Genomic DNA, 52,063 nt, shown 5'->3' with positions numbered 1-52,063 from the left:
TCCAATCCCTGTTTGAATCCCTGTACCGTACTCTGCCTGATCACTTCCTCCGGTAGCGCATTCCAAGTGTCCATGACCCTTTGGGTGAAAAAAACTTCCTTACATTTGTTTTGAACCTATCTCCCTTCAGTTTCTCCGAATGCCCCCTCGTACCTGTTGTACCCTTCAGTCTGAAGAATCTGTCCCTATCCACCCTCTCTATGCCCCTCATGATCTTGAAGGTCTCTATCATATCTCCCCTGAGCCTCTTTTTTTCCAGAGAGAAGAGCCCCAGCCTATCCAACCTCTCGGCGTATGGGCAGTGTTCCAGCCCTCTTACCATTAAAGTTGATGAGAACTGACAGCAGACTTTTAGTATGAACCAAAGAGTATGAGCAGATAAAAATACCAGTTAAGTCAGATTATAAAAATATCCCAATGTTTTTCTCAATAATAAGAAATACTCAGCACCTCAGTACAAGAGGTAGTGAACAATTAAGATTCAATGGAGCCATAAGGTAAATTTAGGCAGGAAAATTTTCAGATAAAGAACTTTAATGATGATAAAGAACAGTAATTTGTAAAAGGTAAGGGAGGTTAAGGGAATCAGAATCTATTTTGAAAGAGGTATAAGATTAAGGAATGACTAGTTTCATCTGGGACTGTTGCTACTAGAAGTGCCGATTTCCATCTGGCACTCATGAACACAACAGGTGACATCTTTGAAGACCTAGGGTTTTGCTTGGAAAAGCCACCACTGCAGCAGCACATGACTATAGAGGTGAAGGAAGCGATCAAAGACAAGAAAACTTAATTTATGGAATAGAAAAGGTAAAAAAAGGACAAAAACTGGAACAAACACAAACAATACCAACGTAGGTGCCATAAGGCAGTAAAAGGGGCAAAAGAGACTACGAAGAAAAAATAGCCAAGGAGGCAAAGAACTTCAAGCCATTCTTTTGATATATTAAGGGGAAACGACCCGCGAAGGAAGTGGTGGGACCGTTGGATGACCAAGGAATAAAGGGAGCGCTGAAGGAGGACAAAGCAATCACCGACAAACTGAACACATTTTTATGCATTTGTATTTACTGAAGAAGATTTACACAGCATACCGGAACCGAAGACAGAAAGCTGACAGGATTGACGGTAAGTCTAGAGTAGGTGTGTAGGCAGATTGATGGACTTAAGAGTGATAAATCTCTGGGACCAGATGGCATCGATCCGAGGGGCATCAAGGAACTGAAAGGGACCATAGCTGAACTGCTTCAACTAATAGCCAATTTGTCAATCAAATCGGGAATCATTCCGGAAGACTGGAAGGTGGCGAATGTTACGCCGATCTTTACGAATGGTTCGAGGGGAGATCTGGGAAACTACAGACCGGTGAGTCTGACCTCGGTACCAGGAAAGATGGTAGAGTCGCTGATAAAGGACTGCATCATTGATCACCTTGATGGACATGGGCTGATGAGGACCAGTCAGCATGGTTTTAGCAAAGGCAGATCGTGTTTGATGAACTTTCTGCAGTTCTTTGAGGGAGTAAACAGACCGATAGACAAGGGTGACCCAGTCGACATTGTATATCTGGACTTTCAGAAAGCGTTTGACAAGGTTCCGCATGAACGACTACTTCGGAATATTGCGAGCCATGGGATCGAGGGTGAAATACTCACGTGGGTTAAAAACTGGCTGGAGCATAGGAGACAGAGAGTAGGGGGTAAATGGACAATACTCGGACTGGAAGAGCATCACCAGTGGGGTGCTGCAGGGCTCAGTGCTTGGACCCGTGCTCTTCAACATCTTTATAAATGATCTGGACATTGGTACAACAAGGGAGGTGATTAAATTTGCGGACGATACAAAGTTATTCAGAGTAGTTAAGACACAGGGGGATTATGAAGATCTGCAATGTGACATAATCATGCTCGAGGAATGGGCATCAACATGGTAGATGAGGTTCAACGTGGAAAGAGACTTGGGAGTTATGATCGACAAGTCGATGAAGCCGTCCATGCAATGTGCGGTGGCAGCGAAAAGGGCGAACAGAATGCTAGGAATGATAAAGAAGGGGATCACGAACAGATCGGAGAAGGTTATCATGCCACTGTACCGGGCCATAGTGCGCCCCTCACCTGGAGTACTGCGTCCAGCACTGGTCGCCGTACATGAAGAAGGACAGGGTACTACTCGAAAGGGTCCAGAGAAGAGCAACTAAGATGGTTAAGGGACTAGAGGAGTTGCCGTACAATGAAAGATTAGAGAAACTGGGCCTTTTCTCCCTCAAACAGAGGAGATTGAGAGGGGACATGATCGAAACATTCAAGGTACTGAGGGGAATAGACTTAGTAGATAAGGACAGGTTGTTCACCCTCTCTTCAAGGTAGGGAGAACGAGAGGGCACTCTCTAAAATTGAAAGGGGATAGATTCCATACAAACGTAAGGAAGTTCTTCTTTCCCCAGAGAGTGGTAGAAAACTGGAACGCTCTTCCAGAGTCTGTCATAGTGGAAAACACCCTTCAGGGATTCAAGACAAAGTTAGACAAGTTCCTGTTGAACCAGAATGCACTCAGGTAGAGCTAGTCTCAGTTATGGCGCTGGTCTTTGACCAGAGGGCTGCCGCATGAGCGGACTGTTAGGCACGATGGACCACTGGTCTGACCCAGCAGCGGCAATTCTTATGTTCTTATGACACCCAGGATGGTATGAATAACATGAAGAAAGACCTGGTGAAGCTTCAAGAATGGTCTGAAATTTGGCAGCTAAAATTTAATGCTAAGATATGGAAGATCATGCATTTGGGTTGCAAAAACCCGAAGGAATGGTACAATTTAGGGGGTGAAGAACTTAAGTGCATGACAGAAGAGTGGGACTTTGTGTGATTGTATGTGATGATCTGACGGTGGCCAAAGAGGCTGAAAAAGTGACGGAGAAAACTAGAAGGATGCTAGGGTGCATAGGAAGAGGTAAGGCCAGTAGGAAAAAGGAAATATTGATACTCCTGTATAAGACTCTGGTGAGACCTCTTTTAGAACATTGTGTACGATGGGGGTGACGGGGACGGGAGTGGAAATAGGCTGCACTCACTTTATTCAGTTGTACACTACATTGCCTTGTTGTGTTATGCTTGAAAATTTAATAAAATATATATAATAATAAAAAAAGAATATTGTGTACAATTATGGAGGCCGCACCTTCAGAAAGATATAAAAAGGATGGAGTCAGTCCAGAGGAAGGCAACTAAAATGGTGGGTGGTCTTCGTCATAAGACTTAAAGATCTCAATCTGTATACCTTAGAGGAAAAGCAGGAGAGGGGAGATATCATAGAGACTTTTAAATACCTATGTGATTTAAATGCACATGACTCGAGTCTCTTTCATTTGAAAGGAAGCTCTGGAATGAGAGGGCATAGGATGAAGTTAAGAAGTGTTAGGCTCAAGAGTAATCTAAGGAAATACTTTTTTATAGAAAGGGTGGTAGATGCGTGGAACAGTCTCCCAGTAGAGGTGGTGAAGACAGAGACTGTGTCTGATTTCAAGAAAGCCTGGGATAGTCACGTGGGATTTCTTAAAGAGGAAGCGATAATGGTTACTGCTGATGGGCAGACTGGATGTTATTGAAGGGTTCTGATATAAGAACATAAGAACATAAGCAGTGCCTCTGCCGGGTCAGACCACAGGTCCATCCCACCCAGCAGTCCGCCCCTGCGGCGGCCCAACAGGTCATGACCTGCCTTAATCACCAGAAGGGGCCCCCTTGCCCCCTAAGTTTCTCATCGAAGTCCTATCTTCCCATCAAAGTCCTAACCCTCTGGCCTTGCACCTGCACGACCTGGTGAGCTGTCTATACTTATGCAACACCCCAGCACCTCCCTCAGTACCCCACGATCCCCTTTTCCCTCAGGAATCCGTCCAATCCCTGTTTGAATCCCTGTACTGTACTCTGCCGGATCACTTCCTCCGGGAGCGCATTCCATGTGTCCACGACCCTTTGGGTGAAGAAAAACTTCCTTGCATTTGATTTGAACCTATCCCCCTTCAGTTTCTCTGAGTGCCCCCTCGTACCTGTCGTCCCTTTTAGTCTGAAGAACCTGTCCCTGTCCACCCTCTCTATGCCCCTAAGTATTTTGAAGGTCTCTATCATATCCCCCCTGAGCCTCCTCTTTTCCAGAGAGAAGAGCCCCAGTTTATCCAGCCTCTCGGCATATGGGCAGTTTTCCATCCCTCTTACCAGTTTCGTTGCTCTCCTTTGGACTCTCTCAAGAACTGCCATGTCCTTCTTGAGGTGCGGCGACCAAAATTGAACGCAGTATTCCAGATGTGGGCGCACCATCGCTCGATACAGCGGCATGATGACTTCCCGCGTCCTGGTTGTTATGCCCTTCTTGATGATGCCCAGCATCCTGTTGGCTTTCTTCGAGGCTGCTGCACACTGGTGCGGATGGTTTCATGGATGGATCCACTAGCACACCCAAGTCTCTCTCAAGTCCGGTGTCTCCCAGCAATTCCCCCCCCCCCCATTTTATACTCGAACAATGGGTTCTTTTTCCCTATGTGCATGACCTTGCATTTATCTACGTTAAAGCGCATTTGCCATTTGTTTGCCCAGTCCTCCAGCTTATCGAGATCCCTTTGCAGTTCCTCACACTCCTCCCTGGTCCTAACTCTGGCGCAGAGTTTGGTATCGTCTGCAAATTTTATAACCTCACACTTTGCCTCCGTTTCCAGGTCATTGATAAATATGTTGAAGAGTAGCGGCCCCAGCACCGATCCCTGCAGCACACCACTCGTGACTCCCCACCAGTCAGAATATTGGCCCTTTACTCCGACCCTCTGTAGTCTACCTGACAACCAGTGCTTGATCCATCTGTGTACATCCCCGCCCACCCCGTGATTCCACAGCTTCCTAAGCAGCCTTTCATGTGGCACCTTGTCAAAGGCCTTTTGAAAATCGAGGTAAATGATGTCTATGGGTTCCCCTTTGTCTACCTGACTGCTTATTCCCTCAAAGAAGTACAGAAGGTTTGTCAGGCACGACCTTCCCTTACAGAATCCGTGCTGGCTTGTCCGCAGTAGGCCATTTTTCTCGATGTGCTCGCAAATGCTGTCCTTGATCTTTGCTTCCACCATCTTCCCTATAACTGAAGTCAGGCTCACCAGCCTGTAGTTCCCGGGGTCACCTCTCGATCCCTTCTTAAAGATAGGTGTGACATTCGCCAGTTTCCAGTCCTCTGGTACCTCTCCAGTTATCAAGGATAGGTTGCAAACATGCTGGATTGTGCTCGCTATTTCCTGTCTTAGTTCCTTTAGAACCCTTGGGTGGATCCCGTCTGGTCCCGGTGATTTGCCGCTTTTCAACCTGTCAATCTGTTTGAGGACATCCTCCCGACTTACCTCTATATGCCCCAATTTTTCGGCCTGCTCCCCATTCATGAGTTCCTCGCTCGTGAAGACCGATGAGAAGAACGTGTTCAACCTCTCAGCTACCTCTTTATCCTCCTTAATCACTCCCTTCCTGTCCCCATCGTCCAATGGCACCACCTCCTCTCTCACTGGTTGCTTCCCCTTTACGTAACTGAAGAATGCCTTGAAGTTTTTCGCCTCCCTGGCCAGCCCCTCCTCGTATTTCCCTTTTGCTTTTCTAACCTCTCGGAGGCATTCCTTTTGGCATTTCCTGTGCTCCTGGTGATTTTCATCCGTTGGATCCCTCTTCCATTTCCGGAAGGACACTTTCTTGTCACCGATTGCCCTCTTTACTTCAGGTGTCATCCAAACCGGGTCTTTTGACCGCTTGTTCTTGCGGCCTTTCATGAAACTGGGGATGTACAGTTTTTGCGCTTCCTGCAGGGTGTCCCGGAGAAGGGTCCAGGCGCTCCCTACAGTCTCCATCCTAAAGCCGTTCCTGTGCTTCCTCCCCACCATTTTCCTCATAGCAACATAGTTCCCTTTCCTGAAGTTGAGCGCAGTTGATGCGGTCCTCCCCACTATGGGTGACCCCCTTTCTAATGTGAATCTGATCACGTTGTGATCACTGTTGCCTAGTGTTCCTCCCACTTCTACCCCTCTTGCAGGCCCCCCTAATCCGTTAAGGATGAGGTCAAGAGTAGCACCTCCTCGCATCGGTTCCTTGACTAGTTGCTCCATAAAGCAGTCCCTCACAGCTTCTACGAATCCTGCTTCCCTCGTGGAGTTGGAGTGACCCGTACTCCAGTCTGTCCCCGGGTAGTTGAAGTCCCCCATCACTGTTACACTTCCAGTCCTGTATTCCTGTCTCAGTTCTGCTTCCAAGTCGTGTCCTATTGTTTCTGACGCACCAGGTGGGCGATAATACAGCCCCAGCTTTATGTCTGCACTCTTCTTTCCCGGCAATTTGACCCATATCGATTCCAGCTCCTCTGCCTTTGTTGCCGTATCAATCCCAATCGAGTAGATATAGTCCTTTATATACAGCACTATGCCTCCCCCCTTCTTGTGGGTCCTGTTCCTCCTGTAGAGCTTGTACCCTGGCAGCGCCACATCCCATTGATTTTCCTCTGTCCACCAGGTTTCTGTAATTCTTATTATATCCAGGTCCTCCCCTTTGGCCATGACTTCCAGTTCACCCATCTTAGCCATGAGGCTTCTTGCATTTGCGTATAAGCACTGTAGAAACATAGAAAGATGACGGCAGAAAAGGGCTATAGCCCATCAAGTCTGCCCACTCTACTGACCCACCCCAATAAGTCTGAATGCTAATGACCCAGTTCCTTAACTCGACTTCGTAGGGATCCCACGTAGATGTCCCATTTATTCTTGAAGTCAAGCACGCTGGTGGCCTCGACCACCTGCACCGGAAGCTTGTTCCAGTGATCCACCACTCTTTCCGTGAAGAAATACTTCCTGGTGTCACTACTAAATTTCCCCCCTCTAAGTTTAAGCGGATGCCCTCTTGTGGCCGAGGGTCCTTTGAGAAAAAGGATGTCATCTTCCACCTCGACACGTCCTGTGATGTATTTAAATGTCTCAATCATGTCCCCCCTCTCCCTGCATTCCTCTAGAGAGTAGAGCTGCAATCTGTTCAGTCTCTCTTCGTACGAGAGACCCTTGAGCCCCGAGATCATCCTAGGTCATCCTGTAGGTTCCGGTGTTTGTCCTCCACCTCTGCCTTTACCTGGGCCACCTTCCCTTGAGTCTCGGGCCGTTTTCCCGCTCTTGGTGCCACCACCTCTGCCTTTACCTGGGCCGCCTTCCCTTGGGTCTCGGGCCATTTTCCCTCTCCCAGCAGTTCCATCTCACTACTGTCCAATCGCTAATATCCCCTTATTAACTAAGATGATTGAGGTTATTATTTCTGTACAACTTTCCAGTTATTTGGATAAATTCTCTATTTTTCTCCCATTCCAACATGATTTTCGAACTAATTTCAGCACAAAAATGTTATTATTGGCACTAATCTCTAAGATTAGTGGAGGGGCATAATAAAAAAAAACCATCTAAGTGCGTTTTTGGCCTAAGGCCCTAGGTGCCCAAAGTAGGCAGCAGTAAAATGTCCATTCTCGAAAAAAACATTCAAAATGTGGTTTTTTTTCAAGAGTGGCCTACCTGTAAGTTCAGGCGTTTAATCGCCTAGACCGCCACTACGTCTATTTTTAAGTCCTATTCCCCAAAAAACCTTTGCCCAAGTCCCAAATGCCCAAAACAAGACTTTTTAGGCGTGGGATTAACCAGTCGTTAGCCTAAAACCACGATTCTCTAACCGGTGGCTTCATAAGCTCCGGTTAGAGAATCATGGAACTGTCTTCCCCCCCCCCCGTAATGATCATGGCATGAGGGATGCCCAATCACTCCTGCCCGAACCTGCCACGATCCCCAACAACATTCTCTGGCAGGAGGGATGCCCAATCCCTCCTGCCTGAAACTGCCGCGATCCCCCGCAAGCATCACCGGCAGGAGAGATGCCTAGTCCCTCCTGCTGGACCACCCTGAACCCTCCTGCAAACATCGCTGGCAGGAGGGATGCCCAGTCCCTGGGGGGAGGGCCTAAGGGATCTGGCCAATCGGAATCTTAGGCCACCAACAGCACATCCAAGAATACACTGGGAGTCAGGCCTAAGATTCCGGATGGCCCAGGCGCCTCCCCGATGCATCCCACAATGCACTGGGAAGGGGAAGGTCTGCCATTTTGGTTAAGGTGGGCTCACCAGCCAGATGCTGAAAAGGTCACTCTGGCCGGCCAACTACAAAAGTCTGGCTGGGCTGGGGGGGGGTCAGGCAGCCTACTTTGGTTTCTTATCCAAGGGAGAGTGAAATGCACAGATAGCACTGAGATGTATTTGAACCGAGTTGGTTTTTAGATTAGTCAGAGAGATTGAGAAAGTAGTCCAGGATGGAAGGAAATGGACATGGGACAGGAGAAGAGTCTGGAGGAACAGGTGGTCTGTGTCTTCTTGTACAATGTTATCGCGGTGGTGTATATCAGTTGCCAGGGAGGCACCGAGAGTATGCAGCTAAGTCTAGAGGCCCGCTTACTATTCAGGTGGGCGGAGTCTCATCTTCAGGTTTTTTCAGCGGTGTATGTAGCAGGAGTGGACCATGTCTAAGCCAATTTCCTCAGCAGGCAGACTCTAGATCTGGGAGAATGGACACTGTCTACAGCAAGCATGTCAAACTCAAAGGCTAACATGGGCCAAATAAACAAGGTTTAAGTTTTTGTGGGCCACAAAAAAGCAAAAATATAATTTTTCATAGGTTTATTTTGAAAAGTACAGTATAAAAAAAATAAGAGCAACGATAAAATTAATGTTTTCTTCCTCACTCTTGGCATCTCTTCTCTGCTACTAATTTTCCTATTTCAGGGAAAATCTTGTCTGCAGTGATTACTTTTAAAACTGGCCCAAGGTGAATGTCGTTAATTCTGGTTCTGATTGGAGACTTATTTCCTTTCATAGGTGTAAATAACTGCTCGCACCGATAAGTACCTCCAAACATGGAAATAATTTCATATGCGAATTTTGAGTATTTTCAAACCTGGCTGGCAAATATTTGTAAAATTCAAGCAAGCCAACTTCACTGTATTTTGTCTTCAAATCTGAATCACACTGGAGATCTCGGAACTAGTAAAGCAGAAGAAAAGAGCATTTGTATCCTACAAACAATCACAACAACTGGAAGCTAAAGAAGCCTATCTGGAGAAATCTAGAACTGTTAAAACAGCAGTCAGGAATGCCAAACACCAGATGAAAGAAAATTTAGCTAGGCATGTAAACAAAGGGGATAAATCCTTCTTCAGGTATTTCTTCAGACAGAAAAAAGAACACAGACGGGATTGTGCGCCTAAGAAAATCTGACGGTAACTATGTAAACTCAGACAAAGCCGAACTACTCAATGGGTACTTCTGCTCGGTCTTTACCTGTGAGGCGCCGGGATCCAGACCACAGCTGCAAACAAGGGAGTGCTCGGAGGACCCATTCCGGGATTTTGAATTTACCGCGAGCAATGTATACCATGAGCTATCGAGGCTAAAGGTGAACAAAGCCATGGGACCGGATAATCTACACTCCAGAGTACTTTGGGAACTGAGAGATGTCCTGGCAGAGCCGTTAACTGCGCTTTTCAATCTTTCCCTAAACAAAGGAAAGATCCCCTTGGACTGGAAAACTGCTAACGTCATTCCGCTCCACAAAAAGGGATGCAGGTCAGAGGCTGAAAATTACAGACCGGTGAGTCTCACATCAATAGTGTGTAAACTTATGGAAACATTGATTAAAAACAGATTGGATCCGATTCTAGATGACGAGAGGCTGAGGGTTCCCCACCATCATGGATTCACGAAGGGAAGGTCTTGTCAATCCAATCTGATAAGCTTCTTTGACTGGGTAACGAAACAACTGGACAGGGGAGAATCCCTGGATATCGTGTATTTGGACTTCAGTAAGGCTTTTGATAGTGTTCCACACTGTAGGTTATTAAACAAGATGAGAATGATGGGACTAGGAGAAACATTGACTGCATGGGTTAAAGACTGGCTCAGAGGTAGACTTCAGAGGGTGGTGGTAAATGGTACCCCCTCAGAAACGTCGGAAGTGATCAGTGGAGTGCCGCAGGGCTCTGTCTTGGGTCCGATACTGTTTAATATCTTTGTACGAGACCCGCCTCAGGGACTTCGAAGTAAAATTACACTATTCGCCAATGACGCTAAGCTATGCAACATGGTTGACAGCGCAACTGTGCCCGACACTATGAGACACTACTTTTACTGGAACAATGGTCTAATACTTGGCAACTGAGTTTTAACGCCAAAAATTGTAAGGTTATGCACCTTGGTAGCGGTAACCCTAGCAGAACATACACCCTGAATGGTGAAACCTTAACAAGAACTGTCACAGAACGAGACCTGGGTGTTATCATTAGCGAAGATAACCTCGGCCAAGGCTAGACAAATGCTGGGTTGCGTCCGAAGAAGTTTTGTCAGCCGTAAGCCTGAAGTCATAATGCAATTGTACAGTACCACGGTGAGTCCTCATCTGGAGTACTGTGTTTAGTTTTGGAGGCTGCATTATCAAAAGGATGTGAAGAGAATGGAATCGGTTCAGCGAATGGCCACTAAGATAGTCTCAGGACTCAAGGATCTCCCATATAAAGAATGTCTAAGCAGGCTACAGTTATATTCTTTCGAAGAACGCAGAGAGAGGGGAGACATGATAGAGATGTTCAAATATCTTACAGGCCATACCGAGGTGGAGGAAGATATCCTTTTTCTTACGGGTCCCAAGGCAACAAGAGGGCATCCGTTCAAACTCAAGGGTGGGAGATTTCATGGTGACATCAGGAAATACTTCTTCACTGAAAGGATGGTTGATTGTTGGAATGGCCTTCCACGTCAAGTAGTTGAAGCCAGCAACGTACTCGACTTAAAGAAACGATGGGATAAACATGTGGGTTCACTTTCGGGAATTGCTTAGGGGGAGTGTTCTTTTAAGGGGAGGGTTCTTTTGAGTGGGCAGACGTGTTGGGCCGACGGCCCTTTTCTGCCGTCATACTCAATGTTTCTATGGATCTCAATTACTTCCATTTGCATATGATTAGGTACTGGTTCTATATTTATTGAGAAAATCGAAGAAAACTTGTCTTCCAAAGATTGAAAATCTACAAATCTTGTTTCAAACTTGGTTCTAAGGTTTAAAATGTTTTCTGGGTACTTTTGATACGATGCAATTTCACCTAAGCGTGATTTATGTTGCATGTAAGAAAGTGCGTTAAATCTTCATTTTTTAACTGCTTTTCCCAAAGAACAAGCTTACATTGGAATGCTTTAACTTGATCACACATGCTTGTAATGATCTGATCTTTTCCTTGCAGTTTTAAATTTATGTGTAATAATTTTTATTAAACAGCACAGCAAGACAAGTGCATAAACAAAAATGTCAAGTTATATGATGAGCAAACGACAGTTTTAAATTTAAATCATTTAAGGGCTCCTTTTACAAAGGCGCGCTAGGGCCTTAACACGCGGAATAGCGTGTGCTAAATTGCCTCACGTGCTAGCCGCTACTACCGCCTTTTGAGCAGGCGGTAAGTTTTCGTCTAGCGCACACTAACCTGGAGTGTGCATTAAAAACGCTAGCACACCTTTGTAAAAGGAGCCCTAAGGGGTCCTTTTATCAAGCTGCGCTAGCGGGGTTAGCGCATCGGACATTTCATCACGCGCTAACCTCTGCAGCCGGCTATAAAACTAACGCCTGCTCAATGCAGGCGTTAGTGGCTAGCGCGGCAGGCAGTTTAACGTGCGGTATTACACGCATTAAACCCCTACCGCAGCTTGATAAAAGGACCCCTAAGTGTTTTGTTATATCAACAACCATGAAGGATAAATCTTATAACCGTACTGGATCAGAAAACAACTTTGTGTCTTGATTTTTAGTTATTAAACATTGACTTATTTCTTCTTTCGAGTCCCAGAATGTTTAAGGACCTTGGAGCAGGATAGCCAATGTACCTTAGTAAAGCAGGACAAACCAGAATATTTGCTTTCTTATTCACTTATTACTTACTACCCTTATCACATTCAGGTCTTAAGACAAACTCTGTACGCCTTCACCTTTCAGCTATATTGGCCTACCATCATTTTTTGGGATGGAAAACCACTTTCACAAAATCCTCTGGTTTCTCGATTTTTGGCGAGGTCTTAACAATCTCCGACCTCCACTTTGTATTCCACCTTCAGCCTGGGATCTCAACATTGTCTTGGTCCAGTTGATGAAGGATCCCTTTGAACCCTTGGGATCTGCTCCACTACAGTTCTTAACATGGAAAACAGCTTTTTTAGTGGCCCTTACTTTGGCCAGAAGAGTTAGTGAATTGCAAGCACTGGTCATCTATGACCCATATTTTCACTTTTTTTCGCGATAAAGTACTTCTTTGTACTCATCCAAAATTTCTTCCAAAAGTAGTTACGGACTTTCACATCAATGTCTATTTCTTTGCCTTCATTCTTCCTCTTCCACATGGTTCTTCAACGGAGCAAACTCTTCACACATTGCATGGCAAAACAGCGGTACTTTACTACCTAGACAGGACTGCTTCTATCCGTGCCACCAATCAACTATTTGTTTCCTTCAATACAGCTACTCAAGGACATGCAATTTCTAGACGAACTATATCTTCCTGGATTGCTAATTGCATCTCTTTGTCTTATAAGAAAGCTTCCATGTCTCCTCCGGGTCACATTGGAGCACATCAACTATGAGCGACAGCTTTATCAATTGCAAATTTGAGGGCAGCTCCCATACAAGATATCTGCAGAGCAGCAACTTGGTCTTCAGTCCATACGTTTACTAACCAACCAATTGTTTAGACCAGAGTTCAGCACAATTTGGAGAATCTGTTCTTTGCAATTTGTTTCCACTTAAAAAAAAAAGAATTGATTTGCCTCCTCCCACTTCTTATTCAAGATAATGACTCACCATCATGTGGAGCTGCATTACCCTGCTTGTCTTCGAGGAAAACAAAGTTGCTTACCTGTGTACTTATCTGTAACAGGTGTTCTCCATAGACAGCAGGGGAATGCAGCCACACTTGCCTGCCCTCCATCTCTCTAATCAGCTTACTTAATGAGCTAGAAGTATACTGATGGGCTATGGGGGTGGAGCTCCAGAGGCAAGGTGGCTGCACATGCCCAGTAGGACCCTCCCCCCCCAAAAAAAAAAAAAAAAAAAAACTACTGTAGCTAGGGGAAAGTTCAGCCAGGCAGGCTAAGCCCAGCAGGGGTGGGCAATGAGGGCTGCAATCCAGTCAGGTTTTCCCCAATGAATATGCATGAGATCTATTTGTATACAATGGAGGCAGAGCATGCAAATAGATTTCATGCATATTCATTGAGAAAATCTTGAAAACCCAACTGGATTGCGGCCCTCGTTGCCCACCCCTGGTCCAGGGGGACTTCATCAACAATTGTGGCTGCATTCCCCTGCTGTCTATGCAGAACATCTGTTACAGGTAAGCAATTTTGCTCTCTCCCCCCCTCTGCAGGAAGGGAACTGGGTCTCCCAGGGATTTCTAGTTTCAGGACACAGAATGTTTCTGCTTCTCTTCTGAATCTTGAGACAGCACAGTAGATTCCACACAAGAATGATCTGCCCTGTATCTGCTATTTCTACAGCTCCACCTTAAGGAGGTGGGATTTCAAGGATGACCTCACTGAAGGGATGGGGTGTAGAGCTCTGCACAGGCTCAGTTGTTTTCTCTACTTCCAGAGCTGCAAAGAACAGACAAGATTCAGAAGAGAAGCAGAAACTTTCTCTGTCCTGCAACTGCAAATCCCTGGGAGAACCAGTTTCCTTCCTGCATAGGGGTGAGGAGGGATTATATCTAAGACTCAGGGATCAGCCCAATCTGCTCATCTTTCCAGGAAGAGGAAAATCTCCAGCCTGAATCCCTCCCAGCAGCTGCAGAATTCAGAGGGAAACAGGAGGGAAATGTCTGCCCTGGGTTGTGACCAGGTAATTCAAAGAAAGTATTTAGTCTAATAAAAAAGCATTTTCTTATTTTCTTTTCTATGTTTATTGTCTTGTGTCAAGTAAGAAATTCTTCTTTACTCTTGTAATAGGAAAACTTTTCCCTGTGCATCTCTTCCAGCCTTCCCTTCTCTTTTCTTGTTCATCTGTTTTGGAGGGAAGACTAACCTGTTGAAGGTAGATTGCAGTAGTCTGTATAATGGGGTTTATGAGATCAGAAGAGGGAAGGAGAGCTGCATGGTCCCGTTAATAGATGGTAGGCTCAGGATGGGGTCTACTAGAGTGCATTTATGCAGCTGAGGATGTGGGATATCCCTGCTGTATTACTTCTTGTAAAGATCTACCATATATGCTAAAGTAGCCTGGAGGTAAATTCATACCCCAAGGGATGTGAGATTTGGTGCATGAATCTCCACAACCTAGGCAAAGAACATTAGTAGTCTCTATTTATGTGTTAAAGGTGGTTAGAACAATGTGAACTGGATAACGGCAGCTCTGGACTGATACGCACTGTTACTGACCAGGAAACAGCTTGAAAAACAGGCAACTTCTAGAAATGTGCAGTGCATAAGACCTCAGGCAGGACTTGGATCTCTCTGAATGGTGGATTCACATCAATATATGAGTGACATCATCAGCGATTTCTTAAGCTCCTGCCTTGGGCTATCTCCACCAATAGATCAGATTCTTAGCACAGGGGATCTCACAATCAGGAGATACTAAAACAACATGCCATCTTTAATATACTTGAATATGTAAATAGTTTGTTGTTTTATTCTGCAACCTACTGTTCAAGAAGAGCCTCTCTCTGGTTCTAGAGAGATGGAATAAAGTTGAAGTTATGTTTACTAAAACCATCTGTATGGTTTGGCATTATTGAGAAGAATACTTGCTCTGGCCTTCCAGCAAATGTCTGGTTCTGGTTCATGGCCCACCTAAAGGAGTAAATTTTGAGGATCTCTACCCTACAGCTGGGTACAACAAGGGGACTAAAATATAAATCCATCCAAATATAAACTGTGGTAAACTTTTAACCCAAAAAGGGGGAAAAAAGTGTTGACTTGAATATAAACCCAACTCATGTCAGTCTTGCAAGGTTACTGTGGGAGGGAGTGACTTGGTGGTTAGAGCTGCTGTCTTAGCACCCTGAGTTTGTGAGTTCAATCCCAGCCTGCTCCTTGTGACTCTAGACAAGTCATTTAATCCCTCCATTGCCCCAGGTACCACAGTTAGATTGTGAGCCTGCAGGGCAGATAGGGAAAATGCCTATGACTTCCTGATTACTATTCAATGTACTGTAAACCACTTTATAGAAACATAGAGTATGATGGCAGAAGAGTCTGCCCAACAAGACCCCTCCCTCCATGGATTACCCATCTTTTATGCATAACCCTGTAACACACCCACCTGTTTGTCCCATCAATTTTTGAAGTCGAGCACGCTACTAGTCTCAACCACCTGGCATGGAAGTTTATTCCATCAATCAATCACCCGCTCGGTGAAGAAGTGTTTCCTGGTGTCACCATGAAATCTTCCCCTCTTAAGTTTTAGCGGATGCCCACTTGTTGCAGTGGGACCCGTAAGAAAAAATATATCTTCCTCCACTTCAATGTGACCCGTGATGTATTTGAATGTCTCTATCATGTCCCCCCTTTCTCTGTGCTCCTCAAGAAAATATAAGCGCAATCTGGTCAGACATTCTTCATATGGGATGTCCTTAAGTCCTGAGACCATCCTAGTGACCATTCTCTGGATCGATTCCATTCTCTTCACATCCTTTTGATAATGTGGCCTCCAAAATTGGACACAGTACTCCCGGTGAGGTCTCACCATGGATCTGTACAACGGTAGTATGACTTCAGGCTTATGGCTGATAAAGCTCCTTCTGATGCAACCCAGCATTTGTCTTGCCTTTGCTGAAGCTTTCTCTACCTGGTTGGCAGCTTTCATATCTTCCCGGATGAGAACTCCCAAGTCCCTTTCTGCAGTGGTTCTTGCCAAGATTTCACCGTTCAAGGTGTATGTTCTGCATAGGTTTCTGCTCCCAAGGTGCATTACTTTACATTTTTTGGCATTAAAATTTAGCTGCCAAGTACTTGACCATTGTTCTAACATAATCAAGTCCTGTTCCATAGTGCTGGGCCTGGTCGCATTATCAGGTTCTGTTGCTCTGCCCACAATGTTGCATAGTTTAGCATCATCTGCAAATAATGTAATTTTGTCTCGAAGTCCCTGAGTTAGATCCTGAACAAAGATATTGAATAGCAACGGGCCTAAGACCGAACCCTGTGGGACACCACTGGTCACTTTTGACATTTTAGAGGGAATACCGTTCACCATTACTCTTTGGAGTCTGCCGCTGAGCCAATCCTGTACCCATGCTGTCAGTGTTTTTCCTAGTCCTAACGCGTTCATCTTGTTCAGTAACGTACGGTGTGGAACACTATCAAAAGCCTTGCAAAAGTCTAAATACATGATATCCAGGGACTTACCCTCATCCAGTTTTTTTGTTACCCAGTCAAAGAAGCTTATCATGGTGAATCTCTTCATGAAAAGGCAGTAAATAAATATAGTATCCACTGTGGAAACTCGTGTCGGCCATTTTGAGTAGTGTGACTGCATGGGGAAGGAGTATAGGAGGATCACTCTTGCTCGGGACTTACCACTGGACCAGCAGGGCTTAAGGTAGGCCCGGGAAGAAAACCCCATTTTTGGGTAATTGCTTTGGCCCCAAAATCTAAGTTTATGTTCAAGAAGGAGAAATTAGGTTCTTTTTTATTCTTTAATTCTTTATTTGATTATTCATTACGATAACAAATATTCACGAATATCCACTAAATTCTGTATATAAAATACAACTTAACATATAAAGGAAATTAATCAACCATGATATAGTCCACATTATAATGGTCACCAGTATCAATTATAAACTTAAATCCACCTATCTTAACATCGCAGGCAGTAATTGGCTAATCTATATAAATCATACACCCTCCTCCAATATATATAAAGTTATTAATAACAGAAGTTAAGCTTTCAGCAAAGGTTTTCCTTTAATAAAGTCTTCTAACTGGACTAGTTAAAAAAATATATACTTATCACTTCCGTACGAGACTAAGCACTTGCATGGGAAGAAGGTAGCTCCAATTGCCAACCACCATAGGTTTTAGCTGAAGGAATTGCTTCCTTTTAAACTGTGTATGTCTAGAGACATTTGGAAAAAATGTCACACGTTGCCCACAAAACAGGTCTTGTTTTTTCAAGAAATATAATTTCAGAATAGCCTGTTTTTCCAACTCTGTTTTGAAGACCACTATTAAAGTTGCTCATTTATCAATTATGTCCTTAGAGGATTCAAGGAACTGTGATACATTCAAACTATCAGATGAAACAAGTTTATCCATTTCACCCTCTTCAAGTATTTCTTTAGACTTGGAATGTAATAGAGGTTATCTAATTCAAGAGTATCCACTTTAGTATATTGTAATATATCCCTCAAATACATTTTCAAGAGTTCTAAGGAAGACAAATAATGTGTTACAGGAAAATTTAATAAATGGAGGTTTTTAGCCCTTATAGAATTCTCTAGCTTTTCTAACTTAGCATGAGTCAACATACCATCTTTAATATTGGAAACAGCAGTAACTTGTAAAGTATTAACAACTTGATCTATTTTTCCTAACTATTTTGCTGTTTCACCCTGTTTAACATCATATTCATTAATTTTCAGTTACATCTGAGGAAAACTGATATAATTTCAAAACAGTTTTTTGTAATGATGACTCTATTCTCTTAATACATAGCCATATATCGTTTAGAGTGATCTCTTTATCTTTAGGGAGAACTTCAGAGCCTTGCCCTATGACCATCTGCACTGGGGTCAGCTCTTTAGGTCCCTCCAAGGATTGTGCTAACTTCTCTAGTCCAGAAGGTAAAGATGTTTGTGGGGAAGAAGATGTTCCCTCCAACGCTGGGTGGGACTCTTCTAACCCTGGAGAATATGGTGGTTGAGGAGGTGGTGTAAGTTCCCCAGAGGACAGAGAAGCAGTTAAAGTATCTAAGTTTACCTGCTCTTTCACTTGCGACAACACAGGAGCCATAAGGTGGCGATCCATCGGACCAGTCATCAAAGTTGGTGGTATTACTTTGGCCTTCCTATTGCCCATATTGGTAAATTTCGATACAACCTGCTCCCTGCTCCTCTTAGGCTCCGAAGGGACGAGCCCCTTTGGCCATGCCCCTTCGGCTCGCGACCGCGGGCCGCTTTCCGTGACTGGGTGTTGATTTAAAGATCCCAGAAGGACCCTCTCAGCTGACTGGAGCAGTAAGCTGCGGGACTGCCTGCCCCAATGTTGAGAAGTGCTTCACAGCACTGGCGGCAGGTTTTCTCTGTGTCTGGGTATTGATTTAAAGATCCCAGAAGGACCCTTTCAGCTGGCTGGAGCAGTAAGCTGTGGGACTGCCTGCCCCGATGTTGAGAAGTGCTTCACAGCACTGGCGGCAGATTCTCTCCGCGGCTAGGTGTTGATTTAAAGATCCCAGAAGGACCCTTCTCAGATGGCTGGAGCAGTAAGCTGCAGGACTGCCTGCCCCAATGTTGAGAAGTGTTTCACAGCACTGGCGGCAGGTTCTCTCCATGACTGGGTGTTGATTTAAAGATCCCAGAAGGACCCTCTCAGCTGGCTGGAGCAGTAAGCTATGGGACTGCCTGCCCCAATGTTGAGAAGTGCTTCACAGCACTGGCGATCGAGAAATTAAGTTCTTACCTGCTAATTTACTTTCTTTTAGCCTCTGCAGACCAGCATAGATTAATCTTACAAGCGGGTATATATCTCATCATGACCAGCAGGTGAAGACTGAGACAAAACTTTGGAACTGTAAATATCATGTGACCCCTTCCTAATTACCTCAGTCTGCCGAATAGTCAAGCAGAACTAAGAACTATATATAGAAAACAAACAGGCCTCCGAACAGGAGTATCAACCAATAAACAGGAACGCTGTTGGAAAATGCAAAGGACAAATGCAAATAGCAAAGGTCTCCATAGCTCGCCAGCTACATCAGCCAAGCCTCAGCCACTGTTCTTAATCTCCTCGGCCCTAGAAAAATACTAGAAACCGACCGAAAAATAAAAATCTGCACGCAAGAACACAACAATAGACAGGGTGGGGTCTTATTTGGTCTGGAGAGTCTAAAAGAAAGTAAATTAGCAGGTAAGAACCTAATTTCTCCTTCTTCAGCAACTCATTAGACCAGCATAGGTTAATCTTACAAGCGTGACATACCAAAGCAGTCCCCATCATGGGTGGGACTCCCAAAGAGCCGACACCAGAACACGCTCACCGAACACCATGTCAGGACGCACCTGAACGTCCACTCGGTAGTGTCTGACAAAGGAATGCAGAGAAGACCAGACCGCCGCCTTACAAATATCCACTGGAGGCATCAGGGAAGACTCAACCCAAGAAGCTGCCTGACCCCGAGTGGAATGAGCCCTGAGAAATTTTTGAAGTCTTTTTCTGAAGAAGATAAGTGGAAGCAATAGTCTCCTTGATCCAGCACTCAATGGTGGCCTTGGAAGCGCCATCCCCCCTACGAGGACCCGCTAGAAGGACAAAAAGATGATCTCATTTCCTGATCTCCTGAGTCCTCTGCAAGTAGACACGAAAGACCCGACCAACATTCAATTTGTGCAACTGTTTCTGCTCAGAAGAAACTGACTACCCAGGACCGGGAGGACCACAGACTGACTGACATGAAAAGGAGAAACTACCTTTGGCAGAAAGGAATGAACAGGCCTCAACACGACCCACTCCCTAGAAAAAAATCGAAGAAGGAAGACCTACAAGAGAGAGCCTGCAACTCCGAAACACATCTAGCAGAAGTAATAGCCACCAAAAAAAATGCCTTAAGAGTAAGGTCCTTCAATGAGCAGGCACCCAAAGGCTCAAACAGAGGGTGCATAAACCCGGACAGGACTAGATTCAAATCCCAAGAGGTCGCACAGGAGGCTTGAGCAATTTGACTGCCCGCAAGAAGTGAACGACATCAGGAATGGCAGTCAGCTGCTGACCTCGTAACAACCCACGAAAAGCCAACAACGCCGCCAGCTGAACCTGGAGAGAATACCAACCCAGGCCCCTGTCCAGGCCTTCCTGTAAGAACTCTAAGAAGTTAGGCACAAAAGCATGAAAAGCGACCACTCCTCACATTGTACACTACTCCTCAAATATACGCCAAACTTGCACATAAGCCCGAGAAGTGGAAAGTCTGCGGAACCCCAAGAGATTGAAGATCACTTTATCTTAATACCGCTTCTTACCTAGGCATTCCCTTTTAAGAGCCAAGCCGTAAGACAAAGGGACCCAGATCGAACATGGAAATGGGGCCCTGAGTCAGAAGATCAGGCAAAAGGGGCAGAGGAAAAGGATCCAACACCAGATGCCGCATCAGATCCGCATACCATGGGTGTCTGGGCCAATCCGGAGCCACCAGAACCACTAGGCCAGGATGACGAACAATGTGGAGAAGAACTCTGCCCACTAATGGCCATGGAGGGAACATATACAACAGGCCCTCCGTTGGCCATGGTTGAACCAGAGCATCCAGACCCTCAGCCTGACCGTCCCTGTGATGACTGAAGAAACGGGGTGTTTTGGCGTTGATCCCAGTGGCCATCAGGTCCATGAGGAGCTGACCCCAAGTCTGCACGATCAACTGAAAAGCCACATGGCTTAGACACCACTCTCTGAGATCTAACACGTGACGACTGAGAAAGTCCACTTGAACATTGTCCACTTTGGCTATGTGGGAGGCCAAGATGTCCTGAAGATGCAACTCTGCCCAGACCATGAGCAGAGCCACCTCCTGCACCACATGAGTGCTTTTGGTGCCTCACTGATGATTGACATAGGCCACTGCCGTGGCATTGTCTGACAGAACCCAGACTGACTTGCCCGTCAAGAAAGAGTGGAAGGCTAACAGTGCCAGACGGTTGGCTCTGGTCTCCAGAACACTGATCGACCAGGACACCTCCTCCGTGGACCAGGTGCCCTGAGCTGAGTGATCTAGACACTGAGCTCTGCAACCAAGAAGACTGGCATCTTTGAGATGCACCATCCAGTGTGGCTGATCCAGACTCATTCCTTGAACAAGATGGGAGGCCTGGAGCCACCAACGAAGGCTGCAGCGAGCCAAGCCGCTCAGAGGAACAGGGTGATGTAGACTGAGGCTCTGGGGCGACCACCTCCAAAGCAGAGCATACTGAAGAGGACGCATGTGGGCCCGAGCTCACTTCACCATGTCGAAGGAAGCCGCTATTGACCTCAAGACTTGGAGGAAATCCTGCGCCCGAGGATACCGGGATGCTATAAGCAGGTGAATCTGAGATTGTAATTTGCTTACCCGGGCCTCTTAGAGGAAGACATTCCCCAAGGAAGTGTCGAACACAACCCCAAGATACTCCAGGCACTTTGAGGGGGGCCAACCAGCTCTTGGTAAGGTTGACAACCCAGACCAGTGAATGCAGGAATTCCACCACCCAAGCTGTGACCCGGGTGCTCTCCTGGAAGGACTTTGCGCGAATCAACCAGGTAAGGATGCACCAGGATGCCCTCTGTCCGCAAGGCCGCTGCGACAACCACCATAACCTTGTTGAACTTCCGGGGAGCCGTAGATTAAGGCTTACTGTTGAGGCATCTCTAGAAAAATGTTGGGGAGGTGGAAAAAAGGAGGGGGACTGACCCAGCTTGCGACCCGCCGGGTTTGACACCCCTGAGGTCGGACGGACCCCCAAACAGGGTCAACCCAAGCTCAATCTGGCAACAAAAGGGACAAAAATTCCTAAAGAAATTCCAATACTAAGGGAGATGGGTACAGCTCACCATACCTGCTGGAGACTGAGAGAAGACTGAGGTAATTAGGGAAGGGTCACATGATATGTACAGTTTCAAAGTTTTGTCTCAGTCTTCACCTGCTGGTCATGATGAGATATATACCCACTTTTAAGATTAACCTATGCTGGTCTGGAGAGTTGCTAAAGAATATGCAGTATTCATCCTCCCTTTCTCTACCATCTCTATCCTTTCTAAACAAATTACAGACTGTTAGTAGCAACAACACAGACAGACAGAATGACCCCAGAACTCTTCTCCACTTTTCCTATCTTCAGATATCAACCTACTTGCTTCTCTCCCATCTCTTCAGCTTTTGCTGAAGTTCCTTTGGCCAAAACCAACTACCTTCTTCCAACTACTAAATCAACCAACATGAGAGATTTCCAGAATTTGTCTAAGGAGCAGGAAATCTGTTTCTGTTCTTTTAAAATTTCCAGAACTGTATTCATACCATAATGCACCAGAGATCTGATCTTACTGACAGAAGTCATATAACAAAGTCTACTACAGAAACATAATAAGGAAACTGGCTGACTGTGTCCGTGTCTTGCTTTCCAGACATCTGTCACATTCAAGGATGTCGCTGCTTATTTCTTGGAAATAGAGTGGGATGTTCTGGAAGAATGGCAGAAAGAGTTGTACAAGAAGGTCATCAAGGAGATTCATGACATCCTCATCTCACGAGGTAAATACACCTTCTCTATCTTCTATCACCGGTACGTTATGGAATGGGTGCTGTTATTTTCTGAACCCTAGAGAAATCCCAGGTATTGGGTCCCATCATCATCTGAAATTTAGAACCTGGCTTTTGATTCCATCCAATATCCAATAGGAGCCAATGTAAGAAGCATCTAGTTTAAAGTCTTTCAACTTTAGCCAGTTTGTCTTCCTTTTCTAAGCTACAAAAATTTGGTACCGAAGGCAAGAGGAAGGATTCACTTGTCAGATTTCTTGCTGAGAACTACAATATCTGTGTAAGGCCATGACACGTCAGCTGCAGAGTAGTCAACTGCAGTGTATAACCCCCTTTAGATGGTAACAGATGCCACCAAGAAGATAGCAACTGCAGTGTCTCCACCTTGGAGGGCCATGAAGAGAAATATCTGTACTAGCAAATGTCTAAGATTTTTTCTTAATCAACTGGCAGTCTGTAACTGTCTTTTTTCTCTAAGCTTTAAGCTTTGTCAGATATATACAATACTAAAATACCAATATATATACACATACTAGAAGCTGACTGAATTTTGGTCAGTGCCAAAATTGCCTTAAAATTCTTTTTCTGCCTGGTTTTGGTTTTGTGTTTGTCTCCCTCCCCTCTAACCTGAAGTTGCCTTTACACTCTTCCCACTTGTAGGTGCCCCCAAGGACCTATTTTACAAGTTTTGGCAGTCTATGGGGAGTAGTGAGGGCAAGCGTGATCCTCAGTTGCTCCTCCCCTTGCTCTCAAAATTGCCACAGAGACACAGACACACATGGAAATTTATGGGATTCTACAAATATAATGTAAATATCATTGTCCTACTTCTTATTAACAGGTTATTTAATCATTAATCCTGATGTTATATTCAAGATTAAAAAAGAAGATGAGAAATATTTTCCACAACACTGTGAATTGGAGGAAAAAGGAAACCCAAATGAGCCCACCAAGAGTAAGCAGCTGTATTAGATTTAAAGGGTTTTGCATTTTCAGAACACAAGATTGACATTAAACATCTAGGTGCCTGGGCCAATCAGGCCTTAGACTTAGTGGGGATGGACTGACCCACTTTGCCTAAGGCCTGATTGGTCCAGGCTTCTAGAGCCTGGGCCAATCAGGCCTTAGGCTTCGGAGGGATGGGCCGGGAAAGGGCGGTCCCACCTCATTTCGACGAGGCGGGCCTGCCGGCTGGACGGGCAAGACCCGTCTGGCCAACAAGAAAAGGTTAGTTTGGTGGGGGGGGAGGTTTGGGGGCTGTTAGCACGGGGGAGGGTGCGGGGGGGGTGCGTCTTCCGGCAGGAGGGATTGGGCACCCTCCTGCCAGCGATCGGTAGTGTCGGGGGGGGGAGCATCTTCCGGCAGGAGGGTTTGGACACCCTCCTGCTGGCAATCGGACAGGCGGCCACGGCCCGCTATACTTATAGCGGCAGAGAGGTCTCTTGCCTCAATAAGTATAGCGGCCGCGTCTACTTACAATGTAGACCAGCATTTTGTTGGCCTACATTGTAAGCGTCTCTTCCTTTACTACGGAGATGCGTAGGGCCGCCTAGATTCGCCTAAAGCCCTTAGGCGAGCTTAGGCGTCTTGCGGGCCTCCCTAGGCTCCCGGAGGCACCTTCAATATAGGCGGCCTGCCTTGGGAGCATTTTTTTTAAAAACGTACATCACGATTGGCTGATTAGACGCTATAGGACGCCTACAGCTGCCTAAAATCAGGATGCACTTTGTAGAATCAGGGCCTTAGGGGCCCTTTACTTAAGCTTAGAGTACGCTAATGAAAGTGGTGGATGCTAAATACTTAGAAGCTCATATTATATGTATGAGCTTCTTAGTATTTAGCATGCGCTAATTCCACTAGCATGCAATAAGCTTTAGTAAAAGGGCCCCTTAGAGACTTAAACTCTATTTCCTAATTTATTATTATCAGATTCTTGGTGAATCCTAGATGTGTTTTCTTGTAACAGGGTTTCCAATTGTAACATCCGTTTTCTCACTAAGCATTAAACAAGAGGAAGATCTCCCCTTCACAGATCCTCCTGAATCAGAGACATCTGAACAGACCCATCTTTCTGTACCGAGTAAGTATAAAATTCCTCCTGCACATCTTTATTAAGGTCAGCTGAATCCATGTAGGAACTTGGTGGTGGTGAGAAGCTATCATACTCTCTTCCCCTACTTTTGATGTCCCCCTATTTTGATGAAGTAAGTGCACAGAAAGGCAGAGGAGGTCCTGGGGTTGGGATCAGGTCTATAAGACCCTTAACCTAGAATGTAAAGGGTTTGAAAAAGGGTTGGTGGTGGAGAGGCTTCCCCATTGTTATGAAGGGGAACCTGACTGATGAACATGGTGCATTTTGATTTAGGCATGGAGAGTTTTATTTAGATATTTTACTTATTTATTGGGATTTATTATCCACCTTGATGAAGAGATTCACTCAAGGCGGTGTATAGCAAAACATATTATAATTTTTTTAACAGCATAACAACAGTAAAATGACTGAATATAAGCACAAATGCTATCAATGAGGACACCTCGCCGCATGTACCTCGTGAGTCAGCTTCGGATCATGGGGAAGCCCGGGCTTTCTCTGATGCCCACGCAGAGGGTTCCCCGGCCACCGGCGGTCAGAGTGAAAAGGATTCCCTTACCGCCGGATCGGCTGGGGATTCCCTTTGTGCGTCGGTTGGTTCCTCGGCCTCAGCGTCAGGAAAGTCCCAGGCTTTTCAGATGCAGCAGGTTGCAGGAGCTCCGATTTTGGCAGCTTCAGGTCCAATTTCAGCAGGGACCTCCTCCATTTCAGTTATCTCAGGTGAACCTTTCCCCCTGTTCTGGAAATACAGGGGCAAGGTATGGCAGGGTCCCCTGCTGGTGTAGGGAGTCCCTTGGGGCCACTGGGGTTTCCCCCCTGAATTTATGTTAGCAATTTGTAAGGCTTATGTGCTGGCGGCTGGAGGTTCCTTGTCCACTCTGGGGGTCTTGGTGGGAGGGGGGTTATCCTGGACGTCTTCACTGGTGCCGACCCACACAGCGGCAGTTTTGCCCCCTCTACTCCTCTCTCGACCAAGAGTCTCTTGGGATGAGGATTTTTGCCCAGAGGAGCAAGATGTTATTGATGAGGACCTGGACCCTTGGGGAGATTTCTAGGATCCTCTTGGGGGATCAGATTCCGCCAGCAATGGATTCGAGCACCCCCCTGCTGGTGAATATGCGTATCTGGTGCGCATTTTTCAGCAGGAAGAGCTTCATGAGCTAATTCTTCAGGTCTCCTCAGTTACGCACCTTGAGGACACCATGTCGGAGCCCATGCGTATGGTGGACCCCTTGCTTAAGGGGATCTGCTCTGCTTCCCACTCTTTTCCTATGCATCAGGATATTCAGGACATTATGCTTGCACAGTGGCAGGTGCCGGAAGCTCCCTTTCGTTTTGCGCACTCCATGGCCCAACTGAATCCAATTCCTGAAGGGAATAGGGACACTCTGAAGTCGCCTGTGGTGGACACGGTGGTCTCGGCCATCTCTAAGAGGTATACCGTGCCTGTTGAGGGCGATGCAGCCTTAAAGGACCCGGAGGAGCATAAGTTAGAGTCCCTTCTTAAACAGAGTTTTGATGTGACAGCTCTGGTGGTGCAGGCGGCAATGTGTGGCAGGCTGGTGGGTCGGGCGTGTTTTCACTGGGCCAAGCACGTGCTTGACAGTAAAACTGAAGATTGGGAATTGCACAAGCACAAGGTGGCAAAGATTGAATTGGGTGCTTCTTATCTTTCAAATGCCTTGCATGACCTCTTGCGAACTTCTGCTAAGTCATTGGCGTTTGCAGTGGCAGCTCGCAGTACCTTGTGACTTTGCACTTGGTCTGCGGATTCAGTGTCCAAAGCTAAGTTGACAAAGTTTCCTTTTAAAGGCTCTTTCTTGTTTGGTGAGGACCTGGATAAGTTGGTTCAGACTCTCACTGATTCTAAAGTGCCTCATTTGCTTGAGGATAGGCCCAGGCTGCTGGCTTGAGGTAGTGCTGCTCGTGGGCGTGATTTCCACCACTTCCGCCCTGGTTGAGGGGCTGCCTCTTTTCAGTACCCTGGGATCTCTAGAGCCAGGTTATTCCAGCACATGCAGTCCTTTTGTGGGGCCCGCTGGGGTGCGGGTAGCACCTCTACCGGGTCCCCTGCCGCCCATCCTGCCCAATGACTCCTTGCCGGCGCCTGTCTTGGTTCTGGTGGGTGCCCGGCTTAGGGATTTTTATCCATAGTGAGCAGATATGCCCGATCAATGGGTTCTAGAGGTGATTCAGGACGGTTATGCTCTGGAGTTTGCCTGTTCCTTGCCAGATTGTTTTTTTGCTTCTCCCTCGCAGCTGGCGTGGAGGCAGCAGGCATTTCACTAGACCCTTCAAAGATTGTTGGATCTCCACACAATGGTTCCAGTTCCTCTGCAGGAATGGGGCATAGGTTGGTACTCAATTTACTTTGTTTCGGCCTATCCTGGATTTGAAGGTGGTCAACAGGGCTCTTCATGTGCCTTCCTTCCGCATGGAAACTCTGCGGTCTGTGATTCTGGCGGTTCTGCTGGGGGAATTTCTGACCTCTCTAGATCTGACTGAGGCCTACTTGCACATTCCTATTCGGGCCTCCCATCATCGCTTCCTGCGCTTTGTGATCTTGGGGCAACATTATCACTTCTAATCACTCGGACGTTCACCAAGTTGATAGTGGTCCCTGCAGCGGCGTTGCGAAAAGAGGGCATTCTAGTTCATCCCTATCTGGATGACTGGTTGATTCCAGTGAAGTCGTTACAGGATAGCACCCGGGTCACGGCTCGAGTGATGGAGTTTCTGCAGTCGCTGGGATGGGTAGTCAACCTTGCCAAGAGCCGGCTGTCTACCTCTCAGTGCCTGGAGTATCTAGGCGTGCTATTCGACACCTCTTTGGGGAAGGTCTTCCTTCCGGAGGCCTGGATAAGAAAATTTCAATCTCAGATTCGCCTGCTTATGGCATCCTGTATCCTCGGGCATAGGACTTCCTCCAAGTCTTAGGGTCGATGGCGATTTCCCTCGATGTTGTGAGGTGGTCGTCTCAGAGGCACAGTCTGGATCACCTTGTTCCGCTTCCAGGCTTAGCTCAGGGCAGTCTTTGTTGGTGGCTCCAGACCTATCTTGTACAAGGGGCGGGTCTGGATCAGCCGCAGTGGATGGTGCTGCTCATGGATACCAGTCTTCTCGGTTGGGGAGCTCAGTGTTTAGGTCACTCAGCCCAGGGCACCTGGTCCACGGAAGAGGCTTCTTGGTCGATCAATGTCTTGGAGACCAGAGCCATCCGTCTGACGTTGCTAATCTTCTAGTCCTTTCTGATGGGCAAGTCAGTCAGGGTTCTGTTGGACAATGCCACAGCGGTGGCCTATGTCAATCATCATGGGGGCACCAGGAGCACTTTAGTGGCACAGGAGGCGACTCTGCTAATGGTCTGGGCGGAGTCGCATCTTCAAGAAGTATCAGCATCCCACATAGCCGGAGTGGAGAATGTTCAAGCAGACTTCCTAAGTCGTCACATGCTAGATCCCGGAGAGTCGTGTCTCAGCCCGGTGGCTTTTCAGTTGATAGTGCAATCTTGGGGTCAGCCCTTCATGGACCTGATGGTCACAAGTGTCAACGCCAAAATACCCCGCTTCTTTAGTCATCACAGAGACGGTCGGACCGAGGGCCTGGATGCTCTGGTTCAACCATGGCTAACGGAGGGGCTGTTGTATGTGTTCCCTCCGTGGCCATTAGTAGGCAGAGTTCTACTCCACATAATTCAACATCTGGGCCTCCTGGTTCTGATGGCTCTGGATTGGCCTCGACGACCATGGTACATGGATCTGGTGATGCATCTGGTGTCGGTTCCTCTTCCTCTGCCTATCTTGGATGACCTTCTGACTCAGGGTTCCATTCAAATGTTCGTTCCGGGTCCCTTTTGTCTTATGGCTTGGTTCTTGAAAGGGGTGGCCTAGGTAAGAAGGGGTATTCAGATAAAATGATCTCAACTCTCTTGAGGTCCTGGAGGCTTTCCACATATCGGGCATATGTGAGGGTTTGGCGTCTATTTGAGGAGTGGTGTGATGAGTGTGGAGTGGTCTCTTTTCATGCTTCCCTGCCTAACATCTTAGAGTTCTTGCAGGATAGCCTGGATAGGGCACTGGCTTGGTCTTCTCTCTGGGTTCAGCTTGCGGCTTTGTCAGCCTTTTGTAGGTTATTGAAAGATCAGGGTTTGACTGCCATTCCTGATGTGATTTACTTCTTGCGGCAGCCAAATTGCTCAAGCCTCCCGTATGACCCTCTGTTCCATCTTGGGATCTTAATCTGGTTCTGTCAGTTCCTCTGCGCCCTCCTGTTGAACCGTTGGGTGACTGTTCTTTGTTGGTCCTTACTCTTAAAGCGGTCTTCTTGGTGGCCATTGCTTCAGCTAGTCGTGTTTCTGAGCTGCAGGGTTTCTCTTGTAGGGCTTCCTTCTTGGAGTTTTCTAGGGAGTGGGTTGTCTTGAGGCCTGTTCCTTCTTTTCTGCCAAAGGTAGTTTCTCCTTTTCATGTCAATCAGGCAGTGGTCCTCCCGGTGTTGGGCCCGGGAGGGCTCTTCCGAGCAGAGACGTGCAAGTTGGATGTCAGTCAGGCCTTTCGCTCTTATATGCAGAGGACAGGGGAGATCAGGAAATCAGATCTTTCTGTGTCCTTCTCGTGGGTCCTCGTAAGGGGGATGGCGCTTCTAAGGCTACTATTGTGCGCTGGCTCAAGAAGAAGCCTGTTCCTGATTTTCTCAAGTCTCATTCTACTAAGGGTCAGGCAGCTTCTTGGGCTGAGTCTTCTCTAGTGTCTCCAGTAGATATTTGCAAGGCTGCAGTTTGGTCTTGTCTGCATTCCTTTGTCAGACACTACCATGTGGATGTTCAAGCGTGTTGGTACGCAGTATTCGGTGAACGTGTTCTGGAGTCGGCCCTTCGGGAGTCCCACCCTTAATGGATACTGCTTTGGTACGTCCCATTCGTAAGGACTATACCAGTCTACTAGGCGATACATAAGAGAAATTAGGTTCTTACCTGCTAATTTTCTTGCTGTTAGCCTGTAGACTGGTATAGTCCCCCCTCCCCCATCTGTCTTTGTGCGGGGATTGTGGTTTTTGATTTTGCTCGCGTGCAGATTTTGGTTTTCCTGCGGGTTCAAAAATTTTTCTAGGGCCGGGGAGTAGTAAGAACAGCTGTTATGGCTCAGCTGGCTTAGATGATGAGCTGTGGAGATGTTTTCTCCACCAGGAATAAGTTATATACATGTTCCAACAATAGTTTATAAGTATTTGTTGTTTTTTCCACTCCTGTTCGGAGTGTGTTATACTGTTTTCAATAGAAGTCTTTCCTAGGTTCTGCTTGGCTATTCGGTAGACTGGATTGCTAGGGGGGATTCTAGCCTGATATACAAGTTTGTGCTCAGTCTCCACCTGCTGGTAGCAGTGAGGCGTATAACCCATTCATAAGGACTATACCAGTCTACAGGCTAACAGAAAGAAAATTAGCAGGTAAGAACCTAATTTCTCTTTTTAATTGTAAGCCAATCAGATGTTTTTGCAAATTCATCTGTAGCAGGGACTGTCTTCTTCTTTGTGACTTTGTACAGCGCTGGTAGCACTATAGAAATAATTGATAATAGTTGTATATCAAGAATAAATGAACTTATTGAGGGCTGAAGACCTCTCCAGCCCCATCTCGTTAAATCAGAACAATTTAGCAGATCTCCAGTTGGTGGTGTCAGGCAATAGAAGGTGGCAAATGTAAATGCTTCTAAATAAATCAATCTGTTCTTCATCTTGTTGCTATAGATCAGAAACCAAATCAAACAAATCTTCTGTTTGTAGCTCTTGAAGAAAAGACTTGCCCACCTCAGTAATAAGATAATCAGGGTCTGGGGTAACTTTTTTTGAACATATTGTACTAACGAAGATCATCGTCCCATAACAGGCTTCCACAACATCAAGCCTGACATTTTAATCCGATTTGAACAAGAGAGATTCAGGACTGAACCTCTGAGATCTGAGGAAAGAGGAAATCTGACCACCACAGGCTCGTGTGAGGAACTGCATGAAACAGGTGATGACGCTTGAATTAAGATTCCTCCTCTGGATCAGGCACAGTGAGAATGAGATGTTATCATCACAGTCCTTCCTTTAACCTTTGTTGGGAGGATTATGTGTGTGTTCTAGTTACCTTATTTTCACTTTTCTCTTTTCATTTTCAGGTGTGCCTTTCTATTTATCTATTTAAATGATTTGTTCTCCCTCACCATTTTCCCATGTTTCTCTCCTTTCTCTTCCTCTTCTTTCAACACCTTCTTTCTCTCATCCTATTTCTGTTGAATGTCACGGTTCATTTTCAGAGCTACAGAGGGACCTTAGCTCCTTCCACCAGGACACTTGAATTTTCAGAGCTCATCTCAGTATTAGCAAAATATTACTTTTCTTAGATTCTAATCTCTCCTTTAAATCTGAAGCTATTTTTCCATTCTTTTTACAGGCAGCCAAAGTTACAGTACTGAGAATACAATAGAGATCCTGAAAATGGAAGAGGATCCCGACAGTGACCACCTGGAGGGAGGAGTTGAGGATACTGATACCAAGAGCGGTAAGCCAAGAATTCCTTTATAATCCAATCCTTGCTAGGTGTTGTGGAGTATTTCTAAATTTTCGCTTATACGCAAATACTACGCTGTTCATTATGTTGTATTATTTTTCTGTACATTATTTTGGGATTTTTTTAATTCATAATTCCTTGGAGTATATACAATGTGCATAATACTATCAGTAGCAGAAGTTCTGCAAAAAGCAGCTGGTTAGACATTGCATTACATTAGTATTTATTAATCGATAATATGCCCCAAGAGTTCAACGCAATTTACAGTTTAGAATGTAATACAATCCTTGGCCATATCCAGGGATAGCATTATGTCATTAGGGTTCATGACACAAATGACTTGGTTTGTGTTCGTGTAGGTGTGTGATTATGGCATATGGTTTGGAGAGAAGATAGGCTGTATCTGGTGTTATAGTCTTGATATTAAGGTGCCTATTATGGGTGCCTCTTTCCTGGATTGTAGGGAGCTTGGTCAATGTCGAGATAGCAGAAGTGGTTTATGTCTTGCTTGATTTCTGGTGGTCATAGCCTAATGTTTGGAGGGGCCTAAGGTATTTTCCAAATAGATATTTTTGTAGGCCATTACAAAAACTTTTGTAGGAGGGGGTGTTCCTTAATTGTGCTAGTAAAGGATTCCACCATTTTGCTACCAGGTGTTGGAAGGTTGTAGAGTGAATGGTTTTGTATTTGATTCCTCTAGGATTTGAGAACCTTTTATTCATATAGTTGCTGATCAGGTTATATTTGTCTTTGGGTGATATTTTGATTAAATTCAACACGTAGTCTGGTGTTTCCCCATGGAAGATTAAAAAGATTGGTGTACATAGTTTAAAAATACACCTTGCTTTAAAGGGGAATCAGTGTAGTTCAAGGTACAGGAGTGTTACGTTGTCATATTTGGTTGCTGAGAAAATAAGTCTGGCTGCTACATTTTGAGTTTTTTCCCTGGATTCTTTGCATCCTACATAAAGGACATTGCAATAATCAAGTTAGGATAGTAGCAGTGACTGAACTAAGATCATAAAGTTTTCTTTGGCGAATTCATCTGTTTTCTCAGAGTTATGAATATTTTCTTGGTTCATGTTCGTGTTTGTGCCTCCAAGGATAGGTTATTGTCGGATATAATCCCTAGGACTCTCAGTTCTGATTCCAGTTTCAGTGAGGCGTTATGCAGTGTTGAATGTCGTCATTGGTGATTTTGAGTGGGCTTATCAATAAAAATTTGTTTGTTTTTTTAAATTTACTTTCATTTTCATGATGTCAACCCAGTCGGCAACTAAACGAGTGACTCCCTCTAATGATTTCTTAATTTTGTTTTCTTTCTTGTAGAAAAGAATACATATTATAATATCATCTGTGTAGGAGAAGTAAAACTTCACTCTTTGACAATTAATCCCTCTAATATCTTCTTAAGCATCTGACCCTATTTAACTCGCCTAAGTTTTAAGTTTCCTGTCTCTTCTTCATCCCTCCTCTCCTTCCTACTACCCTGACCCTTCCCTTCCTTTTCCCCTTCCTTTCCTCAAGTTGCCTAGAGCTTGTATAGGTTTGTGCAACTCGCAGATACTAGATTAGATTAAGTATATTGAGTGCTGACGGTTCTAATACTTTTGCTAATGACCTGATCAGGCACAATTTGTAAAAAGTTTTTCACTGTTTGTGTTATGTGGTCTTGGTATGTTAATTTATGATCTATTATGACCCTGAGAATTTTTGTGCTTGTAACCTGTTGTAGGGGAATATTGTTGATTTTAATTGGCTCTTGTAGATTCTGGTCTTCTTTCCAGGGGAAAAAGATAATCTGGGACTTGTTAAAATTTAGGGTTAACATATTTAGCTTAAGCCATTGGTTGATTTGGTCTAATTTCCCATTTATATCACGAATTCCGTATGGATCCTCGGTGTTAAGAGGATGTAGAAGTTGGATATCATCCGCATAGGCATACGGAGTGAATCCAATTGATTGGGCCAGTGTTATTAATGGAGCAAGGAAAATGTTGAAAAGAAGTGGCGAGAGTATGGATTCCTGTGGGATTCCATAATTATAAGGGACAGTATTCGATGTAGAATTATTAAAGCTAACCTTAGCAGTGCGTCCAGAAAGATATGAATTGAACCAGTTAAGTACTTGATCGCTAATGCCTACGGTAGCTAATCTGTTAAGAAGGAGTGAGTGATCTATTGTATCAAATGCTGCGGAGAGGTCTAGAGATATTAGAATGACAGATTTATGGTGATCTAGATGGTATAGGATTGTTGTAGTTAAGCCAATGAGGGAACGTTCAGTTGAATGGTGAGCTCTGAATCCAGTTTGGTTTGGATGGAGAACATGTGTTTTATCTATGAAGTCTGAGATCTGATTGAAAACAATTTTTTCTGTTACCTTTGCAAGGAATAGCAAGTTGGCAATTGGTCTGTAGTTCGATATTTCTTCAATTGAATGAGAATGATAACATAAGAATTGCCGCTGCTAGGTCAGATCAGTGGTCCATCATGCCCAGCAGTCCGCTCACACGGCGGCCCTAACTGAGACTAGCCCTAACTGAGACTAGCCCCACCAGCGTACGTTCTTGAAGTTTTTCGCCTCCTTGGCTATTTTTTCCTCATAGTCTCTTTTGGCCCCTTTTACTGTTTTATGGCACCTGCGTTGATGTTGTTTGTGCTTATTCCAGTTTTCGTCCGTTTTTGATCTTTTCCATTCCTTAAACGAGGTTTTTTTGGTCTCTGATCGCTTCCTTTACCTCTACAGTGAGTCATGCCGGTTCTTTATTCTTTTTCCTCTTTGATCCCTTGTTGATACTGTCACAAACCCAAGCCCAATGCCGGCCTTGTGCCAGGGAAGAGTCATAAAAAACATCCCCTGAAACTAGTCCGGGCTAACCACGTTGTCCCTGTTAGGCAGGAACAAGACCAGGAAGCACAGGCTGTGTTCAGACCTGCTTTAAAACACAGCCTGGTGAAAACTGGCAGGGCCCCTTTAAATCCTCCATTTTGTGAGAAGCTGACTAAACAGGGCAGAAGGCAGCCTCAGCTGAAGGAAGTTCAGCCCCTGAGTAGGGCTGGGCGTGGTACAGCAGCTTTGCAGCATTTGGAGAGCTGGCTGACCAGGAGGAAGGGAGACAGAGGAGAAGCTCTCAGGTGGAAGGAGCCTCCAAGTCCCCCAGAGCCAAAGGACATTGAAATGCTGGACTCTGAACCAGAAGGAACAACCCTGGTAAACCCAGATTATGAAGCAATGGATTGCAGTGCTTTACCAGAGGTGGGATTGATTGAAGAAATGGAAATTAATTAGTTTGAGTTGCTTTCTGAGTTTATATTTTTTTGAATGTTTCCATTTCTGCTGTACAAAAAGTATTTTCCTTGAGCAAGCTAGCTAAAGGGATGTATGCTAGCGAAGGGTTTTACTTTGATGAGAAGTTTTTTTCTCTCTTTTTGCCAAGATGGCTGCAGTGTTAAAACTTCAGCAATTGCTTTCATAAGGAGTGAATATCTTGAAAGCTGGGGCAGAATTTGCCCAACACCTTAGTGGAAGTTTTGCAGGTTATTTTGCTCTTGGTAACAAGGAGCCGCTTTGGCGAATCCGCCAGCCTTATGCCACTGCTTTTGAGAGGGCAGCACTGCACATTGCAGAATGACATAGTTTGTTTGCCAATTTACAGGTAAGACTTTGAGAGAGTCAAGGACTGCCGGAGACTCTGTGATACCTGGGACATTGATGAAAGAACTTTGGGAAAGTTATCCAGACCAGGCTGGTAATTACAATATATTTTGTTCTCATGATTATGACCAAGACCTTTTGAGTACATTTTCTTTTTATGAATTTTTGCTTGGACCTGTTCAGTTGAACAATAAATTTGATTTCTTGATTTCATTACTTACCTGTGTGAGGCCATTCTGTTTTATGCACATAGGATAAGTTTATTCACAACAGGGACTTCCTCCCTCTTGGGAAAGCACGCTGGGGAGAATATTTTAAACGTGGGCCGGTTACCGCAAGCCTCGAGGGCCGGCCACGCTACAATACGCGGTATATATAGATTTTGCACCTCGGTGACCATATCCTTAAAAAGAGACCAAGCTTGCTTTAGCGTCTTTACAGTGTTTATCCTCTTCTTAATCTTCTTCCCCACAATGCGTCTCATCCCCTCGTAATCCCCTTTTCGTAAGTTTAGCACCATGGCCGTCATTCTGGACCGATGTTTTGCCCCTATTTCCAGGTTGAAGAGGATCATATTGTGATCGCTGTTTCCCAGCGTCCCTTCTACTTCTACATCCTATGCCGGTACTCGCAGTCCATTTAGAATTAAGTCCAGAATTGCGTTTCCTCTATTATTTTCCTTGACAAGTTGTTCCAGGAAGCAATCGCCTACCGTTTCAAGGAACTTTGTCTCTCTAGCACAGCCGGAGGTGCCGAGGTTCCATTCTATCCCCGGATAGTTGACGTCGCCCATGATAACCTTTTACAAAGGTACGCTAGCGTAATTAGCGCACGCACATACGGTAATTAGCACGTGCTGTAGCTGAGAAACTACCGCGCAGGGCATTTTATGGCGTGCTATTGCGTTCGTTTGTAAGAGGAGCCCTAAGTTTCATTTGAACAGAAGTAGCCCATATTTGAAGTCTGGAAATACGAGAGTTTATATTTAGTTCAAAGTTGCTCAGTTTTGGATCTACTTCTTTTTTTTTTTTAATATTTAAATGTTTATTGAAAGTTTTATAATCCAAAAGTTATACATGCACAGCGACCAATATAAATTACAACCAATGTACAATAATCAACTAGCACAATGGTAGAAAAAAACATACCATCAGTACAATTTCACCCTCAAGCCACCCCTCCCAACCCCCTAACCCCACAGAAGTAATGGCCATAAATATATGACAACTAGAAAATATCATCCGCATATGTAAAGATTGTTTCAGAAGCGGCTAAATTGAGGTTCTTTAATGTAGTCATATAAGAACATAAGAAATGCCTCTGCTGAGTCAGACCTGAGGTCCATCATGCCCAGCAGTCCGCTCACGGTGGCCCAACAGGTCTAGGACCTGTGCAGTAATCCTCTATACCCCTCTATCCCCTTTTCTAGCAGGAAATTGTCCAATCCTTTCTTGAACCCCAGTACCATACTCTGCCCTATTACGCCCTCTGGAAGCGCATTCCAGGTGTCCACCACACGCTGGGTAAAGAAGAACTTCCTAGCATATGTTTTGAATCTGTCCCCTTTCAACTTTTCCGAATGCCCTCTTGTTCTTTTATTATTCGAAAGTTTGAAGAATCTGTCCCTCTCCACTCTCTCTATGCCCTTCATGATCTTATAAGTCTCTATCAAATCCCCTCTAAGTCTCCTCTTCTCCAGGGAAAAGAGTCCCAGTTTCTCCAATCTCTCAGCGTATGAAAGGTTTTCCATCCCTTTTATTAGACATGTCGTTCTCCTCTAAACCCTCTTGAGTAACGCCATATCCTTCTTAAGGTACGGCGACCAATATTGGACGCAGTACTCCAGATGCGGACGCACCATCACCCGATACAACGCCAGAATAACTTCTTTCGTTCTGGTAGTAAAGGAGATAACGGGGAGCCCTGTGGAACTTCATAGGCAGACTTCCATGGGGCAGATGTTTTACCATCAATATATACTTCATACATGTGTAATGTTAGAAAACCTGTAAACCATCTCAGTACTTTCGGATCCAAGCCTATCTCAGAAAGTAAGCAGATTAGCTGCTGAAAGATCAAACTGTAGCGTGTTCTGCCACTTATTTCTGTCAGATGGGATGATCAGTGACACTCAGAAAAGCACACAGACAATATAAAAGCATAAACAATAACCCTTTATTATATATATATATATATATATATATATATATATATATATATATATATATATATATATATATGAATATAAAAATAAAATAGCTTCACCTTGACCCCATGCAACGACCTCCTTCACAATTGGGAATCCCTTACAATTGATAGGCGGGTGGACCAAAGGACTGTCCCTTTAGACGTCTAGGATTCTAATGTTAGGGGCCGAGTTCTGTTCTTATATAGTTCATAGTAATACAGCTGATCCTGCAGGCACCAGCGATTCAGGCACACCCAGTCCTGGTCTTTTGTTCTGTGTTTTGACAACACCCAGGTTAGGATGTCAGAAAGTCTGGTTTCACTCTCCCTTTGATGTTGTTTTGGCAACACTTAGGTCAAGGAGGTCAGAATGTCAGATAAGCAGACTTGTGGATTCATGTCAGTAGTATGCTGGGTTTCAGTTACCCCCCTGGCCAGTTCCTTTGATGTTGTTTTGGCAACACTTAGGTCAAGGAGGTCAGAATGTCAGATAAGCAGACTTGTGGATTCATGTCAGTAGTATGCTGGGTTTCAGTTACCCCCCTGGCCAGTTCCTTTGATGTTGTCAAGGTAACACTAAGGTCAAGGAGGTTAGATAAGCAGACTTGAGGAGACATGTTACGTAGTATGCTGAGTTCATTTACTCCCTGGCCCTAGGCATAACAAGCGAGATAGAATATCTATTGTGAGACAGTAGACTATGAATCTTAGAGATTAGTGACAATAATAACATTTCTGTGCTGAAATTAGTTCGAAAACCATGTTGGAATGGGAGAAGAATAGAGAATTGATCCAAATAACTGGAAAGTTGTATAGAAATAGCCTCAATCATCTTAGTTAATAAGGAGATATTAGCGATTGGAGATGGAACTGCCGGGTTCATATCAGAACCCTTCAATAATGGGGTTAAAGCAATATGTCCCATACTGCTGCTTGAGAAGTAACCATTATCTAATAGGTGCTTCTAAAAATATAAGAAGGAAAAGGTCCAAAGCATATCTACATTGCCCAATTTAAAACAGTTTCTGAATCTGATCATCGGTTACAGTTGCAAAGGTACATCAAGATCTATCTACCGGGATATTCTCTGAATTATCTTCCTCAAAAAATAAATCGTAATTTTTTAATGACAAATGTAGCCCTTATCATCAGGATTTTGTCGTTAAAAAATTTCACTAGCTCCCCTGCAGTTGGCCTGTTAGTTTTGTCGATTTTTTCACTCACATCAGTGACTGATCTCCACAGTTTAAATAGAGCTTTATATTGATCTTTTGAACCACCTATTTTATTCCTGTAATAATTTTTTCCGGGCTTTTCTAAGTTCCTGGTTGTATTCAGTAATTTTCTTTATCCAATCAAGCTTGTCAGCCTCTAAGTTACTTTTTTCCCCATTTACGTTCAAGCTTTCTACAGCCTTGTTTGAGATCACGGTGGTCCTGTTGGGGCAGCTCTCAGGTGGACTGGATCTGTCCTGAAGAACTTAATTGGGGATTCTGGCAGCCTGGTGATGTCAGGAGGGTTTCAGAGCTTTGGCTGTCACACTTCTCCTGCCTTGTGGTCCTGTTGGGGCATCTTCCAAATAGACCAGAGGTGCCGTAAAGAATTTAACTGGAAATTCTTGCAGCCCTGGTGACATGGGCAGGGGTGGAGTTTTCGCTCCCACGCTTGTCTCCTGCCTAGTTATTCTACTGGGGCAGTTCCCGGGTGGGCCAGAGCTGCCCTAAGAACTTAATTGAGGATTTTGGTGGCCCTGGTGATGGTGGATTGGTGGGGAGCTTCAGCTCCCATGCCTCTCTCCTGCCTCATAGACCTGTTTGGGGTAGATCATAGCTGCCCTGCCTTGGTTTGAAGTCAGAGTAGACTTGAGGGAGCTCCCCATTCCCCTCCTTGCATTAAAATGAATGGATATGAGGCCATTTAGTATTCCACAGGCATTTTTCACCAGACTGAACCTCCTCACCCCCTACTGTGATCACTTTTGCACTAGCACCCCACTAAGCTCCTCCTGCCAATATTTTTTAAACATTTCCTGGTGTCTAGAGGAGGAGCACACCCCTGCCATGTTCACACAGACGTCTGATAAATAAACTGAGTGCTCTTGGGATGGGTCCCAAAGTGACGGGCTGGGTCAGGAACTTTTTCAGTGGAAGGTGACAGAGTATTGATCAATGGAAATCGCTCTGAGGAAAGGGATGTTACCAGTGGTGTGCCTCAAGGTTCTGTTCTCGGGCCTGTTCTTTTTAACATTTTTATAAATTATATTGCTGAAGGGTTGTCAGGTAAGATTTGCCTATTTGCGGATGATACCAAAGTCTGCAATAGAGTAGACACGCCGGATAGTGTGAATAACATGAAGAAAGACCTGGTGAAGCTGGAAGAATGGTCTGAAATTTGGCAGCTAAAATTTAATTCTAAGAAATTCAAGGTTATGCATTTGGGTTGCAAAAACCAGATGGAACGGTACAGTTTAGGGGGTGAAAAACTTATGTGCAAGACAGAAGAGCAGGACTTGGGTGTGATTGTATGTGATCATCTTAAGGTGGCCAAACAGATTGAAAAGGTGACGGCGAAAGCTAGAAGGATACTAGGTTGCATAGGGAGAGGTATGGCCAGAAGGAAAAAGGAGGTATTGATGCCTCTGTGTAAGACTCTGGTGAGACCTCATTTAGAATATTGTGTACAATTCTGGAGGCCGCACCTTCAAAAAGATGTAAAAAGGATGGAGTCGGTCCAGAGGAAGGCTACTAAAATGGTGTGTGGTCTTCGTGATAAGGCATATGGGGACAGACTTAAAGATCTCAATCTGTATACTTTGGAGGAAAGGCGGGAGAAGGAAGATATGATAGAGATATTTAAATTCCTACGTAATGTAAATGCGCATGAGTTGAGTCTCTTTAATTTGAAAGGAAGCTCTGGAATGAGAGGGCATAGGATGACGTTAAGAGGTGATAGGCTCTGGAGTAATCTGAGGAAATACTTTTTTACAGAAAGAGTGGTAGATGTGTGGAACAGCCTCCCAGAAGAGGTGGTAGAAACAGAAACTGTCTGAATTCAAGAGGGCCTGGTGATAGGCACTTGAGATCTCTCAACGAGAGAAAGAGATAATGGTTACTGTGGATGGGCAGACTAGATGGGCCATTTGGCCTTTATCTGCCATCATGTTTCTATGAATCACACAATGCTGCCATTTGGAAAAAGACAGGTAGGATGGTCATAGTGAAAGAGGCTGGAGGAAGGATAGCCCCCACTGGGATCAACAGAAGGAATGAGGAAAGATGGCCAAATTGGTTACTCCAGGAGGGGAGGATATAGGAAGGACCACACTGATAACAGTAGAGGGTATGAGTGAGGCAAAGTAACTCAACATGGCATTAGTGGAATGGATGGAGACATTTTCAGAACTACTCAGGATCCTTAATTCCTTCCACCAGGATACTTACATTTTCAGAGGTCATAAAAGCCCCATCATCTCAGTTTTAGCAAAGTTTTCCCTTATGTTTTAAGCTTTCTTATAAATCTGAAGTAATTTTTCCATACAGGCAGCCAAAGTTACCCTGCTGACCCCACAGGAGAGATTCTGAAAATTGAAGAGGATCCTTCTAGTGACCAACTGGAGGGAGGAGAGGAGGATGCTGATATAAAGAGTGGTAAGCCAAGAATTGCTATGTGCTGTGGAGTATTTCTAAATTTTCACATAGAGATTTTGGTTAATGAATGTAATCGGAGGAAAGGGGATCATTGGAGATATTGGAGGGGAGAATGAGATGTTCAGAACCAGCAAATGAGATCAGGATGGTCTGTTTATATTTTTTCATGTGCCATCGCTCACCTGTCTACAAAATGACTTTAAAGACATCTTTGGAGATATTTGCTTATATATGTGTTACTAATAGCTGTATAATTTACGTATATACTTTCATTTTTAACCAACAGATGATGGATTTGGGAATAAGAGAATTAAAGTATGTTATGGTCAGCAGAGGGAGGAACGGACACACAAAGACCCTTCAAGAGACAGCCCAGAAGGTATTAGTAGTATAAAACCACCTAGCATTAAAGAAAAGACCCCAAAAGGAGAGAGTTCAAATGTATGTACTGATCAAAAGAGAAATTCCATCAACTGCCCAAATCTCAGACAAAGTGAGAGAATCGGCAGGCAGAAACTTTGTCAGAGCACTACAAGTAAGGAAATATTCACTGGGAAGTCAAACTTCAGTCAGGTACTTGAACTGAGAAAACATGAATCAGTCAGTATTGGCAAGATACAAATGCATCAAATGAACCCCAAGGGAGCAAAGCTATTTAAATGTTCTGAGTATTATAAAAGCTTCAATCAAAAAAGTAATATTATACCTCATGAAAAAATCAGCACAGGAGAAAAACCATATAAATGTTCTGAATGTGAAAAATCCTTCAATAGTAGAAGTAGCCTCAACACTCATAAAAGAATCCACACTGGAGTAAAACCATATAAATGTTCAGAATGTGGTAAAAATTTCAATCAAAAAGCTCATCTTGAATATCATGAAAGAAACCACACAGGAGAAAAACCTTATAAATGTTCTGAATGTGGAAAATCTTTCAATAGTATAAGTACCCTCAACACTCATAAAAGAATCCACACTGGAGAAAAGCCACATAAATGTTTTGAATGTGGTAAAGGTTTCAATACTATATACAAACTCACAACTCATGAAAGAATCCACACTGGAGACAAACCATTTAAATGTTCAGAATGTGATAAAAGATTCAATCAAAAAGCTCATCTTGAAAATCATGAAAGAATCCACACAGGCGAAAAACCTTACAAATGTTCTGAATGTGGAAAATCTTTCACTAATAGAGGTAGCCTCACAATTCATAAAAGAATCCACTCTGGAGAAAACCAAAATAAATGTTCCGAATGTGGTAAAAGTTTCAATCGAAAAGATTATCTTCACGATCATGAAAGAATCCACACAGGAGAAAAACCATATCAATGTTCTGAATGTGGAAAATCCTTCAATAAAAAAAGTATTCTCAACACTCATAAAAGAATCCACACGGGAGAAAAACCATATAAATGTTCTGAATGTGGAAAATCCTTTAATAATACAAATAGCCTCATAAGTCATAAAAGAATCCACATGGGAGAAAAAACATATAAATGTTCTGAATGTGGAAAATCTTTCACTAATAGAGATAGCCTCACAATTCATAAAAGAATCCACTCTGGAGAAAATCAATATAAATGTACCGAATGTGGTAAAAGTTTCAATCGAAAAGATTATCTTTACGATCATGAAAGAATCCACGCAGGAGAAAAACCATTTAAATGTTCTGAATGTGGAAAATCATTCAACAATATAAGAAGCCTCATAACTCATAAAAGAGTCCACACGGGAGAAAAACCATATAAATGTTCTGAATGTGGAAAATCCTTCACTAATGCAGGTAGCCTCATTATTCATAAAAGAATCCACAAGGAAGAAAAACCATATAAATGTTCCGAATGTGGTAAAAGTTTCTATCGAAAAGATCATCTTCACGATCATGAAAGAATCCACACAGGAGAAAAACCATATAAATGTTCTGAATGTGGAAAATCCTTCAAACATATAAGTACCCTCATAACTCATAAAAGAATCCACACAGGAGAAAAACCATATAAATGTTCTGAATGTGGAAAATCATTCAGTACTACAGGTAGCTTCATAACTCATAAAAGAATCCACTCTGGAGAAAAACCATATAAATGTTCTGAATGTGATAAAGGTTTCAATACTAAAGATAAACTCAGAACACATGAAAGAATCCACACTGGAGAAAAACCATATAAATGTTCTGAATGTGGTAAAGGTTTCATTACTAAATACAAACTCAGAACTCACGAAAGAATCCACACTGGAGAAAAAACATATAAACTCACGAAAGAATCCACACTGGAGAAAAACCATATAAATGTTCTTAAATGTGGTAAAGGTTTCATTACTAAATACAAACTCTGAACTCACGAAAGAATCCACACTGGAGAAAAATCATATTAATGTTCTCAATGTGATAATTCCTTCAGTAATAGTTAGACATAGAGGCTGATTCTATAAATGGGCATCCCGATTGTAGATGGTGGTACACATTCTACTACTATCCAGCAGCCAATCAGGACATATGTAGCCATTTGGCGCAATTAAGGTAGACACGTCGGGACACTTAAGATTATCCAAGACAGGGCATGGGCATGGAATTGCTCAGAAGTGGTCTTGGGTTCGCTTCAGAGGCTCTAGGTGTCTCCCTAGGGCTGCGACAAATGCTTGAAATGTAGGCTAGCATTTCAAATAGAAGTGACAACTGAGCTGATCGTGGCAAGGGAATCCCGCTACCATGATCAGCTGAGCGGCTGCGTCAGGAACCCCCCATCCATGAAATTTCCCATCATTCAGAGCAGTGATTTTCTTCAGTAGCTTTCCAGTATAGCTATATGACTTTATAGGTACTTTTGCAGAGGGTATACGGGATATTGTCTGCTACAGAAGAAAGGTCTAACTTAGTGAAATCTCTATATGTATAACTTATTGGATGAAAACTTTTTGAGACCAACTTTGGCTGGATATTGTGTATCTGGATAATATCTTCCACAAGTGCCGTGAAATGTTGCTGCTGAAACAGATGTCTAACTTTCCTTAACATTCGTAAGCTGAAAAAACATTTATTTGAAAGGTGATTAAGCTGACATTGAAATGATAAAGAAGAGTCCAATATTATTCCCAGAACTCTACATGAAAATTCAATTTTCAGAGATTCTCCAGAATTCAAAGTAACAGAGAGAGGTAACTGTTCAGTTCTTGGGCCAAAACATAATAGTTTTGCCTTGGCTGCATTAAGGGCTCCTTTTACAAAGGTGCGCTAGCGTTTTTAGCACGCGCTGTAGCCGAGAAACTACCACGCAGGGCATTTTAGCGCGTGCTATTGCGTTCGTTAAGGTAAGAGTTTATATTTGAACAGAGGTAGCCCATATTTGAAGTCTGGAAATACAAGAGTTTATATTTAGTTCAAAGTTGCTCAGTTTTGGATCTATTTCTTTTAAAAAAAAAAATATTTAAATGTTTATTGAAAGTTTTATAATCAAAAAGTTATACATGCACAGCGACCAATATAAATTACAACCAATGTACAATAATCAACTAGCACAATGGTAGAAAAAAACATACCATCAGTACAATTTCAACCTCAAGCCACCCCTCCCAACCCCCTAACCCCACAGAAGTAATGGCCATAAATATATGACAACTAGAAAATATCATCCGCATACGTAAAGATTGTTTCAGAAGCGGCTAAATTGAGGTTCTTTAATGTAGTCATATAAGAACATAAGCAATGCCTCTGTTGGGTCAGACCTGAGGTCCATCGTGCCCAGCAGTCCGCTCACGGCGGCCCAACAGGTCTAGGACCTGTGCAGTAATCCTCTATCTATGCCCCTCTATCCCCTTTTCCAGCAGGAAATTGTCCAATCCTTTCTTGAACCCCAGTACCGTACTCTGCCCTATTACGCCCTCTGGAAGCGCATTCCAGGTGTCCACCACACGCTGGGTAAAGAAGAACTTCCTATGCCCTTCATGATCTTATAAGCGCAACCAGAAAACAATGAACAGACTGCAGATAATGTACAAGATGCGGGCGTTGTTTATTAGTAAATGCAGCAACATATACAACTTTATAACCAACCAAGGGACCCGACATGGTCCGTGTTTTAGATAACACGCCTTCCTCAGGGGTCCATGGTGGTTAAGGTATAAAGCAAACTGCATAAAAGATAACAAACACACGCCAATCACGATCAAATGGGGTCAAGCAAGTCTTACACAATGCCATTTGATCGTGATTGGCGTGTGTTTGTTATCTTTTATGCAGTTTGCTTTATACCTTAACCACCATGGACCCCTGAGGAAGGCGTGTTATCCGAAACACGGACCGTATCGGGTCCCTTGGTTGGCTATAAGGTTGTATATGTTACTGCATTTACTAATAAACAACGCCTGCATCTTGTACATTATCTGCAGTCTATTCGTTGTTTTCAGAAAAATAAAGTCACCAGACAACAAAGGTAGGGAAAATGATTTTATTTTCAATATAGTGATTGAAATGTGTCAGTTTTGAGAAAGGAAAGATATTAAACTTTAAATGTGAGGGCTGCAGAAAAAATAATGACAATTTTGCATAAGGTAAAACTCTTTATAGTTTATAAATCTTTCCTTTAATTGTTAAAGGAAAGATTTATAAACTATAAAGAGTTTTACCTCATGCAAAGTTGTAATTTCTTTAATAAGACATTAACAATTTTTTCTGTGGCCCTCCAAGTACCTACAAATCCAAAATGTGGCCCCACTAAGGGTTTGAGTTTGAGACCACTGCTCTATACCATTTGAAAGAGGGTGAATATCTAATTATTCACTTCTGGAATTGGATACTTCTTAAATTTAGTAAAAATATTCCGGCACAAGTGTCAAACCTTAAAAAAAGGAAGCAATAGTGAACATTGGAAAATAATAATTAATAAAAATAGTACACATTTAGGGCTCCTTTTACAAAGGTGCGCTAGTGTTTTTAGCGCACACACCGGATTAGCGTATGCTATCTGAAAAACTACCGCCTGCTTAAGAGGGGATGGTAGCGGCTATATGCGCGGCAATTTAGCGCATGCTATTCCGCGTATTAAGGTGCTAACGCATCTTTGTAAAAGGAGCCTTAATTTTCCCCACCATCAGATTTCTCTGTCTCGCCCACCCCACCCAGCTACTTTTTCATGCCACCCGGCTGGAAAAAATTTCTGGGGAGAACACTGTTGCTTATATATGTGTTACTAATAGCTGTATAATTTACGCATATACTTTCATTTTTAACCAACAGATGATGGATTTGGGAATAAGAGAATGAGAGAATGTTATGGGCAGCAGAGGGAGGAACGGACACACAAAGACCCTTCAAGAGATAGCCCAGAAGGTATTAGTAGTATAAAACCACCTAGCATGAAAGAAAAGACCCCAAAAGGAGAGAGTTCAAATGTATGTACTGAGCAAAAGAGAAATTCCACCAACTGCCCAAATTTCAGACAAAGTGAGAGAATTAGCAGACAGAAACTTTGTCAGAGCACTACAAGCAAGGAAATGTTCACTGGGAAGTCAAACTTCAGACAGGTATTTGAACTGAGAAAACATGAATTAATAAGTATTAGCAAGACACAAAAGCATCAAATGAACCCCAAGGGAGCAAAGTTATTTAAATGTTCTGAGTATTATAAAAGCTTCAATCAAAAAAGTAATATTATACCTCATGAAAGAATCAGCACAGGAGAAAAACCATATAAATGTTCTGAATGTGGAAAATCCTTCTATAAAACAAGTAACCTTATAACTCATAAAAGAATTCACACGGGAGAAAAACCATATAAATGTTCTGAATGTGGTAAAGGTTTCATTACTAAATACAAACTCAGAACTCACGAAACAATCCACACAGGAGCAAAACCATATAAATGTTCTGAATGTGGAAAATCCTTCAATAACAGAAGTAGCCTCAACAGTCATAAAAGAATTCACACGGGAGAAAAACCATATAAATGTTCTGAATGTGGTAAAGGTTTCATTACTAAATACAAACTCAGAACTCACGAAACAATCCACACAGGAGAAAAACCATATAAATGTTCTGAATGTGGAAAATCCTTCAATAACAGAAGTAGCTTCAACACTCATAAAAGAATCCACTCTGGGGAAAAACCATATAAATGTTCTGAATGTGGAAAATCCTTCAATAACAGAAGTAGCTTCAACACTCATAAAAGAATCCACTCTGGAGAAAAACCATATAAATGTTCTGAATGTGGAAAATCCTTCTATAAAACAAGTAACCTCATAACTCATAAAAGAATTCACACGGGAGAAAAACCATATAAATGTTCTGAATGTGGAAAATCCTTCAATAACAGAAGTAGCCTCAACACTCATAAAAGAATTCACACGGGAGAAAAACCATATAAATGTTCTGAATGTGGTAAAGGTTTCATTACTAAATACAAACTCAGAACTCACGAAACAATCCACACGGGAGAAAAACCATATAAATGTTGTGAATGTGGAAAATCCTTCAATAACAGAAGTAGCCTCAACACTCATAAAAGAATTCACACGGGAGAAAAACCATATAAATGTTCTGAATGTGGTAAAACTTTCAATTCTAAATACAAACTTGGAACTCATGAAAGAACCCACACAGGAGAAAAACCTTATGAATGTTCTGAATGTGGGAGAGCCTTCAATAATACAAGTAACCTCATAACTCATAAAAGAATCCACATGGGAGAAAAACCATACAAATGTTCTGAATGTGGGAGAGCCTTCAATAAAACAAGTAACCTCATAACTCATAAAAGAATCCACACGGGAGAAAAACCATATAAATGTTCTGAATGTGGTAAAACTTTCAATCAAAAAGATCATCTTGAAGGTCATGAAAGAATCCACTCGGGAGAAAAACCATATAAATGTTCAGAATGTGGAAAATCTTTCAACAATAGAGGCAGCCTCTTGACTCATGAAAGAATCCACTCTGGAGAAAAACCATATAAATGTTCTGAATGTGGAAAATCCTTCAAACATATAAGTACCCTCATAACTCATAAAAGAATCCACACAGGAGAAAAACCATATAAATGTTCTGAATGTGGAAAATCCTTCAGTAGTACAGGTAGCTTCATAACTCATAAAAGAATCCACTCTGGAGAAAAACCATATAAATGTTCTGAATGTGATAAAGGTTTCAATACTAAAGACAAACTCAGAACACATGAAAGAATCCACACTGGAGAAAAACCATATAAATGTTCTGAATGTGGTAAAGGTTTCATTACTAAATACAAACTCAGAACTCACGAAAGAATCCACACTGGAGAAAAAACATATAAATGTTCTTAAATGTGGTAAAGGTTTCATTACTAAATACAAACTCACGAAAGAATCCACACTGGAGAAAAATCATATTAATGTTCTAAATGTGATAATTCCTTCAGTAATAGTTAGACATATAGAGGCTGATTCTATAAATGGGCATCCCGATTGTAGATGGTGGTACACATTCTACTGTTATCCAGCAGCCAATCAGGACATATGTAGCCATTTGGCGCAATTGAGGGAGACACGTCGGGACACTTAAGATTATCCAAGACAGGGCGTGGGCATGGAATTGCTCAGAAGTGGTCTTGGGTTAGTTTCAGAGGATCTAGGTGTCTCCCTAGGGCTGCGACAGATGCTTGAAATGTAGGCTAGCATTTCAAATAGAAGTGACAACTGAGCTGATCGTGGCAAGGGAATCCCGCTACCATGATCAGCTGAGGGGCTGCGTCAAAGAACCCCCCCATCCATGAAATTTCCCAGCAGGAGGTATGCCCACTCCCTCCTGGAACCCATGAACCCTTTCTGAAGCAGTCAAGCAGTAGGGATGCCAACTCTCTTCTGCCACCTTCCTGGAACTTTCCACCCCCCACAACCAGCGACACCACCCCTCCATACCCGGCACTGTTAAGCCCCCCAAACACCCCCCATACCATTCCAGAAGAAAATCCAGCCAGAGTGATGTTTACACCCTTCGGCCGGCAGGCCCGCCACTCCAAAGGCCTTCTTCCCAGTGCATTCTGGGATGCACCAGGGAACAAGCCTAGGCCCTGATTGGCTCAGTTGATAAAAGCCCCTCCCATAGAAGGGCGTTACGCACCTGGACCAATCGGAGTCTTAAGCCTCCTTCCCAGTGCATCTTACCCTTAGGTATCTGGCTACAGTTTTAGGCCACTTCCATTGCATCCCAGGATGCACTGGGAAGGAGGACTAAGACTCCGATTGTACCTGGTGCCTACGACCCCCTCCTATGGTAGGGGATTTAGGCAACTGACCCAATCAGGACCTTAGGCCCCACCCCCTGTGTATCCCAGAATACACCTGGAAGGGGAAGGCCTGCCATTTTGGAGTGGTGGGCTTGCCGGAGGGTGTAAGCATCTCTCTGGCTGGACTTTCTTCTGGAAAGGTATGGGAGGAGGGTGTCGATGGTTGGAAGGGGTTCAGGGGCAGGAGGGGAGTGGGCATCCCTCCTGCCTGGCTGCTTCGGGAGGAGTTTGGGGTTTTGGGGGCAGGAGAAAATTGGGTATCCTTCCTGCCAGGCTGCTTGTTGGGGTGGTTTGGGGATTAGGTGGCAGAAGAGAGTGGGCATACTTCCTGCCAAATTCAGTGGGAATTGTGGAGGTCCCTTGCAGCAGCTGATCAGCTGATGGCAAGGGTTCTCACGATCAGGCAGGCGCGATTCTCTAACCAACGCCTGTGACATGGATGCTGGTTAGAGAATTGGGGCATTTAGGCAAATGTGATTCTTTATAGGACACTGGTATACAATTCTCAGCAGGAGGCTGCTGAGACTAGCATTCTATACAGAATCTGCCCCATAACTCATAAAGGAGTCCACACTGGAGAAAAACCATATAAACATTCTGAATGTGGTAAATGTTTCAACACCAAAGATAAACTCAGAACACAAAAAATAATACACACTATAGGAATAGATACACATACACACAAAAAAAAACAACATACAACCAACACACAACAACCAGCAAGCAAAAACAAAATACATCATGGAGAGGAGGCTTACTAAACCCAAGATCCATGAATAAGAAGGGAACTCAGGCTGCAGATTTAACAGAAGAACAAACACTGGGCTTCCTAGTGGTAATAGAATTCTGGCTCACAGACAACAGTGGGTTCATCATAAGTAAAGCGTGCCTACCAGACCATATCAAGCTCCAAAATAGAATAAGGGGGGTAGCAGTAATATACAAATCCAACCTTCCAACAAATTAAAACTACCCAGCCAACAGGAGCAGAATGTCTACTTCTTAGAGTAAGAAACAGAAACACAATGGGCATAAGGGTGTTATATGTCATCCCCGACCTAGACACAGAAGAGTGGGAAAACATTGTGAACCTTATCACAGAAGTCAACCTACAATTTTCCTCATTCTGGGTATGTCACGACGTTAATCTACATGTAGATGACCCTGCATACCAGAAGGCCCAACAAATAGTTCAACAACTGGAAGGTCTAAGACTACACCAAACAGTGAAGGAGAAAACCCATCCTAAAGGACACACATTAGATGTACTGTTTGGCAGAGAGGAAGATATAGGGGACTGCAACCCCACCTCTATGAAAGTATTAGTACGCTTCGGAATAAGACAACCAGACAGTAGGAAACAATCAAAAACTAGACCAAAAATAGGGAGAGGATTCATAGACAGCATCAAATTCAAAAACAGACTGGAGACACACCTCAGAGAAGTAAAACCCGAGATCAGAGACTGTGAGACGAGGTACTGGAATGTAGCCTAGAGGAGGTGGCTCCATTAAATTACAAAATCCAATCAAAAGAAAAGATGGGTTTACCCCTTGGATGAAATCATGAAGGAAAAGAAAACTCAAAAGGAAATGAAAGAAATCAGATGAAGATGAAAAATCCAGAAAAACCTGGTTTAGAGTCAACAGAATTACTATCAAGAAGAAAAGAAAAGAAGGAATTCCTCTCAAAAAAGATCCTTGAAGCCAGAAACTCCACAAAAACCCTATACCAGTTTCTTCTTCGACTCCATAGATCCCCAGCTTATCTTCATCGAGCCAAACTTAGTCTCACGGATACATGTCTTAAATGTAACCAACGAATGGCTACTTTAGGTCATCAAATCTTGGCCTGTCCTTTGGTTCAGGACTTTTGGACTCAGCTGCGGCAACATATTACTTCCATGTGGCACCATGGCTATAATAACTGCCCAGAGATGCTTTTTACTTTGGAGCATCTCCCTCTTGTGTCCCCGAAGGGATTCCGGGGGTTTTTGGAACGAGCCATATTACTGGGGAAGAAAACCATATTGCAGTGCTAGATTGTACCGGATTCCCCCACCTTGTCTCATTGGCATTCTCTCATGATACATCAGGCTTCTATGGAGCGTCTTTCCTTGACATCTTTGGATACACCACAGGGACGTTTGTTTTGTTCCAATTGGGAGCCCTTTTGGCTCACATTGACTCATAAAGCTCGTAGTCATTTGTTAAACCCATGATTATTCATGCATTCTGGACGATGGATTGTTTTGTTTTTGTGGGTAATTTAGGTGGGGGGTTGGAGGGTGGATGGGAGGGTGGGGTGTTGCTGTATTTGTATTTTGAACTTTGGTTGTTTTTGATGTGCTTTATTATCTGGAAATTTTCAATAAAAATATTTCAACATAAACATCACGGTTGACATTTGAAAGCAAAGCTGGCTGAAGAGATTAAAAAAAACAAAAAAAATACTATATCAGGTAGTGTAAGGTTTCTTGGGGGAAAAATAGAAAGACAAATGTTCCCTAGCCAGTAATGAATTCAGCAACTTCTTCACAGAGAAAATATTGACATCAAGCACACTAGCTTGAGAGCAACAGGCAGTTCCAGTAAGTTAAGGTCCCATAGGGTAGACCTCCCAGATCTCTAAAGACAGAGTTAGGTTGAAGCAGCAGATAGAACAGAGTCGGTCGCCCTCCACAGTGAAACATAAAGCTTTTTGTCGCTACTCAAGGGAGCTGTGTAGGTCTGTAGTTCAAATGTTGCTAGCTCCCGCATTTTGTGAAGCCACTGGATTAAGGAGGCCGGAGCCATCTCCACCCAGTGCAGGAGCAAGAGCTTTTTTACCACCAGGAGTGCAGTGTATAAAAACTTCCGGTGTGGCAGGGGGAACTCTGCAGGTAATACCTCCCTCTGGTCTCCCAAAAGCAAGAGCCCATAATTCCTGGGTACTGGCCAGCCAAGCAGGTCATCAAGGAAAGGTAGTACCTTGAGCCAAAGAGCCGCATGGGGGCATTCCAAAAACATATGTACCAGTGTGCCCATGGCCCTCTGAGAATGGGAGCAGGTTGCATCATCCCAAAGGCCCATGACCCATCCCCGAGCCCTGGATAAATGAGCATGGTG

At 43.9% G+C, this 52,063-nt stretch overlaps 1 protein-coding gene across 1 annotated transcript; it reads left to right on the top strand.

The window, feature by feature from the left end:
- Window positions 1-13,726: 13,726 nt before the first annotated feature.
- On the top strand, window positions 13,727-48,124 carry LOC117367631 (zinc finger protein 665-like). The gene is made up of 9 exons (XM_033960385.1): window positions 13,727-13,957; window positions 22,426-22,552; window positions 23,403-23,516; window positions 24,528-24,641; window positions 30,535-30,663; window positions 31,087-31,194; window positions 40,588-40,695; window positions 40,982-41,074; window positions 45,932-48,124. Exons 1-9 carry the CDS (start codon window positions 13,934-13,936, stop codon window positions 47,992-47,994), a joined length of 2,880 nt encoding a protein of 959 aa, XP_033816276.1. The 5' UTR covers window positions 13,727-13,933; the 3' UTR covers window positions 47,995-48,124.
- Window positions 48,125-52,063: the final 3,939 nt, after the last annotated feature.

Source organism: Geotrypetes seraphini, chromosome 10 (genome assembly GCF_902459505.1).
Source record: "Geotrypetes seraphini chromosome 10, aGeoSer1.1, whole genome shotgun sequence".
In the NCBI taxonomy this organism is placed as follows: Eukaryota; Metazoa; Chordata; class Amphibia; order Gymnophiona; family Dermophiidae; genus Geotrypetes; species Geotrypetes seraphini.
The sequence above is the reverse complement of the archived record's forward strand: the minus strand, read 5'-3'. Positions and strand labels throughout refer to the sequence as shown.

Bases quoted from the DNA above. Each gene is read 5' to 3' on its own strand.
- LOC117367631 (XM_033960385.1), top strand. From the start codon at position 13,934: ATGTCTGCCCTGGGTTGTGACCAG. The intron at 13,958-22,425 runs GTAATTCAAAGA...CTTGCTTTCCAG, and splicing joins CTGCCCTGGGTTGTGACCAG to ACATCTGTCACATTCAAGGA. The intron at 40,696-40,981 runs GTAAGCCAAGAA...TTTAACCAACAG, and splicing joins GGATGCTGATATAAAGAGTG to ATGATGGATTTGGGAATAAG.